The 70,321-nt window shown below is 42.3% G+C and overlaps 3 protein-coding genes across 48 annotated transcripts; 1 reads left to right on the top strand and 2 right to left on the bottom strand.

Moving 5' to 3' along the window:
• Nucleotides 1-16,447: 16,447 nt before the first annotated feature.
• On the bottom strand, nt 16,448-28,546 carry CBX3 (chromobox 3). Of its 11 annotated transcripts, none has more exons than XM_075083076.1 (7): nt 27,068-27,108; nt 24,430-24,480; nt 22,494-22,619; nt 20,487-20,629; nt 18,761-18,926; nt 17,888-17,982; nt 16,448-17,092 (listed from the first exon to the last, which is right to left on the bottom strand). In XM_075083076.1, the coding sequence occupies exons 3-7, from the start codon at nt 22,533-22,535 to the stop codon at nt 16,966-16,968; spliced, it is 573 nt and encodes a 190-aa protein (XP_074939177.1). In that variant the 5' UTR covers nt 22,536-22,619; nt 24,430-24,480; nt 27,068-27,108; the 3' UTR covers nt 16,448-16,965. The 11 variants fall into 11 exon arrangements, with proteins under 11 accessions (XP_074939177.1, XP_074939176.1, XP_074939178.1 ...); XM_075083075.1 differs by lacking the exon at nt 27,068-27,108 and adding an exon at nt 26,122-26,177; XM_075083077.1 differs by lacking the exon at nt 27,068-27,108 and adding an exon at nt 25,058-25,093.
• HNRNPA2B1 (heterogeneous nuclear ribonucleoprotein A2/B1) lies at nt 26,315-41,578 on the top strand. 25 transcript variants are annotated; one of them, XR_012658933.1, is made up of 12 exons: nt 26,315-26,525; nt 31,887-31,997; nt 33,028-33,174; nt 35,151-35,361; nt 35,698-35,799; nt 35,889-35,969; nt 36,715-36,777; nt 37,254-37,373; nt 37,630-37,752; nt 38,864-38,946; nt 40,269-40,399; nt 41,230-41,578. XR_012658933.1 is itself a non-coding variant. In XM_075083101.1 (12 exons), the coding sequence occupies exons 2-11, from the start codon at nt 29,456-29,458 to the stop codon at nt 38,923-38,925; spliced, it is 1,038 nt and encodes a 345-aa protein (XP_074939202.1). In that variant the 5' UTR covers nt 27,999-28,119; nt 29,319-29,455; the 3' UTR covers nt 38,926-38,946; nt 41,230-41,578. The 25 variants fall into 25 exon arrangements, 18 of the variants coding, with proteins under 18 accessions (XP_074939196.1, XP_074939195.1, XP_074939194.1 ...); XR_012658932.1 differs by having other exon boundaries at nt 35,889-35,978; XR_012658934.1 differs by lacking the exon at nt 26,315-26,525 and adding an exon at nt 27,957-28,119 and having other exon boundaries at nt 35,889-35,978.
• A 5,911-nt stretch (nt 41,579-47,489) lies between these two features.
• Nucleotides 47,490-65,405, bottom strand: NFE2L3 (NFE2 like bZIP transcription factor 3). 12 transcript variants are annotated; one of them, XM_075083071.1, is made up of 6 exons: nt 65,325-65,405; nt 65,024-65,085; nt 53,127-53,234; nt 52,074-52,157; nt 50,862-50,936; nt 47,490-49,733 (listed from the first exon to the last, which is right to left on the bottom strand). In XM_075083071.1, the coding sequence occupies exons 4-6, from the start codon at nt 52,089-52,091 to the stop codon at nt 48,522-48,524; spliced, it is 1,305 nt and encodes a 434-aa protein (XP_074939172.1). In that variant the 5' UTR covers nt 52,092-52,157; nt 53,127-53,234; nt 65,024-65,085; nt 65,325-65,405; the 3' UTR covers nt 47,490-48,521. The 12 variants fall into 12 exon arrangements, with proteins under 12 accessions (XP_074939172.1, XP_074939167.1, XP_074939169.1 ...); XM_075083066.1 differs by having other exon boundaries at nt 50,862-50,969; nt 65,325-65,401; XM_075083068.1 differs by lacking the exon at nt 65,325-65,405 and adding an exon at nt 65,217-65,296 and having other exon boundaries at nt 50,862-50,969.
• Nucleotides 65,406-70,321: the final 4,916 nt, after the last annotated feature.

Below are 70,321 nucleotides of genomic sequence, written 5' to 3'. Positions count from 1 at the left end.
AAGCAGCTACACGTGAGATATTTTAATTATGTGTTATACCTAACAACATGTTTCAATGCTTAAACCTAGCAACTGTATCTTGAACTACCCTTGAAGGAGTAAAACCATCTGTAAGTCAACAACTCATTCAAAAAAAGATAAGTTTAACTAGTTCTTTTCCAAATTGAGATGGTAGCATACATTTGCTAAGCAATAATGTGCAGAATACTGACAGGCATGGCACCTGTGGGCCTGTGGCAATTAAAAGAAACAACAAAATTTCAAAGGGAAGCCCATGAATTCTGCTTTTTGTCTAAGGGCTACTGTGTATTATTCTATTAAAGCAAAAACTTCAAGTGCCTCCACCTGGATCATTAATACTATGATTACTAACACTGGAACAATGCAAGTGTATCTCAGGTGACTGGAAGCATGCTGGCTGCACACTGTTTCAGCTGGCTTTTGTTCAACAGAAATGTTGCATCTTGTCCAGGCCACTTGTGGTGCTCAGTGATGGAAGTAGCAAATGGGGTTTCGGTTCTTAACCTTCCCAGTATGTTCAGTACAAACAGCACTTTGCAGTTCTGGATAAACCAAAGTTGCAATTCATTGCCTGCCTCCTGACTGGTATTTTGAAAGGTGGGTAGAAGTAGTTCAAGCAGCCTTTGAATTTCAGACAGTGGAAAAAAAAAAAAAATAGCAGTGTTGTGTTGTCCAAGTTGTCAAAATACATTGGTTCCCATATAGTAGCCTCTGTAACTGTATATATCCTGATTGGTGTAACTCTCTTGGCTTCTTTTGATAACAATTGTCCACAAAAACGAGTTATATTTTTAGCTTGCTGACCATAGTGTGTGCACGCTAAGGAGATATTCTTATTGCCCATGGGACAGAGAAAGACAGCACATACCAATAGTGTAGTAGTAAGTGTTAGGGTTGCCTGTAGTTGAGAACTGCATTTCTGTATTTCTCAGTATTTTCCTCTGGTTTATTTGGGTTTAAATGTAGTTATCTAGTTTAAACTAGCTTTTGGATGTCAAAAATGTTAATGTGAGAAGCACTGACTTTCTTGCATCAGTTACAGAATACTTGGAAATTTGCAACTTAGTCTATTAGGACAGACATCACTGAGAATTGTACTGAAAATCAAAATCAAAATCTCTAATTCCTGAATTCTTAAGGAAGCAAGTCCTCTTATATTCACCTTTACATATATCTCAGGTGTACCTTTGTAGTATATTTTTCCTTAAATTTCCTCATCTGTGAGATTTAATATTGCAGTTAGAGCAATGGTGTGGTTGCCAAATACAAAATCCTGAATTCAGAGAGATGTATTTACTAGAGATCAACCATGCTGTGACTTACCAAAATCAAGAAATGTTCACCAATAGCATCCAAAACTTTAGATTAATTGGATACAACGTATAGAATCATACAGAATAACCAGAAATGCTGCCTTAATGGGATTTATGGCTTAGTACAACAATTGGAATATCAAGTTTAAAGGTACAGCATATAAGATGATTGCTTTCCTTGCCCTGGTGAAAAATTTCTCCTTTCTAGTTTTACAGGTGTATGACTGTTTATTTCAATTATTCAAATAAATAGAAATTAACTGAAAACCCAAACTGCAACTCTCCTCATATAATCCAAAATTAATTACTTAATAAAGGTACTATTTCTTAGTTATGTAAAGAGGCTTCCTTTATGTAACTATGATGTCACCAATATATGCATTTCTGAAGTATTAAGACTTAACGCTTACCTGCAGATTTTTTTTATTTCAGGTCAATCATTTCAAATGATGGTAAACAATCCACTGAACACCAAGCCGTGAGTTATAGTGCAGTGATCCACGGGGTCTGGTAGAATCATTAGACCTCACCTAATTCATTATAACAGCTCCTTTACTGCGGAGGTGTAAACTGGCGTGCAGCTCTATGTGCAAAACTGATTCAGTACCTGGAAAAATTATGGAGAAGATCATGCTGGGTGCTACTGAAAGACATTTAAAGAACACTGCAATCATCAGGCACAGTCAACATGGGTTCACAAAGGGCAAGTCCTGTTTAACTAATGTGTTATCTTTCTACAATAAGTTGACCCATGTAGTGAGTGACGGGATGGTGGTGGATGTAATTTTTCCAGGTTTTAGTGAGGCTTTTGGTACTGTCCCTCACAGCATCCTTCTGGATAAGTTGTCCAACTGTGAAGTGAGCAGGTACACAGTGCAATGGGTGAAGAACTGGCTGAAGGGCAGAGCTCAAAGGGTTGCAGTGAATGGGGCTACGTCTGTCTAGCAACTGGTCACCAGTGGTGCTCCTCAGGGCTCAATTATAGGACCAGTTCTGTTTAATCTTTTTATCAATGACCATTAACAAGTTTGCTGATGATACTAAACTGGGAGGTGCTGTTGACTCTCTTGAGGGACAAGAGGCCTTGCAGAGGGATCTAGGTAGACAGAAGCATTGGGAAATCACCAGTGGCATGAAATTTAACAAGAACAAATGTGGGATTTTGGGATGGAGTAACACCAGGCAGAAATATAAATTGGGAGAGGAGTGGCTGAAAAGCAGCCCTGCAGAAAGGGATCTGGGAGGGGCTGGTCAACAGCAGGCTCCATAGAAGCCAGCAGTGTGCCCTGGCAGCCAAGAGGGCAAAACACATCCTGGGGTGCATCAAACACAGCGTAACCTGCTGGTCAAAAGAGGTGATTATCCCACTGCATTCAGCACTGGCACATCCTTGCCTCGAGTACTGTGTGCAGTTCTGGGCCCCACCATTTTAAAAGGCTGTTAAGGCACTTAAATACATCCAGAGGAGGGCAGCAAAGCTGGTGAAAGGGCTGGAAGGCACGTCCTGTGAGGAGTGGCTGAGGACTCTGGGTTTGTCTAGTTTAGAGAAAAGGAGGCTGAGGGAGGACCTCATTGCTCTCTACAGCTTCCTGAGGAGGGGAAGTGGAGAGGGAGGTGCTGAGCTCTTCTCCCTGGAATCCAGTGCCAGAACGCGTGGGAATGGCTCAAAGCTGAATCAGGGGAGGTTCGGACTTGACATGTGGAAACATTTCTGTACTTAGAGAGTGGTCAAACACTGGAATAGGCTTCCTAGAGAGGTGGTCTATTCTATTCTAATTTTTCTTCCTACCTCCTTCTCTCCCTAACAGTACAGGCTGAGGAAATCTTTGATGTCACTTCTTCCCAGCCCTGCACTAGCAGAATGGATTGAATGGGTAATCATAATCGAGCCATCCTAGGCACTGGCTCTGTCACTTTGTGTGAAGGAGGCATGTACCCTCTGATGGGGGTTAGAGCTGTGGATCTTCTCTAGGTAATTTGACCACCTGAACAAATTTGCAAAAAGCATGTGTGAAGTGTGGTTTTTGAAAGTCTTCTGTGCTCATCCAGTTCAGCTGTGTTTCCACAGTATGGCAAAATACCACATCTCTGACACTAGTGAGGCGCAAAGATCAAGCCTGCCCTCAGCCTGAAGCAGGACATGCACTTGAACTAAATTGTTGCAGATCTTCTTGATGTGAGCAATAGCTGTTCAATTCCACGTGGATTTTTTTTTTCTTGTACTCATTTTTAGAAATGCCTGAGCTGCTTCCCTTGGGAAAAACATTACAAAACACAACAGCCTGAGAAGACAAGTACTCCATCAGAACAAAGGTCCACCTGGCCCAATACTCAGTCTCCAAAATGGCCAACAATATATGTCTAAAGGAGAGCACATGAGCAGTGCAGGTCTACTTCTGTCAGGGTCCTGGGAGTGCTCATAGGCCTCAATGGCTGGGACCGGCCTCCCCTGGCACCCTCACCCCCACCGTCTCCTGCCAAAGGCCCAGGGGACGTGTCTCAGCTCAGCCTGGGTCCTTCAGTCCCTGCCTGAGCGATGCTGTAGGTGTGCCCGTCTCTGACCCTGTCTCCTGGATGGGCCCGGGACCTGCGCTGCAGAGAGCTGCCCTCCTGGATGGACCCCTGTGGCCTAGGCTATAGCTTGCTGTGCATAATGCTAGGCATAACACAGCAAAGCTATTCTATTCTATTCTATTCTATTCTATTCTATTCTATTCTATTCTATTCTATTCTATTCTATTCTATTCTATTCTATATTTTCTGCACTCACGATGAGTCAAATAATGATGACACCATTATTTGCCTGAAATGCCAGGGGTTTTTCAGCTCCAAAAACACTTTCAAGGACACAAATCAGGAAGAATACAGGTGGAAACATGATTTTATTTTACTTTATTTTATTTTACTTTTCTTTTTCTGAATCTGTTTCAGAGCCAATGCTCAAGAGCGTTAACAAAATGCACATATATAGCCAGCAGCAGGCTGATGCATTCTTCAGTTTAGCTTGAAAAAAACATCCCTTGCAGTCTGGCAAAGGAAAGTCACAGAGCTACAGAAAGCAGCAGCAAGAATACAGGCCAAGCAGCCCGTTTCCTGAAGAGTGAGAATTCAAAGAATGAGGATCAGTACCAATCACACACAGAAGAAGAGGAGGTGTGTGGTACTGCGGGGTATTTTCAAAAGTATTACATCTATAGACGACAATCATACTTTTTGCCTTCAAAAAATTCCTCTGCTGTTCTTCTTGGCCAGCAATGCGTGAAAAGTGCTCTCGTGCCTGCCCTGCGCTTGTGTTGCATGCAGGGACAGCTGGAAAGTGGCAGGTCCTGATGGTGCAGCAAGCCTGGAGCCCTTTTGCACAAGCCGGAACACCTGGGGAAACGCAGCCAAGGAAAAGCAGAGCTCGCTCCCGCTACAAACTTGCAAGGGGAAAGAGAGCCAGAGAGATCCCAGGCATGAGAGGTGCCTGGAGGTGCAAGAGCAGAAGGCAAGAACCTCGCCTAAAGGGCCCAGAGGAGCCCTGACAAGGGGCTGTGCTCATTGCTACAGAGGACAAGAAGCAACCCCCGGGGGGCCACCCTTGGGGCCCACCCTGGGAGTCTATAAAGCTTCCTCCCCTGAACGGGGGCACGAGGGCCCCCTTCGTGGAGCACGAGCAGGCACCAAGCCAAAATGGCCCAAAGGAGCCCTGGCAAGGGGCCGTGCCCAGTGCACAGAGGAAGGCAAAAAACCCCCAGGGACACGCTAGCCCACCTTGGGGGAAAAAAAGCCTTCCTCCCCCCAGCTGCAGGGCATGAGAGGCCATCTTCGTGGTGCATGAGCAGCAGGCAGTAACCTAGCCAAAATGGATGAGAGGAGCCCTGACAAGTGGTCATGCTCAGTGCTGCAGAGGAAGGCAAAAAACCCCCGGGGACCAGTGCCAATCTACCCCAGGGGAAAATTCCTTCCTGACCCCAGAGCTGGCGATCGGCTATTCCCTGAGCATGTGAGCAAGACCTGCCTCCTCCTCCCACAGGCTGGTCATGCCTCGCAGGAGACACTAGCACTGCCCATCCCCTTTCCTCCCTCAGCCTGGAGCCATCTCAGGGGCTTCCAAGAGTAGCAAAAGGCCCTCGGGCCTGATGGACCTTGGGGGCAAGAATCCATCCTGTGCCTGGCAGGGCATCAGTGGGAGCTCCAAAGCACTGCGGGGCGGGGCGCTGGGACATCTGTGCATGCCATTTCTTACAGGTGCTGCCACTGGCTCAGCAGGGGAAGAGGATGGTGAGCTCTGCACTGTCCCTCAAGTGCCAAGAATGCATTCCCTTGGTCTTGTCACTGCTATCCAGACGAAAAAGCCTCAGAGCCTCGGGCACGTCCAGGGGTTGGTGGTTCTTCTCATCTCCTGAGGAGCTTGCTTCTGTTCCCCAAAGGCTGAAGCAGGATTTCCATCCATCAGATGAGCTTTGAATGTGGCCCCACCAGTAGCTGGAATTGCAGTAAGAACCTCCAGAAGCCTCGTCCAGTCTCAGCTCTTCCTCCCCCAGCCCCCTCCAAGTAATTCCACAGGCTCCTTAAGGCATTACTCTCAGACGTCTTCAGGCTGCCCCCAGGCCAGCTTTGTCCCTGTGGTGAAGCCAGGCAGGCTGGCAGCAGGACACAGCAGGATGCCCTCTTTATCCTGCCCCGGGGCATTGTGACTGCTGCGTTGGCAGGTGATGGCACTGTGCACTGTGACATGGGGGTGACAGGGGCCCCTGCAGCCCCGCCCACCTCCCCTCTGCCCAGCATCCCTCGGAGGAAGGCCTCTGGGGTGCTGGCCCGAAGACAGTCCCTGTGCCAAGGAGGCCCGGGGTGCTGTTCCTGCCCTTGGCAGCCATGCACTGGGCACAGCTGCTGGGCATCCATGTAAATTAATCTGTACGTTCAGACTATGTGAATAAGGGAATTTATACCATACACATTCATTTGATTATGGCAATGCCAGAGGTGAAAGAAAGTCCTGAATTGTTTTGTGTTCTTGACCATATTTTGCCTTGCACTTTGATACCTCTTTTTCCTCCTTTGGCCTTTGTGCCGATTTTGACTGGGATAGAGTTAATTTTCTTCACAGTAGCTAGCATGGGGCTGTGTTTTAGATTTGTGCTGGGAAGTGTTGATAACACAGAGATGCTTCAGTTACCACTGAGCAGCGCTTACACAGCGTCAAGGTCTTTTCTGCCTCTCACCCCACCCCACCAGCAAGCAGGCTGGGGGTGCACAAGGAGTTGGGAGGGGACACAGCTGGGACAGCTGACCCCAACTGGGTCAGTATTCCATACCATATGACATCATGCTCAGCATATAAAGCTGGGGGTAGAAGGAGGAAGGAGGGGACATTTGGAGTTATGGTGTTTTGTCTTCCCAAGTAACCATTACCTGTGACAGAGCCCTGCTTTCCTGGAGGTGGCTGAACACCTGCCTGCCCATGGGAAGGAGGGAATGAATTCCTTGCTTCCTTTGCTTGCATGCGCAGCTTTTGCTTTATCTGTTAAACTGTCTTTATCTCAACCCACAAGTTTTTTCACTTCTATTCTTCTGATTCTCTCCCCCATCCTAACAGGGAGGCGTGAGCGAGCAGCTGTGTGGTGCTTAGTTGCTGGCTGGGGCTAAACTACAACAGCCTTCAACCTTGGTATCTTTCTTGAAAGTGATGGCAGCTCTGTTAGCCTTTGTCTTGCTCCTTCTAGTTGTCATCTTATTTTGTAGGCCCTCTATGCCCCTAATAAACTGCTTAGTTTTTGTTTGCCTTCATGCTAGATGGAATTTATCTTTCTTGAACCTGAGGAATGTGAAATGTCCATAGCGGTACAGGTGAGTTCCCACTAGGGCTTTGCACAATGCTTGCCTTCCTATGGAAAGGCTTGTAGCATTTAACAAATCTCTTTTGCATTTGTAACAGAGGGTGCTTAGAAATTTGCTTGTGTTTGTTAACATCAATGAGCGCCTAGTTTGGGGGTTTACCTGTTTGAGGGTTTACTACTGTTGATCTTGAATGCAACACTTCACTGATTGCTCCTTAATTTCATGTTGTTGACAGATCCATAAAGCACTTTGATCCCAGTTCGGTTTAAGCTGTGTGAACTGAGCAGGTTTTCCCTGCAACACTCAGGAAAAGCAAGTAATTGGTTCACTTATGTAGAACAGTTTAAAAAAACTCAGCTAAATAACACTCCAGGAAAGGGTACTGTACAGAGGGCAGAGATTTAGAGGTTGCAACAAATCACCCCAGCAAGTTTTTTCACATTCTTGGAATGCAGAATGACTGTTGGTCTCTCTCCTATAAGGTTTATTTCTTGAGTGGTGGTCTATCAGAAGAAAAGGGAAAGTGACCAAGTTTGTTTTTGGAGATGTTGCTGTAGGCTGCAGAAGACAGCCCCAGCTGGGTTCCTATCTGAAATGAGGAGATTTCTGTGTCTGTCTGAACAAACTGTTCTTTTAAGCAAAACACCATTATTCACTTTGAAAACAACAGTAGAAAATGCTATTGCCTCTGCCCACTCCTGGTACAAAATGAGCATAATCACCTCTTAGACACCACCAGGAAAAAACAAGAAATATGCACACAACCAGACACTTATCTATATCTGTTTCTGCATCTATATCTAGAACTATATCTATATTGTCTACATCTACCTCTGCATCTCTGTATTTCTATATCTATACTTATCTGCTGGATTAGTACAAATAAACCCTCACATCACAGCAGTACTGGTATGTCCAATGGAGGGCATGTGCTGAGACACCAATTTGAAACACCAGAGCTGCAGCCAGGGCAAAGCTTTGTATTGGGTATCACCTGTTTTCCTGACCATGCAAACCACCTCTTATCTTACCATGCCTGCCAACATCTGTGATACATTGATGCGATGCACTGATATATGAAGATAATGCATTAAATTACTACAAATCATTCTCTCTGTGATTGTCATAATGCATGGTTTTTACCTGTCAAGCTGGTGAGAAGTTGGGATACAAATGTTTCCTCTGCCTATATTCTTCTGCCAAAAAACTCTACCCCAAGAACTAAAACATAAGCTTTAAGCATAGAAACTTTGAAGTATCATGACATTGAGGGAAAATCACAAGCTGTCAGCATTTAAATATATCATGACCAGCCTTTTGTGATGCTCTTTGTCAGACCTTCCTGCTTTGAGGGATTGTGTACTGTGGCTAAACCCGATACTGATCAGATAGAAACTAATTCCCCTACAAGAGAATGTGTCCTGTGAAGTGTCTAAAACGGATGAAACCAAGGAAAGCGAGCCTTGGAAGGTCTGAAGTTTCAGCATGAGTAAACATGTAGAAAATACAAACTCTTGTTTTAAATCTGCTGAGCGTGAAACGCTGATCTGTGACTTGTGGGAGAAGTGTGCTCCTGTGAGGCTTCTCTTCCTTGTTCTTCTCCCTTCAGGTAGAAATACTGTGAGAAACAGTTTCAGAAGTTAAGCCCAAAAAGCAGTCTTCCAGTATGAAAAATGTTTATGCAGAGCATCAGCTTGCTTCAATATGTGTGTTGTGTCTCTGAACAGCTGTCTCTATACAAAAAAAGGAATACATCTTTTACTAAGCATAACTGCAACTTATAGTTCTGCTTCATTAGGAGCGGATTAGCTGATACTCAAAATAAAAATAAAAATTATGAGAAGCATAACCAAGGTTGTCTTTCAGTCTGTAAAAACTCCTACAAATAAAGAGCTCTAACAAGTTAAACCAATTCTGAGTCTTGGATCTCAGGCCCAAGAAAAACCTTCAGCCTAATGAAGACGACAATGGAAAAGAAAAGGCGGTGGCTCAGTGCCACAGCACTCAGCAGATGCATCAGCTGAAAGAGGACATTTCTGGTTGAAAGCATTTAATCTAGAAATGACTGAGGAGAAAAAAAATTTTACCACCACCTTCTTTTCATTATGATTTCCCAGACCAGACATGTACCTTTAGATATATGAACAAATATTCTCAGTTCTGGAGCTTAAAACACCTTCAAGTTGGGAACAAGTTGGAGATTTGCTTATCTTCCATCCAAAGAGACATAATTCGCCTTTGCTCTGGATGGACAATGGGACTCTACTTAAAATCTTGTGATACTACGTTGCATAAAGTCTCCACATCCTCTTTGAGATTAGAACTATCTTTAGGATTATTTGTAAAAAATCCTTGGATAAAATTAAGCAGTATCAGCACATTTGTGTCTTAGACAAGTTGGTGAGTAAGCCAACTAGGGAAAAGGGCCCCACTGGACCTGTTGTTTGCAACAGAGAAGGACTTGCGGGTGATGTGGTGGTTAAAGGCCATCTTGGGCACAGTGATCATGAAATGACAGAGTTTTTGATTCTTGGAGAAGGGGCTGAGTCAGCAGAACTGCCACCTTGGACTTTCAGAGAGCAGACCATTTAGGAGATAGGTTGACAGAGTCCCTTGGGAGCAGTTCTGAAGGGCAAAGGAGTCCAGGAAGGCTGGCCATATTTCTAGAAGGAAATCTTCAAGGCCCAGGAGCTGGTTGTCCCTATGTGCCAAAAGCCGAGCCAGCAGGGAAGAAGGCTGGCCTAGCTGAACAGTGAGCTTCAGCTGGAGCCCAGGAAAAAAAAGAGTTTATGGCATTTGAAAGAAGGGGCAGGCAACTCACAAGGACTACAAGGATGTTGAGAGGCTATGCAGGGAGAAAATTAGATGGGCCAAAGCTCAACTAGAACTTAATTTGGCTACTGCCGTAAAAGACAATAAAAATGTTTCTGTAAATACATTAACAACAAAAGGACAGCTAAAGAGAATCTGCATCCTTTATTGGATGCAGGGGGAAACATAGTGACAAAGGATGAGGAAAAAGCTGAGGTACTTAATGCCTTCCTTGCCTCAGTCTTTAATAAGAAGACCAGTTGTTCTCTGGGTACCCAGTCCCCTGAGCTGGAAGACAGGGATGGGGAGCAGAATGAAGCTCCCCTAATCCAAGGGGAAATCATTAGTGACCTGCTACACCACTTGGATACACATGTCTATGGAGCCAGATGGGATCCACCCAAGGGTACCAAGGAAGCTGGCAGAAGTGCTCACCAAGTCACTTCCAATCCTTTACCAGCAGTCCTGGCTAACCGGGGAGGGGAGGTCCCAGTTGCCTGGAGTTACAAACGTGATGCCCATCTACAAGAAGGGCCAGAAGGAGGATGTGAGGAGCTACAGGCCTGTCAGTCTGACCTCTGTGCCAGGGAAGGTTATGGAGTAGATCATTGTGAGTGTCATCATGCGCACATACAGGACAGCCAGGTGATCAGGCCCAGTCAGCATGGGTTTATGAAAGACAGGTCCTGCTTGACTAACCTGATCTCCTTCTGTGTCAAGATGACCCGTGTAGTGGACGAGGGAAAGGCTGTGGATGTTGTCTACCCAGACTTCAGTAAAGCCTTTGTTACTGTTTCCCACAGCCTTCTCCTGGAGAAACTGGCGGCTCATGGCTTGGACAGGCATGCCCTTTGCTGCATAAAAAACTGGCTGGATGACTGAGCCTAAAGAGCGATGGTGAATGGATTTAAATCCAGTTGGTGGCTGGTCACAAGTGGTGTTCCCCAGGGCTCAGTGTTGGGGCCGGTTCTGTTTAATATGTTTATCAATGATCTGGAGTAGGGGATTGAGTGCACACTCAGTAAGTTTTCAGATGACACCAAGTTGGGTGGTAGTGTTGACCTGCTTGAGGAAGGCTCTGCACAGGGATCTGGACAGACTGGATCGATGGGTCGAGTTCAATTGTATGAGGTTTAACAAGGCCAAGTGCCGGGTCCTGCACAACATCCCCATGCAATGCTGCAGTCTTGGGGAAGAGTGGCTGAAGAGCTGCCTGGTGGAAAAGTACCTGGGGGTGTCTGTCAACAGCCAGCTGAACATGAGCCAGCAGTGTGCTCAGGTGGCCAAGGTGGCCAACAGCATCCTGGCTTGTATTAGTAGCGTGGCCAGCAGTAGGGCAGTGATCATGCCCCTGTACTTGGCGCTGGTGAGGCAGCACCTTGAATACTGTGTCCAGTTTTGGGTCCCTCAGTACAAGGACATCGAGGTGCTGGAGCGTGTCCAGAGAAGGGCAACGAAGCTGGTGAAGGGTCTGGAAAACAAATCTTATGAGGAGCAGCTGAGGGAACTGGGGTTGTTTAGTCTGGAGAAGAGGAAGCTGAGGAGAGGCCTTATTGTTCTCTACAACTACCTGAATGGAGGCTGTAGCAAGGAGGGGGTTGGTCTCTTTTCCCAAGCAACAAGTGATAGGACAAGAGGAAATGGCCTTAGGTTGTGCCAGGGGTGGTTTGGACTGTATGTTGGCAAAAATGTCTTCACTAAAAGCACAGTCAAGCATTGGAACAGGCTGTCTATGGAAGTGGTTGAGTCACCATCCTGGAGGTATTTAAAAGACATGTAGATGTGGAGCTTAGGGACATGGTTTAGTGGTGGACTGAGAGTGCTAGGTTTACAGTTGGACTCGATGCTTTTAAGAGTCTTTTCCGATCTAAATGATTCTATGATTCTAAGTTTCTTTAATATGCCTCTTCTTTATAAAGTCAGACTTCTGACTGTTGATCCTGCTTACAGAAAGTCAGGCAACAAGCCCCAGTGTTTTTGACAAAGATTTTGAAGCAAAAATACACATAGATTTAAAATGGGAACTCTGTGCAGAGCGGTGCTTCTGAATAAGAAAACCATTTTTGGGAGGCAGGAATCAGATGTAGAAGCCAATGATGCCTCCGCTGATCTAGCAAATCTGAGGGATTAGTACATTTAACCAAGGAAACAAACCAAACCCTGCCATCCCATACCTTACCCAGAAGACGTAGCTTTTCACCAGATTAAAGTAATTTTGGAGACACTGCAACGAATGGGAGTACTTGACCACTTACTGAAAACCATTATCTAGTAAGAAAATCCATCACAAAAGGTTACTGCATTCTCAAACAGCGTGCTGTTAATGCCAGCATCTTTAGACCTAAGAATATGAGCTCCCATCTGGCAGGTGCCATCTGGAGCCCTAGGAATCATATCCAATTCTCTCACCATGTTAAATCCCACAGCACTTTACAAGGAAGAAAAGCACCATTCCTGCTTGCATGGGGGGAGGATCAATTGCAGACTCTTTTTCTTGGGCAAGTGTTTCAGTTTTGCTTGGCAAAACTTTTTTGTTTTTTTTTAGCTTGAACCATCTATCATGTATTCGAAATGAGAGCCCAGAGTACTTTGATAGGAGTCCCTGTAAGGGATTTTCGTGATGGAAGTTTCCCATTTGAACTTCTAAAGGATGTGAAGTCACCCAAGCTAATGGCTGGGATTGTCCCAATAGGAAGGAGCAGGAGCGAAGCTCAAAGCTTCTGCAGCTCTTTCCAGGTCCTGCTGAGAGAAAGGTACCACCCGAACACTTTTACCTCAGCTGCTGCACACCCACCCAAGTGCTGTCATAACTGAAGGCTGAGAGAACAGCAAAACACCATCGGGTGGAAACTGCCCGTGAACAGCATACAACAGTTAGTCTACATACTCACTCTGCAAACGAAGTGCAACTCCTTGAGCTAGTGGAGACACAGCTTCATAAATCAACAGGTAAAAACGTGGCTCTGGTTGACCCTGTAACATTTTGACCCAGGAACCAGCCCTATTTCCATGGTATTGCACTTGAGCTTGTAAGGTGCATCAATTCTGTGCAGTAAGACTTTTCATTGTGGGGGAGGCACCTCAGAAACAAATCTGGGGGTATCCAGTTTGGTTTGGAGGCCTCTGTCAGCAGAGTAGACATGTCATAAGATAAGCACCTAAACTCAGAAGTTGAATAAAAGGTGGCATTTTGAGGAAATCCCAAACAGAAAGGGGACACCAGCAGTGAGGAAAACACTGAGGATGTTGGAGAAAGCTCTTAGAACAGGAAAGGATGGCAATATTTTATAGTGCAAGAGTTTAATTCAGGTGAGTAAATAAGATAAATAATGATTGACAGTTAAAGAAAAAATGTAATTCTATTTATATTTGAAATTACAGCACCATATGTTGAATCCTAGATGTACTATAATCTATTTTTAAGAAACTGTCAAGCAACTTTAAAGAGAACTAGACCATAAATCTAGAAGTTACTGCAAAGCATGTAGAATCCATTTGTGCTGAACTGATAAAATTCACTTGCAATGCTGACAGCTTTTTTTGCAGGTATTATTTGTTTTATTCCATTTAACAGCAGTTGCTCTTTAATTAACTTGCAATTCAATACTAACAAATTATGAGTTTTAATAAAAGCAAAAGGTATAATTCTTTCCTAGCAACAACCAGGCCGTGACAGGATGATGCCGTTAAGTGACCATGATTTGAATTTTGCATAACCTAGAACTACCCGATTATGTTTAACTCAAGAGTATTTTCTTCAGCCAGGGTCATGAATAGTATTGGAGCAAGCACAACTGGGGTTCTTTTCAGGACAGCAGCATCAACACAGAGTGATCACCAAATGTCAGCCTGAAACCTATTTGTTTTGGTATAACAAAGGACAATGACCAGAAACGTCCGCACAACTCACTAACTACAGAAGATATCTCATTTTATTTAATCAGTTAATTTTAAATCAATAACATTTGTTAACTTTTTGCATATGTATGCAGCACATTCAGCATTTTACAGAACTCATAACTTTAAAGTGTTGCATTTCATTACTATCAAAATGCAGTTCAACACAAAATGAGGAGAAAAAAAAAAAAGGAAACAAATACCAGTCAGCATTTCTACCATCATAATGTAAAAAATTAGAAATCTAAGTAATTATCTAACCAGCTGTAAAGTTGCTTAAATATGAATACAGTGCACTTTCACAGATCATCAGAAGGAAGAACCAAACATAATGTAAAAGCTGTATCTAGTTGCAAATCTGTACTTTAAGGGTACAAATTGAGGGGAATCAACCTTTCAACAAAAACCTCTATACCTACCACTTACAATAACTGATAATTTAAATCAGTTGTTTAACCTGTATTGCTTCAAATCAGCAACTTCATATAAACTTCATATCCACACTTGAAACAAAGTATAGAAACTGCGTGGTTTCAGACAGTAAAATGCAAACTGTAGAATAACAGTTTTAAGACTCTTTAAAAAGCACTCCATACTGAAGAAGCAGGCAGAATGCAAGCTGCTTTGGAATTCTTGTTCAGCCTGTGTATTTCTCAAGCTACTGGGTAAAAAAAGCAAGCATTTCAGAATCTTATATACTAGGTGTGTAAATATTCCTATTATAGGCCTCAAAGAATTAACCTGGCAGGCAGCCAAACACCACAGAGCTGTTCACTCACTCTGCCACCGTGGGATGGGGGAAGAGAATTGGAGAAATGGTAAAACTTGTGGGTTGAGATAAAAACAATTTATAATAGGACACAAAAGGAAGGGAAAATAATAATGATAAAAGAATATAGAAAACAAGTGATGCACAACACAATTGCTCACCACCTGCTGACCGATGCCCAGCCAGTTCCCAAGCAGCAGCCACGTCCCCCCAGCCAACTCCCCCTATTTTTTTGCTCAGCATGATGTCATGTGGTATGCAAGAGCCCTTTGGCCAGTTGGGGTCAGCTGTCCTGGCTGTGCCCCCTCCCAGTTTCCTGTGCACTCAGCAGAGCATGGGAGGCTCAAAAAGCCCTCAACTAGTGTAAGCACTGCTTAGCAACAACTGAAACATCAACATGTTATCAACGTTATTCTCATCCTAAACCCAAATCACAACGCTATAGCAGCTCCTAGGAAGAAAACTCTATCTCATCCAAAACCAGGACAGCCATGAACTCTGTAGATGACTTACAGATAAGACAAATTTGGGGTCATTTGTCTAAGGAGCAGGCAAGAGAAGCTAGCTAGGCTCTGAAATTACCATTGCTTGATGCAAGGGAACCCCTGCAGTAACAGCAATATCAGATTTTTCCTAGGGCCATAAATAGATGGCAACTGAATTCTGCCCAACCCCAGTAATACAAAAATCTTGACAAGACAAAGCAGTTACACAAAAAAAGGTAATAGAGCATCAGTTTAGTCACCCCGGTGTTTAACTCGAATTGTTTTACAACGACAAGTTTAGATTCACAATGCAAATGGCTTTTGAAATGATGTGAGGACAAATAGTTGTAGTAATGATTTGTGAAACAGTATCAAGAGAACATCAAGCACAGACTAAATTCCTTAATTCACTCATCACACCATATGACGGTCTCCAGGAATACCCATCTTTTTTTAACCTTCTAAGAAAACATAGCTGGGCAATCTTAACTGTCTCACCTAGGACACTGACAGTAGTGCATTACAGTATTATCTTTTTTTTAGTCAAAACTCTGATTTAAGGGGAATTCTGAAACAAGCTTGGCTGCTGACATATGGAGAGGCACAGCTGAAGGCAACCTGTACCATGGTAGTCAAACACAAAAAGGTATGTAGATGAAAGCAAGTGAAAAGAGGAATGGCAACTGAAGAAAGAATGGAAAAAGGCAACTTTCCTCCTCCTGAGCTCCCACCTCTTATTTCTGCCCTTCTGAAGGCATTCTGCAAGCAGTCGATTATAGGACTCATTTTAAAATTCAATATGAAATAGAAACAGTATTTTCAGTAGATTGCTTTGTATCTTCGTTAAATATTCTATTTTAAAGGCAGAGCTATGAAAGTATTCTTCAGGTGACGGCATGAAGAGTAATTCCCTCCGAAACACTGCTAGTTACAGTACAGCCTTGCATTAAGACCTGAAATTAAAGCAAAGGCTGATATTTCCCGGTACATCTGCAGAGGCCACTTGGCTTTGTGACCAGCAGTCATACCTAGGCAGTATGGTTGCTATCGGTGGCTTAAAGTTTTAAGTACCCAAAGCACATTCATTTTACAGGCCCTTCCTGACAGAAAAAAAAAACTTGTGCCTCAGGCATCATTCACTGAAAAAATACAAAGAGTCAAAGCCTGGTATTTGTCTCATATTGTGATTACAGAGTAGCAATGGCGTAATATTAATTAATCTACCCCGAAAAAACAACTTACAGTTAAATATATTACGAATTGAGAGCTTACCATATCAAAAGTTCAGAAATATCATACCGCTTCAAAAGAGTCACAGCCTATCAGTATAAAGGAAGAATATAAAACTATTTTATTGACCACTGTTCACCAGTATTTACAATAAAGTAAACAATATACAGTCTGATAACATTCAAATTACTACAAAGTTAGTTTTCACCTGGTCTTCTTAGGACCAAGGGATCCCAGATACTAAAAAGAATGATTCTACAGGTTTAAAGGGCTAGGTTTGGGTAAAGAAGATACATGCACATCAATAGTATAGAAGACTACAAAACATCTGTGAGTTTGTTTAGACATTCATTATGACTCTGTAATAACTATGGAAGTTTATGAACGTTTTATAAAAGCTTTTACCTAATATGGAGGAAGTAGTAGTATCAAATGCTCTCTTGTGATAAATGAAACAAGTTGCAGAAAGCTTTTATTTACTTGCTGTTGATGCAAAACATACTACTTCAAAAAAATATCAAATTTGATTCTGGTTAGAACGTATGCTTCCCACATTGCTAATAAATCAAATTTCATGTTTTAATATTAATATATATAAAAAAAGCAATGCAAACAATTATTGTGCTTCATCTTCTGGGCACGAATGCCAAGTTAGTCTCTCTTCATAAAAAGCAATTACGATCTGAGGACACTTCACGTTAGCTTCTTTGGCCAGGACCAGATCTGCCTCATCAGAGTCTTTCCTGATGTAGAAGAGAGTGGGGTTTAAGAAAATGCATAATCATTAATTCAGTAGATTTAGCAGCTCTTGATAGGTCATAAGGTCTGAAAAGGATATCAGCTAGAAATCAGTTTTCAGTATACCTTTCACTATGGCTACCAAGCATTTCCATGCTAATGGCAAGGTTTCACAGCTGTTATCTTCCTTCCCTTCCCACGTTTTTTAATGTTTGAAAGGAAAACACTATTCAAAGGGAATCATTACACACTGCAGTAGGTAACTATAAATGGAAGAAGTAGAACTTCACTAATTTGTCTTTTAAAGCACAAAATTCCTTCACATTGTTTGATCTTCATCTCAACCTCAGCTTCCTCCACCAGTTCCTTCCAATTCTCTATCCGCTTGGTTGCACGCAAGACAGCAGCACTACAGCCAGTGAAAAGTTTGGTTATCTGGCAGCTGGCTTCTGCTTATTGAAACATGTAAAGCTGGAGTTCTGCCTGCCACTCCCTCAGCAAGAACACTACTGAGATCCAGCCTTTCCATACGAACGCCAATTTTTCCATATTTTATCAAGATTTACCTTTCAAATTTCTACTTCCGTAGAACTGAACCAATAGAACCTAAAGTTATTTTTGTTTTGGAAAGAAGAGGCAATAAGTACTAACTGATTATACAACCCTCGTTTTTCTAAGAATACAGGGTTAATAAGAAGATCACCAGCTGTCTTACTCCTGAAATGAAGTTGTCTCTTTAGCCTCAGTGCAACTGCCTGCCCTCCCTTAATATAGCCCAGAACTGTGGATGTAAGACTTACCATTTCATGAGGAACATAAGCTCTCCACTGCTATCCGTAGCCCCAATTATCCGCTCAGGATCAAGACCCCTTGCAAACCCTCTTGGTTTATCAACCTATTGAGTAAGTTATACCACTGTTATCTAGTTTAAGGTAAAATTCTATTTTGGCATTAGAGCTACATATATGTGTGTGTATATATATATACACAAGAACGCGTGTATCAAAACAAAATATATATCCTCACATAATTATAAAAGCCCTAATTACATAAAGTTGTCAGAAGATGACATTTATTTTTTCATGACTGATCTTCAGGCCAAGTCATTTAGATGTAGAGTAACAATGAAGGAGTTTTACGTCAACGCTTCTAGCATTTATTTCTGAAAACTCAATGGATGAAACAAGCGATCTAAAAATCCTTACAGTAGACAAAAAAGCAGGCATGGTCAGTAAAAGCAACAAAGAGGCAAAACAAAAATGCACTCCTGGAAGTGGGATAAACACATCCTTTTCAGCAAAACAACAGACTTGGGTAGGCTTAATCCAACTGTGAAACTACACCCTTGGGGAATACCTCAACTCTTGGCTCACTGAGATTGCACTGGTGGTAAAGAATATCACGACTACTTCCTGTATTAGTTCCTCTAGTTTCACAATATCCTTTCTGAGACTGTGGCCATCACTGTACCAGATGAAGACACAATTGACTAAAATATTCTTTGTATTATTCATCAACTATTCCTCCCAATGCCTTCCAACTTTTTTGAGAAACCCATGTTTGGTCACACTCTCAAAGTCACAACAGGATTTGGGGGGGGGGGAGGTATAGGGATGGAGAGGTGGGGAAGAGACACAGAAAAAACAAAGCTTAGCACATGAACATATACTTACAGAATCACGCTTTTTCTTTGATTTACTATCATCAGATTCACTATCTGACAAAGATTTTCTTTTAGCACCATCTGTTTTTTCTTTACCGGCTTTCTGAGAGTTCAGAAAAGCTTCGATTAGCTCGGGACAATCTAAGTTTTCTTCAGGCTCCCATGTGTTGTCAGCACTGAAACATACACACATTTATGTAAAACTAGGAAAGGAAGAAAAACGTAAAACTAGCCACATGCCTCACCTTAAGCAAGTTAATTTTTTTCTCATTATGTAAGGCAGGTTTCTTAAACCTAAGGATGCTTATCTTGCCATCTTTAGTAACCTTCCTGTACTGCATTTGATGACTGAAGTATGCTTTGCTGTTTTTGAAAAACAATGCTCTTAAACTGGAGATACATAATAAGCACCTCTATCAACTGCAATTAACCAGCAATCCCCATCCTACCAAAACGTACCTGTCCATTTAAACTGACTCCCTTCCCTGGTTCCTCTAAAGACTGTCCATGCAAACAAACCATATGATATGAGCACTAAGACTTACAGAGAACAGAATGTACACAACACTCACTACAAATGGTGCAAGTATATGTCTAAGCTTCTATATACGAGGAATGCTCTCAAAAGTTGTCTCTGAGAACTGAGATGCACTATACCTAGAACTATCTCCCTCCTTCAGTTGACTACAGGAGGGAACAAGGGTTCCGTGTCCAGAGCTGGGCACTGCAAACGTTCCAGTGAGCGTGCACTTTAACTAAAATTTGAAGAAGCCAGGACCGTTCCCTACAATAGCTAAGCACCTCATCAGAAGTCCTCATGCACAAATACTGCCACAGCACTACTGCACAAGCAAGAAGCCTACAAATTATTTTCAGTTACTAAAACATATTTTCACAACTTGAAATCAGACCCTTGAATACTAAACACATTGTGTTTTGCTTTAATGCATTTATCACTACACAAATTTCAGGTGCTACAATGCAGAATGTTGCAATGCAATCACTTTGGGAGGTACGCAACAATAATATGGCTGCATGTTTAACTACTTATGTTCAAATGCTAGGTGCGTCTCCTTTTTGCAGCTGGTAAAGCAGTCTGCCAGAAAGTGTCATGGGAGGGAGGAGGCACAACTATGTGTCTTCTTTAACAATCTACTTTTTAAGTCCACTCTAAGGTTTTCTTGTGCTTCCATAAGCCCTGGGAAAGAGACTCAAGAGACACCTTTCGGGTATGCCTAATGAAGGCAACCATGGCACAGAATTCCTTATGCAAATTCATCTAATTTGAGAGCAGTTCAGAAAAGTGAATAATAATAAGCAAACTATCTGCTTCAATTTCATCGCTTCAGAGCTGCCTGCAGTTTAAATCCCTGCAAAATTTCTTACTCAAAAGTAACATTCATTCTACTGCATGTATAAATACAACAACTGTCAGTCCAGCTTACCTTGATAGCTACTGACACAAGCTAAACCAAACAACAGTGGCAAAAGAACGGTCACTAAGGACTTGGTAAAAGTCTTGGAACATTTTATGGAGCACAAACGCTAAGCTACATATCTTCTATTTTATTTTCATACTTGACTGCCCCACTTGAATATGCATTTATGGATGCCCTTCCCTTGAGGTTCTTTAAAAATGTATCCCCATTATCCAATCCCCCCTCTCTGCAGTTATTTCAATTAAATATTTAGTATTTAGCATTCTATCAGAAAAAAAAAAATAGGTAATGCCTTACTCTGTAAATCCTTTCCACTTCAAGTAGTATTCCACCTTTCCATTTACGACACGTCTGTCCAGGACTTTCTCCACAACAAATTCTTCAGGCTCTGCCTCTTCAACTTTTTTACCTTTGCCATTCTGTTTCTTTCCCATTTTGTGCTACAAAAGAAATTCAGAATTACATTATTCGTTCGTTTGCTTTACACAGTTACTTCACTGGCCAAATCCAACTTTGCTCAGTAAACAGCAAAGAATCGTGTATTTATTCACACTAAAGCCAGAAGCTCAGACTCCTTTTACGTTAGTGCATGTGGTCAGGTAACCTGAGCAAGACACGTTAATGTTTTGGGTTTTTTTCAGTTGCTTAATGAGATACCCAACACTAGTGTTTAAAAAGGTGAAATATTTTTGTTCAGTGCCTCCACTCCCCTTATAAATTTAATTCTCAGTGCTACATGCTCAAAAATTTATGAAGCTTCTAAAAGTTAACTCTACGCCTGTGAAAAGGCAGAGGGCAAGAAACAGCATAAGGCAGAAGTAAAGAACAGTAATAAGGTAACTGTGAAAATGCATAAAATAAGAAAGGGATGCTACTCAAAAAAAGGTGGTTACTACCTTTTCCGAAAAAAAAAGGAGAAGCTGATGGGAGCAAAATTTATGATGTATTGCTACAATAAGCAAAATACTCAACAATAACCCATAACTATTGAACAGGATACATGCTAGGAGCATTCCATTATTGCAGTCCCTTCTCATTCTTAGCCACGCACCGATGTAATTTACATTCAAACAGATGCCACAAAGGTGCAAAAATTTAAGACAGCTACACTTAAGTACAGCACTTAACATATAAATGAAATTTATAAGTGTTTTAAGTTTACATTTGATATTTCAAATAATATTAAGTTCTTAAAATAAATATTACATCCACATCATCCTCAAGGCATTCCCAGTTTAATAAGGCACAATTAAATAGTAATAGAAGGACACATTTCAGAATTTCCTTGTTTGTGATCTTAAAAAGGTTGGAACAAGCCTATCATGTTGTCATATCACATTTCTGGAGCACTAGCAGACCAAAAGCAGTTTGCTTGCCATTTTGGACCGCACCTTATAAGGAAATTGTTAAAGTGGCAGCCATAAACTAATGGGAGCAGTATTAAGCTCCTAAAACATATGGTCAAGCAGTACCCTAAATCAGAGTGGACATAACTAATTCCTCACTAATGCACTTCCTATATAACAGAAAACAGACAAGCAAAAATCACAGAGCACTTCTATTTGCTTGATTTCCTTTTTCTAGCTCTCTCTAGAACTAATGCAGTTTAGTTTGAGAACAGTAAAAAACAATTTTGAAACTGTCACATTTTTCAGCTCCTGTAGAATTTAGTCTTGATGTGGTGAAAGGTAAAAAAAAAAAATGTATCTGTTAGACGTAAGAAAAACCGTCATCTTTTTGTAAACTGAAGATCTGATACCGATTCTTTCTTTCCAAAGCCCTGTTTTGTGCCCCTCATTTTTCATAATTAATTTTTCCCTCCCTCCCCAAAACAGCTTTACTCTAGTTAGTAACCCATAAATTGAAGGTGCAAACAACAAAGACCAGGAAAAGTTTCAAGTTTCTCTTTCAAACAGCAAGTTTCTGTGTATGATTATATCTTGTGATATTTGTTTTGATTTGGAAGCATAGAAGAGAGATTATCTAAGACAGAGCATATATTTCCAATTGGACTTTAACTGCCTGCATATCCCAGGTATATTTTGACCACAGCATTCATGTCTGAAAAGTGGCAGCTTAAGCACACTGGCTTTTTTTGCCTCCACAGGGAAAAGAATATAAGACTGAAATTGAAGGAAAATAAAAACATGATGTCCAACGCTTCTATGAAGGCAGCTTCTTTCAAGAAATGGAAGTGTGAAAAAGAGAAACGGGTAGAGATGAGGGAAACAAAGAAGCGGAGGGGGAAAAAAAAAGCCAAAAAGACACAGACTCACTATACTATAGTAATAACATTATAATTACTGGTGATGAGGCAAGCAGGCTACAAGTGGGGAACATCTCCATCAGTATTCTCCGTTGGACTACAACTCTTTGATTCAATGGAAGACTGTTTTCTGGTACTCTTTTCGGCTTCACTAATTCTTGTCACTTAAAGATAAACATTTTGGATTTCTGTATCAAAGCAACAACTTTTTTTTTTTTTACTTTCTAAGACTTAAGTACCTATATAAACCTCCACAGAAGCAAATTAATGTCACAGGCATCTGTATTTTTTTTCTTGAGGTGCAGTAAGAAATAATAAAATTGAAAATATGTTGATTTTTGTTCTAAATATTAGAGAAGTAATTAGGTCTCCCGTGCATCAGCACTGCTTTCCAGTCTTGAGCCTTTCCAACCTACTAAAATAATTCTTGATTGCAGAGCATGCAGAAATACTGGACATTTGTTAAAAACCTGTACATTCTGAGATTACAGAAGCCAATGTAAATCTCAGCCCACAGCGAATGTGGTGCTTGACTGAAATTAAAGGGTACTAAACATCCACTAGACCCCTGAAGCTCCCTTCTCTAGGGTTGCATGTAGTAAGCGGTAACTTGGGCATCTGACCACTGAATGCTCATCTATGGCTCGTTTCCCTTTCTGCATTTAGAAGTCACGTATGACAGATGCAGATGCTCTTCAGTGGATTATTGTTCTTCCTTTGAGGGGCAAGAGTAAAATACTGATGTGACACTGTGGTGAAGGGTTTAACATACAAGAGGTAACAAAATCTGAATTACAGTTCCAGAGCTACGCTATCCCTTAATACATTTTGGTTTTGCATGCAAATACATAATGAAGCGGAATTAGTTATGGTTCCCATGGGAACCATAACTGATTTCCCTGACCTGTGCATCAAAATTCTCAACAGCAAAAGATTAAAAATACTGCATTCACGGATTCTTTCTTCTCCCTGAGGCACCCCCACCCCCAGGCTGGCTAACTCCTCTTACTCAAATTAGGGAGAGCAGGCAGTCAGTTACTAACAGAAAGTTCAGACATTCACCTTGGTGAAATCTTTTAAGTTAGTTTGTTATTGTACGATATGAAGGAAGCACTCCATTGCAATTCTAAGCCAGGAGTTAATACAAGTTTTTAACATACCTCTATCTGGGTCAACCAGCAATCATTTCAGGAAATATAAGAACAGGCCTTTTGAATGCATTATAAAACAGTTTTTCTGCTATCTAAATTTTGAATTGTACAAGTGGTTTTTTTGCTTATTTCCCCACCTCAACCTCAGATGCATCTCACTCTGTCTTTCACAAAACTATATATCATTATTAGTTGAGTGGTAACCAGTAACCAACTGCCCTTAGAAGTCCATTTTTAACCTCAAGCAAAGCTTTACAGGACTTGAAATCCATGAATGCATCATTAAAATGGTCCAGGAGGGGTTGACATCTGATAATCTCTGCTCCTATGAAATTCAAAGAAACTGTTATTTGTTAAAAATAATTTCAAAAGGCATCTTAACTACGCCACATCATTTCCCAGTAATGTTATTTTCATCTGTAGAGACTGCCTTTTCTCAGCAAATAGTTTCCCCAAACACACTGGGAGAAATTAAATTAACACATGATTTGGGTTTTATTTTTTACATATATGACTAATTACATGGTGTTCTGAAAGGAGGCAAAAAAAAAATCCTTAGTGTTTCCTACTGTAGGACAGATGAAATAGTGCTGAGTCGTTTAGTATTTTTTTCCCAACAAGTCTCTTCAGAAATGACAGATTTATTAAAGCCAAAGCCAATGTCCTTTCAAGTAGCCTTACTTTCTGGATCTGAGATTTTGGTCAGAATAATGCTGGGGAGGGGAGATGTGGATGTATCTTTTAAATGGAGATGCCAAGTTATAAGTTTGAAGAAAAATATGTTGATTAAATCCTTATATACTTTAGGTGTGCATGAACTTACCAATGTAGTTTTATTGGAGGCCATTTTTATTGCAGACTTGCAGAGCTTTTACTAGAAAAATGCATGACAATTAAAAGGAAGTTTACATTACTCAAAGAAAGGCATCCCAATACAAGCATGGTCCTTGTTCCAACCCCCATGAATTCACTGCATATAACATTTCTAATACGGATTAAATCCAGAACAAAAAGTAGGTTACTACTTTGTCCGGCATAACCCAGTAACGCACCATTATGCTAGCCAGGATAAATGATACTGACAAAGTGATACATAGGGTTGAAAAAAGGTTTCTCCCAAGGCCTTCTAAGGCACAGAGATGTTTCTAGGGAAAAGGGGGAGGACCATCAGGGATGCTTATTTCCTTAAACCCAATAGGACATGAGTTAAGATTCTAGCAGTTAATCAAGATATACATAGGTACATTAACTGCGAATCTGGTGGGGAGCAGCTACATATCTGGGGTGTAATAACGAATCGCCCATTACTCTTACACGGTAGTAAATGCTTACAAACAGCAAATATTTATCTTAACGCAACGATAACGTTGCCTTCTGATTCTCAAGTTTGCAGGAGTTAAGGTCCTAGAACAATATTAACTCGGCTAAGCTGTACATACTACATATTTAACCTGCGCAAACGATGCTGAACACAATCCATCCCCTTTTCCATGTCATTTCTCATACCGGCCATCTCCTTAGGCATGTATCGTCCCCGCCCCACTGCAAACTATAGAACTGTTAGAATTCCCCATATGCCTGGGCAAGGCAAAAGAGAAAGTCCTTCAAGGCCAGAAAACCTCCCGGGCTCGGCAATCCCGCCCAATTCTCCCCCGACAGGGGAGGTGGGTTTTGGCAGTCCCGTAGGCGGTGGGGTAGGTGAGGTGGGAGGCGGGCAGGGATTAGGGCCCCTGCACAGAGGGGCTTGGCTCGTCCCCGCTTGAAAGGCAGGAGAAAGGGGAAAAGAACAACAATAACGGTAATAATCACAATAATAAAAACCCCAGCAGAAAATAAAGGCAGCCCTGCTGAGGCCTGCGGGGGGAGGCTGCGCCTCGGGCCTATGGTGGGCGCACGGGAGGCCGGCGGGGACGCCCGGGGCCGTCCCGCCGCTGCACGGCGAGGGCCGGGGGAGGGGACCCGCCGCTCCCACCGCCACCGCCCGGCGGGCCCCGTGCGCCGCACCCCCGCCGCCGGGGCCCCTTCCAACGCCACCTCCCCCACCCCGCCACGTTTCCCCCGGGCCCGGCACACGCCACCGCCTCCTCCCAGAGCAGGGACGCCCGGTGGCGGAGACCGTCCCTCGGCGCTGGCGGGCTGGCTTTGTCTCCCGAGCGCGTCCGCCGCCGCCGCTGCCCCCGCCCCCCGGCGCAGCCCTCCTTCCCCGCGGCAAAGCCCGCTCGCTCCGGGGTCCTCCTCCAACCCTCTCTCCCGCTCGGGGCCGGGAGCCGCCGTGCTCGGGGCCCGGGCGCACCCCCCCTCCCCCGCCCCAGCAGCCCTGCTCCGCCCGTTACCCCCCGCCGCCAAGGAAGCGGCGGCGTACTGATGGGGGGGGGGGGGAAGGGAAGGCGGGCTGCGCCCCGCATCTCCCCGCAGGCGAGGCCCGCGCCGTGGAGGGGAGTTGGGGAGGGGTTGCGGGGGGGGGGAAGGAGGCAGCTGGAGCAAGAGAAAGAGGGAGAGAGAGAAGGATACAGACTTCAATGGTGCCCAGCCGCTCGGGTCTCCCGTCTCGTCTTCGCTCTCGCCCTGCGCGCACTGAGCAGCGGCGGCAACAGCGACATCTGAGGGGGGTTGAGGCGGGGGGTGGGGGAAGGGAGGGCGGGGGGAGGGAGGGGGTGGGGAGCGGCTGGGCGGCAGCGCGGCGCAGGGCGGGCGCGGCGGCGGCTGGTGGGGCTGGGCTGGGCTGGCCGAGCACTGCGCGCCGGCGGCTGACGGGGCAGAGCGCACGACGCCGCCTACGCGCGAGCTGCAACCTCCTACCGTCGTCGCCGCCAGCACAGGAGGGGGGCCAAGACGTCTCTCCAACGGGGGGCTAGCGCAGGACCGCGTCAGGCGTCCAAAAGAAGGAAGATGCCTCGCGGCGACAGAGAAAGCGACTGGGTGAGCCGGCGGGGGTGGCGGGCGGGGGAAGGGACCCGCGGCGCCCGGTAACCGCCGCCGCCATGATGGCCGCCGCCATGAGGGCGCGTTGGGCCGGAGCGGACGCCGCCCGCCGCAGAGCGAGGCCCGCAGTCGGTGTGGGAGCGAGGCCTCGGCGAGCCCCCGGGAGCGGGGAGGGCGGGCGGGGAGCGCCGGCGAAGGGTTTTGAAGCTGTTCGCGGCGTGGCCGAGGGGGCCGTTTGGAGCGCGGCCATTTCCCGCGTTGCGGCGGGGAGGCCTAGTTGTTAGCGAGGGCGGGGGGGGGGGGGGGGGGAGGAAGGGGGGGGGAGGAAAGCACGGCGGGGGGCGCTCGAAAACTCTTTTATTAACGCGGAGAGGGGTCCGAGTTGGCCGGGGAGGTTTCGCTGCGAGTATGGAGCCGCGGGTGGGTCCCCGCGCCGGCTTTCACCGGGAGCTGGGGGGAGGGGGGTTGAAGAAGAGGGGGCGGGAAAAAAGGAGCAGCCTCAGCGCCATTTCCCTGGTGCGCGGGGCGGCAGCACTCACCCTTTGTCGCGGTGCGTGCGGGGCCGCTGGAGAGAGAAAAAGGGAGGGAGGGGAGGGAAGAAGGAAGGAAGAAGAAGAGTGCCGTAGCGGGCGGCGCGCCCGATGCCGGCGGTGCGGGTAGAGCGGCGCAGGCTGCGGCGAAGTCCGCCTCCCTTCGCTGGCTCCCGGGCCCCCGCGGTGTGTCGGCGCTGGCGCCAAAATCTGGGTAGTTATCACTTCCTCCTGCCCGGGCGGAGGGGGAAGGGGCCAGGCCGCCAGCCACGGGGGGGGGGGGGAAGGAAATTTCGGGGGTGCTCTTCGCTCCCCTCCTGTCCGCTCCCTGCCAGTACCACAGGTGGCCGCGGGGAGGGCAACGCGGCGGGGGGAGAGAGTTAGGGCGGGTACGAGCCGAGACCGTCTTCGGTTAATTATAACCCCTCGCTTTGAGGTTTTGAGCCTTCTGGGCCGTTCGGCAATTTCCGGGGGGGAGGAAACGGGACGGTGCCAATCGTGCTCGGGGCCCGTTCGGCTCCACTCGGGCACGTATTGCGAGTTTCTTCCCTTGTCGGAAATTGCCGAACGGGCTCGGATGGTCGATGGCTGCTGCGTCTTTTTTTCTCCGGAAATTGCCGAGCAGGTTCCGAGCGCCATTCCGGTCTGCTTCGGCAAATTCCGGAAATTGCCGAAGCCGGTCGGATGGGCTGCCATTCCCCGTTCGGCTTTTTCCGGCGGCTGTCGAAGCGGATAAGCTCGACGACGACGGCTCCTTCGGCTCATTTCGGAGACGGCCATTACGAACGGGGTTGATGACTTTTTGTTACGTGATAAAAACACTTAGGGGCGTTACACAGAACTGCTGCCCCTTTGGAGATATTTAAGCTCCAGATTCAAGCCTTTTTTTTTTTTTTTTTTTTTTTAAAAAACCTAAAACCTCGGAAGCGAGTCTGGGCAGGAGGAGGAGGGCGCTAGCACTACGTGGAGCTGAATTTCAAATTACGTAACAGTTAAGGCAGCCATTACTGACCGCTTGAACGGTAGTCTCAAGCAGGAATACGTAAACCATGAAGAATATGGTATGTGAAGGGGGAAAATTCAGAGTTCGCTTTTAAAGAGGGCGGCACGTTTGGTTATGTGTAGGGAGTGAAATTTTCCGGGGCTGTGCGTTCCGGGGCTGTGAGCCCCTGCCAGCGCAGGTGTGAGCGCCGCGGGTCGGCGGGCTGGATGTCTTTCGGCAGGGGAAGCGTTAGCGGGGAGGAAGGTTCTGGAAGCGGCGGTTGGGGCTGGTGCGCGGCCGAGAGAGGAGGCGGAAGCTGCGGTAGCTGTGCATGGCGGGTGGCGAGTTCTTAAATCGTTTGACATACCCGTTAACCGAGCAGCTGTAGGGGTGGCGCTGGAGGGGAACACACGGCTATGGAGGTCTGTCAGGGCGCGATGCGGGGAGTCGCCTTTGCCGTGGGAGGTGCCGGCCGGCCGGCCGGGATGGCGCTGCTAGTAATGGCGGTGGCGAGGGGGAGGGGTAAAATGGCGGCGCCGAGCTTCACTTGTGCGTGAAGCTGTGAGGATGGCTCCGGGGATGAGGAAGCGGGTGAGGCGGGAGGGCAGGCGGGGCTGCGAGGCGGGCAGGCAGCTGTAGCCCTCTAGTACCCGCGGAGGCGGAAAACAGCGCTCGGAAGATCATCCTGGTACCGTGTGTTTAGGTGCACGCTAGAAGCGGTTTGTAGCACTTGGTTTCTGTTTAGCCCGAGGACCCGGGTGTTATTTTTCTTTTCTTTTTTTTTCTTTTTTTAAATCTGGGGTCGGTGCTTCTATAAGTTCTTCCCTTCCCGCCGCATCGCTGTCCCTGGAGGTGACGGCTGCTTCTGGGCGCCATTTTCCCCTTCTAGCTGCGGGGGCCCCTGTTTTCCTGATATCCGCCACATGGCGGAGCCGGCACGGTAACCGCTTCGCTTCTGATAACATCAGGCAGCGGGGGAAGGGGGAGGACCAGGCTGTTGCATTGCGAAGCCCTGTAGAACGTATAGGGTTTAACGGGGCGCTTGGAGACGGGAGGGGGAGAGAAAGCAGGGTCTTCGTAGTTCGGGACCAGTAAACCCAGCTCTACTTTTGGCAGGCCTAGGCATAGGAATTCAGAGATGCCACTCGCTTGTCTCAGTTAACCATTTTGTTACACGGGTTCTTAATTCCGCAGAAGTCTGCGGTCAGCTTGGAGTACTTGTGCACATATTCTTGCTATATGAAACACATTTCCTTGCTCTGATGATGAATTTTCCAGCAAAGGCTACGCGTTTTCCAGTCCTTTGAAGTGTTGCTTTAAGCCTCTGAAGGAGGATTTAAAATAAGCACTAATGAAGATTCTACAGAGTTCATAAAGATATCCTCTCGTGCTCCATTCCTGCCACAGAGTGTACTATGGAAATCTTGAAAGAGGTTTTTCTTCCAGCTTTTATATTGTGCGCCTTGGTGTGGGTGGGTTGTTGGGGGTGGGGTGGGGTGTTGTTTTTACCAAATGAGGATTTTCATCAAGATTCTGAGAGGGACTGGAGTGATAATTTTTATCATACGTTTTGGAGCTTCAGTATAACTTCACATGGTCAGAGCTTCTAAGAATTCATACACCTGTAAAGTGTGTTGTTACTCTGTTTAATGTTTATTAGTAATGTCGGGTATGTTTTTGTCCTTTAAAAGTCAAATGCAGTTGTTACAACTGATAGATGCCATTCTTTCTCTGAGCATCATTTACATGTTTTTAACTGTTTTCAAAGATAAACCTAACACTGGAAAAATCCTACTTGCCTACTAAACTTGATTGATTCTCATATTTTTATAAGACCATAAATGTGCATTATTAGACACATGACAACAGGTTATATAGGAAAAAGTGTCTTTTGTGGACCTATGAAACTGTAATAAGTAGTCCCTAATTTTCAAGCAGCAGAACTGAAGTAATTTGAAGGGAGGATTTTTTTGGCAGTATTGTTGCTTACAATGATTTTTTAGCTTGCCTACCCAAATTATAAATTATACTATGACTTGGCAACATATGGCTTCTTAGCCAAAGTCTGGTATGCAGCTTTATTCCTTTTAAAGAGATGAGGTGAAAGGGAACTTGTCATAACGTGGGTTTACTGCTTTTAGACTCTTGTGTGTAATTTTGCCTGTCTGTACAAGGTGGAGACAGTGCTAGCTTTGTCTTCCTCAGAAGAAAATACTAGGTCAACCAGCAGATTGCAAGTGGTTTTTAAGAGACATTTACACTGAGCGTTCTTAAATATAGTATTGGGGGGAGTTTATTTTTCTAGTGGTTGACTTCCTTGTCAGACTGCAGTATCTCAAGCTGGTAATAGGGTGATGCATTTTGGACAAAAACGGATTCAGTCCTACTTACAGTAATTATTTTCCTGTTACATGCACCTAGGTCCACGCCTGCCTTGGACAACCTTAGAAAACACATTGGCCTACATGCAGATTGGCTTAATACTTCTAAAGGCATTTGTGCACTGAACTATTTCGTTTATTTTCCATAACTCATTGTTTGTCATTGGTTGTCTAATTTTATGTTTATCTTAAATGTCCAGTGCATAGTTGGTTGTGTTGTGTTCGTCAGTTATAGCTAACTGTACAGTGTTTGGGTTGTTTAAAAAACAACCACCACCCTGAACAAAACACAAAACCAAATACCCAAGCAGATTTTTCTTGATTTTTTTTTTTAAACTAGTTAACAGCATAAAGCAGAAATATTCACTCCATTTGAGTTGTCTTGTCCTTTGCAGTACAGTTCTCTTTCAAACAACATGATGAAGTCTTAAATTTTATGAAAGGGAACTACTTTTTAGTGCATTTTTCAATTTTTGCTGTTTGACATAAAAAGTTTCAAAATATATAATCTAGTGAGTGATGCTATCGTGTGTGGAAAATGACAACTATGATGCCTGCTTAGTATAAAAAGTTAGTATAAAAGCATTTTTAACTGGTAGAAGTTGGAAGGCTGTCTTTCCTGCTCTGATAAAATACCACATACAAAGCAGTAAATGTTCTTTTTTTAATGATGCACTTGTCACAGCAGAAATTTCTGCTGAACAAGTGCAATGATAAATTCTCTGAAAGGTGATAGAACTTAACTGAAGTCTTACTGAAAACATAATTTCTGTTAGTGGATACAAATGCAAGTATGTATTATTCACATTTCCATTTTAAAGGGGATCGGCTTAGTTTTGATACCGCTGCTGCTGAGGTTACTATTAGTTCCAATGGTGCAGGATCCCAGATTAATTTTACAGATGTCCCAGCTTTCATTTGTTTTAATAATTAATTAGAAAATATGTATCGGTGACCAATCTTGGAACATCTTTAGCTGTATCTTCATTTATTTTCATTTGTAGTGCCTTGGATAAATAGCATGTTAGTATTCACGTACAGCAATTTGAGCCAGAATCATTTTTAAAAATAAATGACATTTGGAATAGAATGAGACAGTATGAATGAATTAATGTTATCTGTAATGAGAACTTTTGATTTTGTTTTTATTTTCCTTTTCTGTAAAAAGCGTCTCCTAAAGATCTTTGAGAGGACTATTCTGGACGTCTTTGAGTGTGGTCCATTGTTCTTCATATTTGGAGGGAGAGATGGGAAGAAGCACATTATCAAAGTATATCGTAAAAGTGGATCCACGGAATTGCATAAATTGCTTGATTTCTTGAATAGAACATTTAGAAGAGCCAATCCTAATTTTGAAAAATAAGTCTTGGTGAAAGTTTTTGACGGTTAAGATTAGTGTCATAATTATGCTGATGCAGAAGGGGTCTTGTTAATTATATTAATGTAATCTTCTTTTCTGTGATAGAGGGAAAAGGAGCAGTTCCGCAAACTGTTTATTGGCGGCTTAAGCTTTGAAACAACAGAGGAAAGCTTGAGGAGTTACTATGAACAATGGGGAAAGCTTACAGACTGTGTGGTAAGTTTGGGATACTAATGCACAATGTCAGCATAGAATGTTCAGAAATTATGAAAGTGGGGAGGTTTTTTATCTGGATAGCTTAATGAAGAGAAGGAATACTAAATTTTCTTAAGCATACAGTTGATTGGTTTAGCCATAATTCAGTCCACTGAAGCTACACACAGAGCTTCCCTTGCAAACTCTGTTCATAGAGTTAGGGAGCATTCACAATCTGTTCCCTGTAAAATCTCCCAGATAATCTCTTAACCAGTGATTTCAACAGTTTAAAATGAACTGGGGTGTCATTGGCTGAAGTGCATTAGGGAGCGCTTACACAGAGTTCTGTTACACCTGAGTGATTGGTAACCTTGAGCAGAAAGCTGATATGGTAAGTAGCCTCAATAAAATTGGAAAAGGATGTCTGTGTGATGTTTTCATAGAATCATTTAGGTTGGAAAAGACCCTTAAGATCATTGAGTCCAGCTGTAAAACTGACCTGCCAAGTCCTCCACTAAACCATGTCCCTAAGTGCCATGTCTATATGTCTTGTAAATATCTCCAGGGACAGTGGCTCTTGCAGAAGTACCTCTACTGAATTTTTTTTGGGAGCAGTACATACATGTTCCATAACACAAATTTAAAGTCTTCAGAACGCTTAAAAGAAACTAGGTGTTTGGTTTTGTTGGTTGGTTTTTTTGGGTTTTTTTGGTGTTTGGTTTTGTTTTGGGGGTATGTGTGGTTTTTATGGGTTTTTTTGTTTTTTGGGGGGGGGGGGTGAGAAAAACATAAATATTAATGTATGTCACTGATAATAGCAGCATTTCTGAGTTACAGGTGGAGTCCTAGAGGGCAACAATGGTTTGAATTTCCATGATGCCAAGCAATGCAGTTTGTGTACTTAACCAGTATAGCTTGCTACTTTATTATAATTGTGTTTTGAAATCAAATCAAGGAAAATGTAAATTAAGTTTACATGTTTCCTCCAAATGTTGTTAGCAATAAGCTTAACGTGAGACAGGTAGAAATGTTTAAATGTGTTTATTTTTAGGTAATGAGGGATCCTGCAAGCAAAAGATCAAGGGGGTTTGGTTTTGTAACGTTCTCCTCCATGGCTGAAGTTGATGCAGCCATGGCTGCAAGACCTCACACGATTGATGGAAGGGTGGTTGAGCCTAAGAGAGCTGTGGCTAGAGAGGTAAGTATGGCTTTGAAAGCAATACTTTTCATGCTTTGAAAAAGGAATCTCTGTTTTGGCCAGGCAGTTGTGTTCTCTTCTTGTTAGAAAATGCTTGGGTAGGAATTCTCTAGTTAAAAGGGTGTAGTTGAGGCGCTATTTGCCACCCTTCCGGTCTGTTAAATGATGCTATAAATGTCTGTTATTACAGTGAATTATTAAGTTATTCTGGTTGTACAGTCACGTCTGCAAGGGATGCAACTGGGGTCTGAAAGTATTGTTAACAAAAACATGTTGAATGCCTGTAATTATGCAAATTCCAAACTAACCTTTCTCTGGAATGGTTACTGTGACTAAACCTCAAACTAATAAACTCCTGTCAGTCTCTCCTGACTCTACTCCGTGATCTTTTTTGGTATTTCTAAAAGTGCATAACTGAAGTGACTGAAAACAGAGAATGTAGTAGGGGTAGAGAAACTCTGATTTTTTTCATACAAAATGGTGTTGGGACTACTCTGCTTTTAGCCCCAGGCATATTTGGTTTTAAACTTCAGGGTACAAATAGGTGTGTGCACAGGAATGCAGTGCACCTGTGAACTTTTCTGCCAGGTCACTGTGGCACAGATGTACTTGAGGATTAAGGTTGTGGTTTAACCCAGCAGATAGCTAAACACCACGCAGCTGTTCACCTCCCTCTCCCCGCCCCCTGCCAGTGTGATAGGGGTGAGGTGGAAAAAATTGGGTTGATGTCAAGGTAGTTTAATAGGACAGAAAAGGAAGGGAAAATAGTAATGATGATAAGAGAACATACAAAATAAGTGATGCACAATGCAGTTGCTGACAACCTGCTAGCTGATGCCCAGCCAGTTACCAAGCAGCAGTTGCTGCCCACAAGCCAACACTCCCAAGTTTATATACTGAGTATGATGTCATGGTATGGAATATCCCTTTGGCTGGTTTGGGTCACCTGTCCTGGCTGTGCCCCCTCCCAGCTTCTTGCTGGCAGGGCATGGGAAGCTGAAAAGTCCTTGACTTAGTGTAAGCACTACTTAGCAACAACTAAACCATCAGTGTGTTATCAACATTATTCTTGTCCTAAATCCAAAATACAGCACTAGCCAAAACCAGGACAAGGAGCCAGTACAGATTGTAGGTGATTTCTGTTTACCATGTTGTGGGAGCTCTGGGAGGGTTTACCCATTTCAAGTTTTACCCATGTGTTCAGTGCATTTGGACTGATGAACTGGAATTGAATGAGCTGTCTCAGAGGTCAAGGGAAATGGAAACAGTAACCACTGGTACCTCTGTTAGCTATCCCACTTGTCTTTCCATATCCCGCAGAATGCAGGGTTGATTAGCATTTGGAAAAAGGTAATTAAAGCAGCATACATGCATACTGTTTATGCACACAAAGTGATTGCTAAGCTTCAGGAATAAGTCATTCCTACCTAGTGCAGCGGCTTGGATATCATGCTCAAAGTGTAAAAGTAACCCATGAATGTGAGGGGTTGTCTTCGTATTTTGAATAGGCATTAAAATACATAGCTGTGGATTCACTGAAGTCAAAGGATCTTTGCAGTTGATACGAGTGGAATGTGGATTTCACTGCTGTTGGGGAAGTAGGCAGAGGAGGCTGACACATCCTTAAGATATTAAATACTTGCAGTTTTTCCAAACAGTTGATCTTATATTTTCTCTAAACATGTTCAAAGTCTTTTTATTTAATTTTACGCATTTTGTAGTACTTTTAACTGTATCTTCTTCAGTGCCTTTTTAAGGCTTTGACATAAAATGGGGAGGAAAAGCCTCCAAATTGCCCCATTTGCTTCCCTCCCAGAAGGCCCCCCAAGCAAGGTTACAGGGACATGCATCATAAGAGGGCTACTTCTGTGCTTGAAAAATCTTACTTTTTCAGTACTCCATTCCTGAAATCCTGGCAAAATAGTGATTTGTGAAAATGTTTTTCTTTGTGGTAATTTAAAGGACTCTTTTAACAGGAATCTGGAAAACCTGGTGCTCATGTCACTGTGAAAAAACTATTTGTTGGTGGTATTAAAGAGGACACTGAAGAGCACCACCTTCGTGACTACTTTGAGGAATATGGAAAAATCGACACTATTGAAATCATTACTGACAGACAGTCTGGTAAAAAAAGAGGGTTTGGATTTGTTACATTTGATGACCATGATCCCGTGGATAAAATTGTATGTAAGTAAGCTTCATTTCAGTCTTCCACTTGATAGTATTAAAAGTCACAGTCATGGTAACTGCGTAAAGCTAAACTTAAACTAAAGAGATAAAGGGATTAGTTATGTGCATGAATATTTGCTGTGTCGTAGTTCTTATGAATTGTGTGAAGGCTTGTATCTTAAATAAGTACTGGCTTCTTTGCTTAAAAATCGTATGGTATTTTGGGTCCTTTTTTAAAGGACATGGAATAAGTATGGATTAATCTGAAAATTATCAGGCTTCCAAAAATGAAGTACACTTTGTTGCCAGATCAGTACTTAAATGGTGACGGTATCTTCCTTGATGTGGTTACAGTGCAGAAGTATCACACCATCAATGGCCATAATGCAGAAGTAAGGAAAGCTCTCTCTAGACAGGAAATGCAGGAAGTTCAAAATTCTAGAAGTGGGAGAGGAGGTACGTACAAGTAATGGTTAATGGTTTGTGATTGGTTTTTGTGTTCTCATTCCATGATCTCACCACTTAAAAATATTAAACTGTTACAGGGAACTTTGGGTTTGGTGATGCACGTGGAGGTGGTGGCAACTTTGGTCCAGGACCTGGCAGCAATTTCAGAGGGGGAGCCGGTAAGACAGGCATGTTTGTAGCGCTTGTTTTTGTTTTTTTTTTTACCCCCCTCTCTTCCCCCCCTTATGTATACTTGGGTAACAGAGCAGTGGAACAGGCTGCCCAGGGAGGCTGTGGAGTCTCCTTCCCTGGAGACATTCAAAATCTGCCTGGACACATTCCTGTACCCCCTGTTCTAGGTGTACCTGCTCAGGCAGAGGGGTTGGACAAGATGATCACCAGAGGTCCCTTCCAACCCCTACCATTCTGTGATACTGTTTCTGGTTCTTGGTAACTGTAAGCTACCCTTGTTTAATTTAAATGCGGCTGTAGCAGTTAGAGAATTTTTGGGAAAAATAACATGCAAACATCTTCTGTAGTACGCAGATTGATTATGTGGATATTCAGTAAAATTAAGGGTTTTTTTTGTTTTTAAAGGGTTTTACTAAAAGCCAAAATGAACCTAAACTTAATTTTGTTAAGGAATTCAGAGATTTCTCCTCTGTAATTCTATGCAGCACTCGCCTGACCTTTACAGTGGAAGGGCTATGTCCAAAATTAGAACTGGGTACCCTCTAATGGCAAGAAAATAGAAGATAGAGAGCAATGATTGGGTGCATTATTTCACATATATTTTTCTAAATTGAAGTGTATATCTGCTTAATCAGTAATCTCTAAGATTTGCCCCTTAAGGTCATATGGGTTTGAGGATTCAGTTAGTTTGCTACAGCTAAATTGAAATACTTTGGGTTTTTTCTCCAACAGATGGATATGGAAGTGGCCGTGGATTTGGTGATGGGTATAACGGATATGGTGGAGGACCTGGAGGTTAGTTTACTTTTTTGGTGGTGGTTGTTTTTCTCTAGCTCAAAAATATCTTTACATTCACTTACCATGTGTATAAAACTTTCATATTAATTGCCAAAGCCATTTGTTGGCTTTAAGAAGCACACATGGCTGTTGGCTCTTGTTAAACCTTTACATAGTAAATTGTATGGTTATTTCTTGGACAACCATGCCCTTTTCTTTTCTTTTCTCTAGAATAGCAGTGTTTCTTGAATTTCCTGAAAAGTTAAGCCTTTTAATTGAAGCTTTTAGGCAGTTTGACTGGTGGGTTTTGGTCACAGTTCAGTTAGGGTGGAAGTTAGTATGTGCCTTTAAAAATAGCGTTCATAGAAATCTTTATGAAACTCCGACACTTTTTTTTTCCCTGTAGACTTCTAAACAGAAAAATATCCTCTGATTCTGAGGATATTTTGCCTTCTACACTGAAAAGTTTATTTTAAACTATTATATTGTCATAGGTGGCAACTTCGGTGGCAGTCCTGGTTACGGAGGAGGAAGAGGAGGATATGGTGGAGGAGGACCTGGATATGGCAACCAGGGTGGGGGATATGGAGGTGGTTATGACAACTATGGAGGAGGTAACCTATGGACTGAGCATTTCAGTTGTCAAATACTGTAAATCATTTGAGACTGGGGGAGGAAGGGGTATAAATATTATCTAAGGAAGCTCTTGTTTTCCAAATAGTATGAAAAAGCAGTTCGCTGCATACACTGCTGGAATAGCCGTGTAATTTTGTACTTCAGTTAGAATTTTGCTAATGAGAGAACTTTTTTGAGTGCCATACGCATTTTAGCTCATCTAGGTATTTCTCCACTTATGTATTGATAATGCAGGCAATTATGGAAGTGGAAACTATAATGATTTTGGAAACTACAACCAACAACCTTCAAATTATGGTCCAATGAAGAGTGGAAATTTCGGTGGCAGCAGGAACATGGGAGGACCATATGGTGGAGGTATTGTCTATGTTCTCACCTGCCTTGGAGGCAAACTGAGTGGATGGGCTTTAGCCTTTTGGGGAAGTGGAAGGGAAGATAGGACAAGGGGTAACTGTTTTGAACTGAAAGAAGGTAGATTAGGATTAGATAGAAGGAAGAAATTCTTTACGATGAGGGTGGTGAGGCACTGGCATAGGTTGCCCAGAGAAGCTGTGGATGCCCCATCTGTGGAAGAAGTGTTCAAGGCAGGTTGGATGGGGTTCTGAGCAACCTGATCCAGTGGAAGGTGTCCCTGCCCATGGCAGGGGGGTTGGAACTAGATGACCTTTAAAGGTCCCTTCCAACCCAAACCATTCTATGATTCTAAGATTGATATGTAGAAATGGAGTAGCTTCTGCAATAAATGGAGTGCCCATATTCTTTCTGCAAGTTGGCTACAGTTTCTCATTTTGAGACTGTGAAGTTTGTCTTGGGGAAAATTATTTACTGTATTTTTAGAGGATAAATTCTCCAGAATATTAGGAAATGTTTTGCAGTTCCCAGTCTGTAAAGATTTTAGTGAAGTGTCAAGTTCTTTGCTATCAGCTCACTCTATTTGTAGAGAGCCTAGTTAATGTCCACTAAACTTGCTGGGATTTTTTTCTCCCCTCTTGTTAATTTTTTTTCCTAACACTTCCTGCATTTTGTTGTCAAAATGTTATTTAATATATAATGTTAATTATTAGTTATTAATAATTAATTTAAATTAATTTATTAATTATTGAATAGTTATTTAATATGTGATATTAAAATGTTATTTAATATTGTGTGTGAAGCTTGTGAAACAGAAGCACGAAGCCCATTCTTCTAAGGTTTAGCATGCAAGTAAAGTCAACCCTCACAGGCCCAAGACAGCACAGTACATCAAATTGCATGTGACGCTTGAATCTTCTGAGATTTCAGCTCGTAGTTCTTGTGGCAGTTCTTGGAGGTTATTTAGAGGAAGGCAGTGCAATATTAAAATATTTGTTGTCTGTGCTGTCTCTGGAAGTAAAATGGATGTTAATCTTTACACAGAATCAAAAGCATTCCTAGATTTAAAAAGTGTACTGATGTAACTGTTCTGTTTCCTCGTTTTCCTCAATTGCAGGAAACTATGGTCCAGGGGGCAGTGGAGGAAGTGGTGGATATGGGGGGAGGAGCCGTTATTGAGTTTCTGCAAGCATGCCATGGGTAAGTATGTTTATAAGTGTTAAAATTGCAGTGATTCTTGAGAGTAGCTGCAGGAGTTAAAAGCTTTTTAGGATCATATTATCTTTCCTTTAAAAAATGGTTAGATGAATAATTTCATAACCTATTTTTTTACTCTTTACTTCTGTTGAAACAGGCTTCACTGTATAAATAGGAGAGGATGAGAGCCCAGAGGTAACAGAACAGCTTCAGGTTATCGAAATAACAATGTTAAGGAAACACTTATCTCAGTCATGCATAAATATGCAGTGATATGGCAGAAGACACCAGAGCAGATGCAGAGAGCCATTTTGTGAATGGATTTGGATTATTTAATAACATTACCTTACTGTGGAGGAAGGATTGTAAAAATGCCTTTGAGACAGTTTCTTAGCTTTTTAATTGTTGTTTCTTTCTAGTGGTCTTTGTAAGTGTAGAAGCATTCCTTTGATAATGTTAAATTTGTAAGTTTCAGGTGACATGTGAAACCTTTTTTAAGATTTTCCTCAAAGTTTTGAAAAGCTATTAGCCAGGATCATGGTGTAATAAGACATAACGTTTTCCTTTTAAAACTTTAAGTGCGTGTGTAGAGTTAAGAAGCTGTTGTACATTTATGATTTAATAAAATAATTCTAAAGGAAATATTGTGTAATTTTAGATTTTTTTTTTTAATATTGTAAAATAAGGCAAGGAGTGGGTAGTATAAGGTCCCACAAATAATATAAAGCTACTGTTGTACATGTAAAATTAAATGCTGGTCAGAAAAAAGTATGTTGTTTGTAAATTATCAGGTTTAAAATATCTAGATAACTTAAGGGATATCTCTGCAAGGAGAAACACCTTTTTAGATCTTTTAGATGCTGCTTCTTCAATGGCAAGGAAAGGAAATATCCCCAGCGAGGTACTCTTCCAGGGACACAGGTCTAGTACAAGAGAACTCTTGAAAACGTCACTAAGTTCAGCCAGTCTTAAAAAGCTGCGCTGTATTTCTGCAAAGCTTTAACTACAGTAGTTGATAAGGATGCCAACGAAGGCTGAGGGTGTAGAGCAAAATAGTTCTAAGCTTCAGTTAAACTTCTTTAGGTAAGATCTTATTTACTTTTCCTTTCTTAATGTTACAAAAACAAGAAACTAATAATGTTTGACAGTATTCTTTCAGTATAGTGATTATCATTATGTAGTTTAACATAGCAATGAATTGAGTTAACAATTACCAATTGAAAAGAAATTTGTGAATCCTGTTTTCTTGTATTATTAAATTTTTTACAAACAAATTTTTTGTTAATTTCAGCTACTTAACATATTTTTTTCCTACTGGAATCTAGCCATGATATGAACCCTGGACAAGCATAGACTGCTGCCACTGTACACTGCTACAGTTGAACAAATGAGACCTGCAAGTGTCCATTAGTAAAGCTTTGCAAGGGTTCCATCCCTGGTGTTGGTAGTTAAAATGGTAGGTCACAAGTTAATTAAATCCTACAACTTTATTTTTGCATCCTGCAACATTTTATTTTTTCTTGGGAGTCTATGCATTATGGTGGTTGCAAGGTAATGCAATGAAGGTAGTTCTGTGCTGTTGAAAATGAAGTCTGTTGCTGTGTGTCTTGTCTACTGTAATCTATTTTATATAACACGTTTCATCCTGAAGGTTCCAAGTAACTGTAGACTGTTTACGTGTAAGGAAAAAAATTGCACCACAGAATACATCTGCCTCTGTGAAGGAATGTGTCGTCCATTCTTTTACCAACTGCATAAGCAGTTCTTTAGGAGGGGAAGTCAAAACTTCAAATGAAACTGCAGGTGGTATTTCATAACTGTATAATGTAATAATGTAAATTGGAATTTGGCTAGAATGTTGAGGTTTCCACCATTTTTTATAGTTCTTGCAGCTAATAAACCTTAGTGCCAAATTTAGTCAGCCTTACTCTCACTGCATTGAATGTTTGCACCTCAAATTACTGGAAACTCATCAAGTAATGAGTTGTTCAGAGTAAGGGTGGCATACTCTGCTAGATTTGGTTTTAAAGAAAAATCAACAAAACCCACCAAAAAAGGCAACCAAAAAATGCCCTTATTTCAAAGTTCCATTGCCTTTAAAAGGCTACCCACTGAAGAATGTGGACTCAGCTAACAACTCCTGTTCCTTTTTGTGTTAGACACACCAGTGAACTGCTTATACTTTTTTTTAAAAAAAAAAAAAAATGGCTGAAGTTCCCCTCTTGGTAATTTGGTTTAGACATATGTTGTAAACATCTTCAGATACACTTTTTTTTTCTTTGGCAGGAAGGTGCCATGCTGCAGGTAACTAATGAAGAAGTGGTCAACCACAGAAACGCTTCAAGAAATAAGAAATTCTGTATCATCAGAAAATAGTTGTTTTTGCTGCCTTCATTAAAAATATAGAGGTTAAATGAATACTGATAAAACATCACAATTAGTACAGCTCCCTGTAATGCTGGGTTTTTTAAATTATAGTAATAATGTCTTGTAAACATTTCAAATAAAATTCAGATTCGTTAGGAGAAACAAATCACTAATGTTAAAATAACAAACATTCTGTGAGTAGAAAGTTTAACAACATATTTTTATAACTTTCATAGCTTTAAAATAAAGTATTTTTTATACCAAAGTAGTTCTAGTGTAATGCTTAATAAAACTTAGTGTGTGTCTAACATTAAATAATGTTTATGTGCAGCTTTTAGACCCCTTCATGATTTGAAACATTCCATTTTGAGGTGGATTTAAAACAAAGTCAACTTGGCAAGTGTATTCACAGAACCTGTGTCTCTGACCATAGGCATCTGTTCTCTGTTGGGAGAAACAGTGCTACAAATTTAAAATGCTGATCTTTTTGCTGTTGGACACAATTGCTTTAAAATAGCTTTTTGGCTGTGTTTTATATCACTTTATAAAAATACCTCCTCCTTTCCTGTTAACGAAACTAACCACTTCAGACAGTTTGTCAAAATGGGATAGGACAATAACTTCATCCTTTTCACCTTTAAAGAGCTTTTAGTGTCACGAGAGAGAGACTGAATGGAACGTAGAGTTCCTCCTGTACCAGAACTGTATTACTGGTAGCTGCATCTTCACTGGGGCGGGGGGGGGGGAATCCCAAAACCCAAACCAGAGTCTTGAGTGTGAGCATGGGAAAGCGTCAGCTGGCAATGTATTTGAGGGAAGGTATCTAGTCTGTACTGTTTTAACCTGTTACTTAAACACGTGGTTTATCCTAAACTTCGAGTATATGATCAGTGTTGGCTGAATCATGATGTCTTTAACCTTCTTTATATAATTCAAAAATATTTAAGGATTCATGTACGATTTTTTTCCTGTGTTCCTGAAATAGAAATTTGAAATATTCGTATAGGTAACCGGTGGGCTGCAATAGAAGCAGAAAATGAAGATGCACAAATTCTGCTTTACTTTCTTCTCTCCAACAGCATGAGTTGACCAGTTGACAGGGAACTTGCCTTCTTTGCCGGAGCTTAGATTTAGTTAGTTAACGGAAGCTTTTTTCTTTACAGTTGCCACATGCATATGACATTAAAAAAGCAACACCATTTCAAAGGGGAGTAATTCTCTCTGAGACATTTACACTCTTTCAGTAGTCTTGCAACAAGATCTAAAATTAACTTAAGTATGTTGTATTTTCCATAAGGAGGATTTTTTAATTTCAATCTATTGGTGATGGGGGAAGTGAGCGTATAGGGGACAGCAGTATGCAAAAACAAAGATATTGGATATTTGAAGGCTTGGAGTATTTGAGTAAGTTTCCTGTTGTCTTACTGTTGAACTTTCATGACTTTTCTTTCTTGGTATGATGTTCTTAAGAATTAATGTGACAATCACAGTGTTTACTGATGAATTCAGTGGGAGAAGTCGCCATTTTGAGTCAACCTGATACTGAAAGCTAGCAACTTTGAATAAAAACAACAGTGTGTGGTCAATTATTGGTCCTTGATTTGTAGACCATGTGTACTTTTCATTTTTTAATTTCTAAGAAGTTGGCTTTATGTCACTACACGCTTTCTGTTTTCAAAGTAAGGGTAACATTGCCGGTCAGTATCTTTCTGTGTATTAAGAACTGAGAATTAGGTTGTCAGTACAAGGCCCAGCTTGCCCATAGCAAACACTCTGCAGTAAACTGAGGGAAGAATGGGAAAGACAATATAACTTGTTACAAACTGGTATGGGAGGAAAAAAAAAATTATTGTATTATTTGCATTTACAAAGTGGTGAAGAGAGGTCAATACTAGGGTTCTGGCCACTTAGACTGCGTTCTCTGTATTACTTACAATGAAAGTTGAATTTTATTCACTCCTGTTACTTGTGTTCCAGGTGCTGAAAAGTGTTTAGGAAAAATGTGAGAAATTGCTCTTAATATTGTAAAATTATCAGGAATTGAACTTTGTCACATGTGGGGAAGATGATCACATTCTTTCAGTTTTATGATGAATGTACATATTATCTTGGGCATGAAATAGTAGTACTACTGGGGAAGGAAAAACAAACCCTCAAAACCACAGATTTGAACTTTGAAGGAGCTGTCAGCTTGAGTTTGTTGTGGCAACTTTGACCATGTTTGTGAAAGATGATTTGCTGAGACCAAACTGAAACAGTATGTTCCCTTTAGTTCTAGGGTTTCAGTTTGTTTTCAAAGCAGAGTACATGGTGCAAGTGGAATCCTGAAGCAGTGCTGTTACTGGTTTGTTTGGTTTTTTTCTCCCAAGGGAGATGCCAGGTTCTCGTTTATGCAGTGACACTGGTAGGAATGCTCGGGAGTGACATGGAGGGCTGTTCCTGAGTACCGTCGATCTGTTTTGCCAGAAGTGATACTGTCCCTTTTAAGAGTCGTGTTCTTGCCTTGCAGCTAGTGTCGATTTGCTTTGCAGCAGAAGTTAACTCCAGTTAATGTACGCAAAAACTGGTTTATTTATCAACAGTAAAAGTAAACAAGTGTTTAATGTTTAATGGCTGTGTGACTTACCCGACCAATTGCTACAAATGTATGAGGGCTGCACCATTTGGGGACTGTGCAGTCTACAAACTAGCTTCCGTGACCTCCCACGGTGCTTCATTGTATGAACAAGGTGGCTTCTGCAGGCAGGTCCTAGAAAATTGCTGTTCCCCCAAGCTGGTGCCAACACGTGATTCCCCCACCCCTTCACTTCCTCTTCCTTAGTAGCTTTTTCTCTGTTTTTAGGCATTCTTGTATGAAAATCAATGGCTGGTGCATTTAATGGAGTTCTAGTCGCTCTGTAGCAGGTATCAAGTTGCACTGCTTTTATGAGGTACGCTAGAGTAATACAGCTTCACATGGTTACATGTGTCATCTCTATCTGGTTTATTTAATAAACAGTTTTTCACTAGAACCTGGTGCTGAGCGTCTTGTTGCCTCATTTATAGGCCTCTACCCTGCTCTATTGTCAAGATTCTCGTTAGAGCCATACTTCTGACTCGCATAACATACGAATGTAGCGTGTGTATTTTGGGACAAATACCGAGCTGTTAAAACTGACAAACTTGTCTTGATGAAGTTGCGTTGTCCTTTGTTTCCTCTTCAAAGTTTGTTACTCTGGTTTACCGCGTCTAAAAGTAGACTGTAAGCTCTTGAGCAGGAACGGTCTTAGTTTGTAAAATTTAGCTTCTGTAAAAAGCAGAGTATTGAATAAAACCAAAATGTGAAGCTAAAGCTGTACTTGAGCACAGTACTGCTAGTGGTCATTGTGTGTGTGTGTGTAGTGTTACAGCAGCGTACTGTGTCTCCTCTTAGAGGGCTTTTTTGCAGTCTGCCTGGGTGTGGGTGTGCAGCCTTGCCTTTCATGAATGATGCTGAGGATATTGTGTTCTAATAAAGCATTAAACCTGTGTTCATTTCCAGTGGATGCTTCTCTGTAAAAGGGATGGGTCTGAGAGCAGCTAGCGGTTAATGCGGTTCCCTAGCACCTGGGTGTGTTGCTACAAGCAGTAACGGCGAAGGTAATCTGTACGCTTTGTCCTTTCCATACCACCCAGTGGTTATATCTATACTTAATCTGACCTTTTCTCACCTCTTGCAGATAACCTCATTATTAATGGGAAAAAAAAAAACAGTTTACCAGTCAAACATGGTTTACGGACTACAGCTTTACCATGGGACCAGTATTTTAATGGAACTCACACATTGGTGTTTGTGTTTGTTGTTGCTGTATCAACAGCTAAATCTGTAGTTCTTGGCTTTGCAATTTTCTAGCAGTACAAGTCTCTAAAAAAATGTTATTCAATGCTCCTACTTCAGAGAGATGCTTTCTTCTGTGTTAGTACGGTAGAAGGCAGCCCTAATGGTGTTTTCACTAGTAACCTGGTTCCAGAGTAGGTCTGGTACCACATTGTGTCTCTACGCATTGTAGTTCCTCCTGGTTTGTACACTTAAGGCTTTGGTTTCCTGAGAGTTGTCATTAATTGTTAAGAAAGCCAAGGCTGACTTCAGCTGGGGGTTTCCCACCTTTTACAACTACTTCAGTTAAAAATTTTAAGAATGCTGTTTCCCTGAATAGCTCCTTGACTGCTCTACAGTGTCTCCTTTTTGTGTATAGGTTGAAAATACAGCCTAAGGCCATTGAATGAAGCATATTAAAAGTAGCTTCAGGAACCCTTTGTGGAGGAAAGCTTGCTATAAAACCTGCTCTTTACTTACCTGTCTAGCCTGACTCACAAATTAAGGACGTCAAAATGTAAGGTGTAGTCAAGATCAAGCAATATTGGGTTTTTGGGTTTTGGTTGGTTGTGTGGTTTGGGTTTCTTGGTTTGGGGTTTTTCTTTAAGCATAGGCTAGTCACAGAAAGGGAACACTTCAAAAGTTTTTAGGTGAGACTTAATGGCAGTCTACTAAAATTGGGGGGGAAAAAACCCAGAACATTGTTCTGAATTCTGCCTACAGTTCTTTTTTGTGGGTGGGCAGCTGAAGGTTTGAGAAAATGACATAGTACATCCAGACCTAACGCTCAGCGTCTGTGTCATCAGCGCTTACAACTCACGGTTCCCCCAAAATTAATGACTCACCCGATAGGTTTTGTAGGGGTATAGCTGCTAGCTGAGTTGTCAGCCATTGACATTCATACATAAACTTCAAGAAACACAGTTGTTGAACAATAATGAAAGTGGAATTAGCTGAGGGCAGTTCATGATACTTTCCAATATGCAAATTCACAGGTAACAAAATGGGGTTGGGGAAATGGGGTTGGGTGGGGCTGATGTGTTTACTTTGTATGGATTTCCTGAAGCATGCTGCTTTCTGTTAGGATTGCTCTCTGAAAGAGTTCCAACATGCTTCCTCATTTTCACCATGTGCCAAAATGAAACCATGGAAGTGTTGCCTAGTTGGGTGTATGCGTTACTTCATACACGAGGCTGCAGAGCTCACTCTGCTACTGAAGGAGCAGGCAGCAGAAGATTTAGCTGGTTTTGGTTTTTTCCCTTCCTTTGTAGGACTGCAGAAACTTGTGTTGTGAGGCCCTAAAACAAGTACGTGGGTTGCTGGGTTTATTAGTTACGGGCCTAATCTATCTATCAGAATTTGTGAACGTGGGCCATGAAGTAGACCTAGTCCTGCTAAGGCTACATGCATAGACTTTAAATTGCTTATTATGTCATTTAATTAAAAGATTACGATCATGCTGACTCAAATGTATACTGTGGGTTTTTTTCCCCCGGACCTAGAAATAAAATTCACAATTGCTTGTATGTGTCTGTTACCTGTTGCATGTTTTTGCTGAAGTTCATGAACTAGTTATTAAATAAATCCCTTGCAAATACCAGTCAGGATAGGTATGATTCACACTGATGCTTAACCAACAGCAAGACATTTCAGAGCCTCACTAATGAAAGTTTCCGCTATGACTTTACCCTATCCATCTGAGGCTGTGGCGAAACTGATAAATGAAAGAACAGATGCACACATTTGTTTAAAGAAATCTCTTAATGTAAAATCCAGAGCAAATTGTTCAAACTGGCTGATTTCATTATTGGTAATTCAGTGCATTTTGCACTCTGAGGCAGCACTCCCTTTTTAGAAAATTCCGTTTGAGGCTACTATTTACTGTAAGCGCAAGTGCAAACAAACAACATGATTTACATGATAATGGCATAGGCTATTTCTTCAAGGTATAATTTCACATTTAAATTTGTATTGCGTGTATGTGTAGTTTTCATGTGTTTGGTGCAAGTGGTTTTTTTAACATACCTGACCATAAAGTTGCTATGTCGTCATCATGCCCTGACCAATAAGATATTTTTTTTTGTACCAGTTTTAATGGGGTTTGTTTATAGAAGACATAAAAAGTATTTGTTGCTATCTAGTTGTTTAATATTAGTAATTATTTTAATAACTTACAAACTAGTATGCCTCAACATCCTTCCTTCTGTATCATTCACTACATGCCTTTTAGGCCATTTTTTTTGCAAATCCTTTTCAGGTCGTAAAATAGAAAAGGATAAGCTGTTGTGAATAAGCATGTGAGTGAATAAAATGTCGTCTTTTTCATAGCACAAATAAATAAATATCAAAACCAAAAGCTCTTCTCTTTATTCAAAGCCACCGTCAGAGTGTAACTTCATTATGACAAGTACAGATAATTACTGTAAAGATTTGGGGAAAATCTAAAAAAAAAAAATACTTAAATCCATAACGTTACGTTGAAGATACTTTAAAAATACCAGTTTTAAAAAGCTAAAAAAACCTCTAGCAGTTCTTCTTGAGGAAGATATCCAAACAGGGGAGAAAGGGAACATACACAAGTAAATAGATCACAGACTAGGAAACAACAGGAACTCATTCACCATCACTCATTTTCATGGAAGAAGTTGAGAATAATTCAGTTGCAGAGGATGAAGGTAAGATAATATTGAATCACATCCTAATTATTTTTCAGAATCTATTTGCAGATTGACCTTATGAGTGGTAAAATTAATTGGTACATTATGTTTGTTTGGATGGTGAAAGGAGTGAGGGAAAATGCAATAGCCTCCTGGGTGCCTCTCCTCAAAGGAAAACTAGGAAAAGCAGAAGAGTTCTGAACAAATGCAAAACACAGAGTAGCTCTTAGGAATACATAAATCCACAGTGAATTTAAGGTGAAGATGAACTTGAGCTACAATTTTTCTTTCAGTGCTAAAAAAGAATAATAAGGTCACTTTGTGTCTGAAGAATCAAGCAGCACTCAAGACTAAAACATTCTTCTTCCATGTGTAACTTTGATCTAAAACTTGCTTTTTTGCCCCGCTGATGTTCTTCCCCCTCCCCCATCACCAGAAACTAAACTCATAGTTTTACATAGGCCTGTATAACTACGCTTACGCTGATGGCCTAGCTCCTTTAATTCTAATTAAAACTAAACAGATTTCCTCATTCAGAAGCCTCAGCTGGTAGACTCTCTAACAGATCGCAGTAGGCTGGGTTTGCCAGACCCTTGAACTGATGCAGTCTTCCTCCTCAAATGTAGTCTTTTCTGTTTGTACTACTGTAATTGCTGGCCTCCAGTCTTCATGCAAATATTCTTTCAGAAAAAATAAAATGTACGTGATCTTCAGCCATCTCATTTTTGTTTCTGCTCTTTTTTGTCGTCTTGTTTCTGTTCTGATTTGACCAAGTGTTTGGGTATTATGAAAACACCTCCATCGCTACCGCAATGAATGATATACTGGTATGGGTTAACAGGTCTACCGTGGTCATCCCTCAATCTACTGAAAATGTCACGGTACAAGTTGTTTAACTTTTGCTTCATCCGGCTGATTGATCTGCTACACTGAGAGAGCTCCTTTTTAAGGCTCTCCTTTTGTGTTTGAAGATTACTTACATCTTCTTCCAAGTCAAGAATTGCATTCAGTTTACGTTTACGACAATTCTGGGCAGCAACTTTGTTTTTTCCTCTTCGTCTGATGTCACGTAGAAGCGATACCTGAGTATCTGTTAGATGGTTCTTTGCTAGCATGGTGTTGAAAGAGTCGACGGGCATGCTCACAATTTCGTCTACCGAGAATGGTATTCTCAGAGCTTTTGCACCGCATTCATTGCTGCTAAGGTCTGTATCGATAGTATTATGGCACCTATCCTTTACTTCATTTGGTTTCTCTATCCACGGCTGCTGCTGATGCTCCAGAGTGGCTGCTGTTTGACTTGGCAGCTGATTATAAGTGTGATTATGAAGAAACTGCTGAAATGTGGCTTCTCTAGAACACTCTGAATCACCTGGATATTCCACATGGCCATATTTACTGTGTTCTTGGCTACGGCCACCAACAGCTCCTAAGCCATGCAAAGAAACAGATTTAACATCACTGCTGTACCCAACAGCACCTTCACTGCAGACTAAGTCGGAGGCGGTGCTGTGACTTGAATTCAAAGACAGTCCCAAATCTGAGCCAGGTTCTTCAAAGAGCTGAGAAACATCTATAGGATCAAAGCCTTCCTCCAAAGCCAAAGACATTAGTTTACTTTCATCAAAATTATCATCATGGGCCGTTAGGTTTCTAATGTCGGCAGCTGAAAACAGCCCTGTCAAATTTAACCCATGAGGTGGTGATTCTGGATTTGAGATATCAGAGCTTGTCTGAGGAAAAGACGCTTGCCTTTGTAAATGTCTTGTTTCTGAATTTGATCGAGTGGGGTAGTCTGTTCTTAGTAGCATGGCATCAGGAGGACCAAAACAGTGGTAAAGTGTCTGGGTAAAACTTATATTGTGGTGTGAGGATGATGGGTCTTGGCCTCTACTAGAAGTAGCAACTTGTCTATCTTCCAGTAAACTCGCCTAAAAGATGATGGGGGGAAAAATGGGATCTTTTATGAAATGAATGCCTCTACATTCCTCACCTACACAGTCTCGATCAATTTATTTTTTTAATAATCCACTATTTGGATCTATTAAAGTAAACATTTTGTATGTTAAACTTCTTTTAGCTAGCATGAATACTGTTTCCCATTTGTACACAGCAGAACCTGCACTGGCGTATGGCAAGAGGAAGTGGGAAGGGTGCAGAAGAAAAGTGAGTGAAGGGATGGGAGGAGGAGGACTTGTGAAGGACACTGTGGGACTGATGAGTGTTAAGAGGTGGAAATGGGAGTGTTGCTAAGTGTACATCAAACTACAGCCTAGTGTTCATCTATCTGGTCTAACAAAAGGTCTTTTAGGAGGGGTGGTCCCGCCCCTTCCCTGGTAGTGGTTTTGATAATCATCTGACTCTAGGTTGAGCTGGTTCAAGGTGTTAAACTATCAGAAAATTAACCTTGTAAAGAAGATAAATAGCTCACTGGCAGGACTTAACCAATGACAACAGTGCTGTAAGAAAAGAGGGAAGGACAACAGGAATGTTAAGGTGGACAGGAATGTTAAGGTCCTGCTGGCACAGTCTCACTGCTTTTCTTTCATAGTTTATAAGGTTTCTGGGGCTGTAAGCTGCCACATTTGGCTTAGCTCCTTAACTGAGGTCTACTGTGTTCAGATTTCAACTCAAGTTCTTTACTAATCAGTTTGGACGAAACATCCTGCCCCGATTACACCTTCTGTGGATGTCTTTTGACTTTAGATTACTACTTAGTTTTTCCTTTTTGCAAAAGTAAAGCTGATGAATGATCCGTCAGTTATGAAGTCCAGACAATAAACAAGTGCTGCAGTAGCAGTCAGGCCCACCTTTTATGGGCCTGGGTTATAGTCACTGGGTCCTAGAAGTATAAAGCCACTGTGCAAGATTATGTCAGGGCACTTGCTGACAAGTGGAGTCGTCATAAGCATATGATATGATTCCTCCATAGCTGAGTGTCCCTACTGTGGTGCAGGAAAGGACTTCTCTGCTGTTCATTGAAGAAACAATGTAAGAAGCACTTTCCACAGGGAAAGAATGATGTACCATAAAGACCAGAAGTTCTCTACTATGCTTACCGGGAGCTCAGGTAACAGAAGAAAGTCTTGCCTTATTTCTCCTAGGGAGTTACCTTGTACTAGACCATCTGTAATCTGAGAGAGAGCACTGATATTTTCAATTAAGCCCTTGAAAAGAAATATTATTAGCAAGTTAACTATTAAAAAAACCCCACACTGTAAAGACTTGGTACCTGGAAGCAATCCATTTCAACAAATAGATTGTCACAAGATGGCAGTGCATTAATAGTCTTAAATAAAACATGCAACCGTGTATTGTTATAGCTATGTAAAGGCTACAGCCAAATCACTTTCAAATTATGAAAAGAACAGAGAACGCTAAACTGATGAATTTCTGAACCTTGTTAGTGTGGAATCCATTACCAAAGATGAACAGAGGAGGTGGCTAATTTATGGCCTGGGAGACACTACTGAACTTAGAGACGCCCAAAACTAGGGGTTCCAGAGATAAACATGAAGTTATATGGAACAGACTAACCACCCTGTAAGGCTCCTGCAATGGGAAGCATATGTAAGATGCCCTTGGAGTACTGCAAAAAGGAATGTAGGGAGTAGCTTCCCATATAATAATTGCAGCTATGAGCTGTGGGAGAGGAGGGAGATTCCACATAAGGTAACAACTGTTTTTTGTGAAGATGTACACCCAGAAAGTAAAGAATAGTAACAGAAGCCCTAGAAAAGAAAACAAAATGGGTTTGCTGCTAATGGTGACTGACCTGATTTGCAGCAAAGATGGGTCTATTCCTGAGGGTAGTACCTTTGTAAGCTCTTGACCCAATATTTATGACAACTCTAATCTTTGGCTGCAAATGCTTAATAGCTGCTAGTGCTTAATAACTCAGTGTTCCTCTAGAGAAGCACACCAAGAGCTGCTGCATAAATGCAAATTGGCATTAGGTTTCAGAAATGGAATTATTGGTTGAACTCATTAAGTTCCATCCAACTTTGAGCACCAGCTGACAGAGGAGACAGGACTTCACAGTTTTCAAATCCCGGACAAGTTACTGGGGAAAATTTTTCGAGTGCAGCCAATGACAGCTTCTGTAAAAGGTGGATACTAGCATCTTTCACGTCTTCAGGTAAGTTTTACTGCATTGATTTGCTGATATATTCACTGGGTTTTTTTTAATTAGACTGAACAGAGTAAGTCATTATCCAACAATCACTGACTGTATCCCAATCTATTAGCAATGCATGTGTTTTCTCATTTACCTCTAGCACATCTTCCATCTGCGATGACAGAAGCTGTAAACAGCCCTCTAAGGAGAGAAGGGAATCTACATTATTGTGGTTGCTCTGTAACAGAAGAAACAGAAATGCTTTGTAAAGCACAGTTATTTTACACAAACGGAGATAAAAATCAGGAGGTAAAAAAGAGGAAACAGAGCACAGCTCTGTGAAACGCTGCTGCTGACCCTGCCATCAAGTCTTCATCCTGATGGGGAGATGTCACATTGCTAGAACAAGCAAGATAACTCCATGGCAAGAGCATCCTACTCTGCCCCACAACAGCAGAACTAGGCTTTCCTTCTCTCCGAGGCTGCACCTAACCACCACTATGGAAAAATCAAGTATTTTTTGAAAGCCTAGCTGCGAAGTCGGTGGCGAACAGAGAGGCTGGCAAGAAAACCGGATCCAATGTTCTCAGCTCTAATAAGGTCTCAAGAAGAGGTTTCTTTTTACTGTAGCTCTCAGAGAGAACAAAACCCAATGTGCACCTGTTTCGGTTTAACACCATTACGGTTATTCCTCCGCCTTCTAGTTACAATACACAGGTTTTAAGATCTGAACAATCCAGCTTCCCACATGTAATTCTTCACCTGCGCATCAAGCTTTACATAAATGGCAAAAGCAGTAAAATTTAGCATCCATGTCTCAAATGTCTGTACGCCAAAAGAAAAATCCTTGCCCACAAACGCACCACCTTCATGATGGAGAAAATAAAACCAAATTGAAAAATAGTTAGATGCAAGTGGTTTCTATAAGCTTTAGAACATTTCAACTATATAAATATACTGGGGTAGGGGGGACACACCATTTTCAAGAAGGTGTACAATGGCATCATTCACAAAGTATCATCTGAAGTCACTGTTCCTTTCCTGCCCTTGCAAAGGACGCTCCAGATGAAAAGAGGAAATCAAATATTCCTTTCAATACCATTCACTCTGTTTTTCGCTACTCTCTATCTCAGTGATAAGACCTATATCCTCCCTCACTTCCTTTTCACAGCTTTCCATTCTTCCTTTTCTTTTTTTCATCATTTACTTCATTTATGTCTTCCTCCTCCTTCTCCTCTTGCAGTTGCAGCTGATCATCTCCTTGGTGAGGACAGCAGTCATCCAAAGCTTCCTGACATGCTTTCAGGTCAACATCCTGAAGACACAAGTAAAACAGTTCTACTAAGCAAAAAGCTGTCAAAATTAGTCTTTAAAATGCACTTTTTTTTTTAATGGCTGTAGGATTTCAAATAAAATATACCCTGAACAGTTCATTCATGTGGATGAACTGACTCTGTGTAGACTTCGGGGGCAGAAAGAGTGGACATCAGTTCAGGAGTGCAGACACCGCCCCCTCTTTTGGTGTCCAGGTGCTGAACCCATCTGCGGTAGAAATGGATGTTCAAAAACACTGGAAACAAATTCTTCTAAAACAGACACATGATGGGGTGATTTCATGGAAAGTTTGGGCTATCAGTGTCTTTTAGACATCATTTCACAACAGTGTATCCAAGCCAGATATATACTTAGTGATGTAATCTTAAAACAGGCAATTATACATAGCCGGTTAGTAAAATACCTTGATTTTTCTTTCAGGAAAATTATCACATTAACATGTGTCATAATAACAGATCTGTTTCCCCATCGCTTCCATGTAGTCATTACCCTGTTCACATTTATCCATATTATGGGTGGTTTTTTTAATCTCCAGCAATGAAATTGTTTTGATACAGTGGTCTTAGAAGCATTTTTCAAGTTATGTTTTATATATAGTCATATGAGCAGACTTTTAAAATTTTTATTATAGCACTGGGGTATTGCTAGGGTAAGAAGGAATCACTGCTAAGGACTTTGCACATTTATGTTTTTTAAAATATTAATATTTCAGCTTTTACAGGGCAAGTCTGCGTTATTAAAATGTGAAACTCGGTGGAATGGCAGCCAGAAAACCAAGTGGCGCCACTGCATTAGTTCCATATATCCCCAGCTCAATGCTACGGCAGGAGCAGAAGAGACAAGCTCTCAACAGCAGCAAATGTAACAAGCTAGTATTCTGTTCTAAAAGTCACAACAAATTTACTTTACAGATTTTATATGAAAGCATAAACTGTATAAAAACTGCAGTTATAATAGTCATCAAAATGTGTAAGAGATTTTTTTTAAATTATTGTTTGGTACAAAACATTCAAATTAAATGTTAGAAGGTTTAAAAACAGGACTCGAGTAAAATTAAAGGTAGTTTGAAAATAAATACTAATTTCATTTTTATTAATTCTGTTAAAAATCATTTATAAAATTATGACAATTCATTTTAACTGGTTTTATTTGTTGGCTTTCCATTTCTGTACTTTTTCAAGGATTGGAAGACAACTTTAATTTTATAAATATTCACTTCTAACAACAAATATACAGGGCATTCATCTGTCACTCAGATGTAAGAGGTACTTTCCTTCAAGGATGCCCAACACAATTTCTAGCTATTAAAAATTATATTCCAATATAGTATGTCTTCTTTGTCAGCTGCAGTTGGAAATGACCAGATGACTTATTATTGCCAAATATGAGAGAACAAATTCACTATTCTAAACACACACACAAAAATACAGTTTTCCTCTATGTAGTAAAACAGCAGGAGAGGGAATTTAGTGTATGGGACACTGAGCGCATGGTAACTAGCTACTTGCAAACACTCAAATGAGTTCCCTGACGCTACTCACAAGCATGAAGATAGTCCCATAATTACATGTTTGCAAGATCAGGATTAGTCTTTTATTTTACAAACAACCAACTTGTCCAATGAGTATGATCTATTATCATCCTAATTAATAAAATTTATCATCATCAAAAGCAGATAAGAAGTCAAGGACAATTGCTACCAAAGACCTTAAGGAGCCCCAATTGAGCTGAGTGGCCTGGGAAGCTGTCACCGCTAAGGCAGAGTATTCAGCTCCTGAATAACACAGCAAATTCATTACTCTACTGGCTGATGAAGAGGCAAATGCAGGAAACAGAAATGCAATATCTATAATGTGATGCCTCAAAAACCACCTGTAAGCACGGGTTTTGAATACAGAAAGTATATGGATGACAACTTGATGGTTCCTATTAGAATTACCAGGGGTACAAACCTGTTCTACTGCCAGGGAAAAGAAAAGCTCATGGAAACTTTGTGAAGAGCCCACAGTGTGCCCTGCAGATCATTCGAAACCCTCACAGTTCAGCTTGCGAGTGGTGGAAATCTGCCTGCAGACAATGCCAGTCTGCTGAAGTCTATGATAGAGATGGACCTTCCCAGCACCATTGTGAGGACAACTGAATTTCTGATGTGCCTGGTGGGTCGGCTCCTTCCTGAAGAGAAAACTAAATGCTCCTGAAGCTCCTAGAAATTTGTGAAGACTGTCATGGCTTCCATTTCCCCAGGATGTCAGAGACAACTGAATTTTTAGGTCTTTTCCTGACAGTATCTAAAGCTGTTGACCAATAAGGAGACGGGGGACAATTCTGACCATTAATTTTAGAATTTACCTGAAGTCTGCATTGATTTTTACGTATCTTTTAAGAAATAATAATGTCTTTGACTATTAACTCTGCTAAGACATAGACAGTGTGTTGGTGGCCTTAGCTTCCAAGCTGAGAGCCACCAACTGCGCTACAGGATCACACGCCATTTTGTCCTAACCACCCTTTGGCTTAAGAACAGCACAGAAGTCCGAGCCCCCTCTTATCTTTGCACAAAGCTCCTGCTGATGCGGAGGGAGGTGTCAGCAGGGATGGGATGGAGGCAGGGTCTCACATATGCAATCATGACCATTCACTGTAGTTTACCAAAGGGAATGTATCATCACCTCTACTGAATGAGCTCAATAATGCTAAACTGTATGGCTTTGAAGATTAGCTTTACCACCACTGTTTCTTCCTCCAGCATATACTGAAATATACTCATGCCTGCTTACACTAATGATGACTGCAGTAAGTTATCCGTCCTTTCAAAAAAACTGTTATCAGCACTACCAGGGCAGTTTCTGAAGGAGCATGGCCCTGTGACCAGATTTTCACAACAGTGGTGGTACAGATACAGTGCATGTAAGACTGTTCACAGCACCATTTTCTAGGTACAGGATCATTTCAGTGAAACACTCTATACAGAAATCATGTAACGCAGCCAGAACCTTCTCCCCTTAATTTCTCACTTTTGGCTTTTAACAAAAATCACCTGGATTCTGCTGTTAAAGATTTACTCTCTGACATTACACTTCCCTCCTGCTTGTTAGCCTCTCCCAATGAAGAAGGACAGCTGGAAAATACTGCTCCACAACTGAATGCTTCTTTCCATGCCTTTGCATCCCTAGGGATTGATTGCTGGGCTATTGCTATGGGGAGAATAGGAAACAGCCATATAATGTTTTTTAATAAGGCATTTCTCTAAAGATAGCTTAATTTTACAGTCTGAATACACATCTAATGACAAAATGGATTAGGTGTAAATACCACTCAGTACTGCACTGCCACACTTAATGTTTCAGGCCTGTTCCTTATTTTGCATTAACGGTAGCTGAATAAATGGTGATTGAGCTATAGCAATAGCACTATGAGCACAAGAGCTAGATCAGGACCACATATGGGTGGTGTCTACAGAGAAAAAGATTGATTCTTGCAGATTGTAGAAGACTTGTTATTACCACTAAACCCATTTATTACGGCAGCCTTTCTACTTCTACCACTGGAGGGTGTGGAAGTTCACACCTCCCACAGCAGGCTGTTTATAAACCATAACCTGCAACCCTACCTGATGACAACCTTCGACTTTCATTTGTAAGGATTTCTGTGCAAGCACAAAGCAGGAGATTTACACCCCACCCCCAAAAAACAAAAATCCCAGTATCTCAATTCTATTCTTGCTTCTGCCATTTATTTGTTTCAACTGGGCTAGAGAACACAGTCTGAGACTAAGTCTGATTTACCAAATCATCTCTCAGCGTTGTACACCAAAGGGCCAGGCTCTAACCATGCATCTGCCCTTTCCCTAAGGTACAACTTACTGCAGGTCAACTATCAGCTTCAGTTTGTCAGTGTTTGGAATATGAAAAATAGTGATTTATGTCAAATCTGCTACTTAAGGTGGGCCAAGAATCAATGCGGAGGTGAGAGAAAGTATGATTTTGCAGGAGGCCTGGCTTACGTATAACTGGAAGGATGCTGCCTGCTCTGGCATGTTTTCTTACTACGTTAAAAATAAAGCCTTTGGTTTCCAATTAAGTATATCAGAGTATTGATCTCAGCATAAATCAGGTGCACCGTACATCCAACTACCCCTCCATGTATCTCCTCCCCTTGCTTCCCACACCCTTTACGCTGTCCATAAAACAACATGTAAAGAGCAGAACCTGTAAAGCTATCAAAATACAAATAGGTCTGCCACATTGGATGCATTGGATGGGTGAACAAGACCCCTCTTTAGGAGCAGCAGAAAGCATAAGCAAGCTGTTTTCAGCTATTGATCAGCATACGGTTTGCAAACAGGGCTAAAACTACACAGCTCAGGACTACAAGTGCACAGAAATACCCAAACTATCTCTAGAGCTGCAGCAGAACAGAGCAGACAGGGTGGTTTGCCTGGGTGTACAGGCAGCACCGAGAGGCAGAGGGTACCTACTCCTGCAAAACTCTGTTTCACTGCAGCAGACTCTGAGTTACCTCTAGAAATATCCCAGCGCTGGAGCAAAGGTATATGACCACCATTATCCACAAAAGGACATAATCTTTTGTGCTGATTACTTATGTATCCTGTTCACATGCTGCCTTCTAATTCCTCTGCATTACATTTTCTTTATTTCAGTTGCCGTGCTTTAAATTGCTCCATTACTGCCATTAACCTTTGAGATGCTTTTCCTGAGAACTTACGTCACTTCTCCTTTATTAAATGCATTTCTCTGTAGAACTGGCCCTCTCCTTCCTACTAGCTGAAAAGATGTGGCACAGGCCTGGTGATCTTTGCCATATTTTGAATAGCTAAGTTATATAATAATATAATATATTGTATATATTATGTATATATTATATATTGTATGTATCTTTATATATACTATATAATAACTAAGTTTTGAATAACTATAGCACTTCCAGAAAACTGGCCCACACCAGTGTAAGTTAGGCAAAAGAAATACAGCTTCTAGTAACATAACCAGTAGTTTCACTTTACTACTTTGTAGGATTAAATACAATAATTAAATGTAATGATGCATAACTGTTTACATATAGCTCTAAGGTTACTGATGTTGCTCTTTGTGTGCTTTAAATATGCAATAATTAATCTTATCAATTGATATCTCCTTAATCTCTGCTAAAAAGCAGAAAGTTTCTTGCTGTTTCTCTATATTCATAATGAGCCCTAAAATATCCCAGTAACACAGGAACAGAAGAGTACTTTATTATTTGAAATGCAGCCAGCATTTAGAAAGCATGGAGGCTGGAATGGTGGTTGGAAACACTAAATATCAAAGCAACTTTTATGTTACATATGGCTAGGCTTAAAAATTGCACTAAACCATGCTAACTAAGCAATACGATTGACTAAATCAAATGGTGCATAACTGTGACTCCAAATGTGGCACCTGTGAAATGTCTATGACACATTTACTCTAAATCCTAATGATACTGTCTGGGCCACAACCAAATGCACACTATTAAAGCCACTCCTGCTTGTGGCAGTGAGTTGTTGGCACCGCTCTAACCGCATGCATTTTGGAAAGAAAAGCACTAGGGCTTTACACAGCACAGCTCAGCTGTGTCAGCTATTACAAAACACACATACTCTCACTACACGGTCAGCACATACACAGAATTAACACCAACCTACTCCCAAAGGGAAGCAGAGACAGGTACAAGTTGAAGACAGACACAAATAGTAATTCTCACTAATTTCAGTTAAGACATCGGTTTTCATGCCAAAGATGGCTCGATATCACTTTCAAAGTGAACCTTTTAAACTGCTTCTAAAACATAAACCAGTTTCGCACTCCAGCCATTTGGTCCTATGCTGGTGTTTTGCACTGGAAACTAATTTCATCCTACAGGATGCAATATCTCTGACAGTAAATGTGACGAAGGTTATTACATTTATTCCGTTATTCTTTCAGACCAAACACGGTAACAAAAAAAGAGCTCTTTCTATGTCTCTGCTGTCCCAAGATGCTTTCTATTGTGGTCAGTGAACTACACAGCAGGGTTCCCTACCTTTAACCAGACTAGATTGCTAGTATATCCTCATTAGTGTAATGTAGTCACTACTGAATAAACAGAAAAGTATCCAGGGACTACCCTTTCTGATAAAACTTTGTCCACAACTCAGCGCCAGATGTCTTCCTTTTGAGCCCTCTCAGGTGAACATCCTTTCTCAGGTATTCAGCTCTCAACTTTCTCAAGCCACCTGCCTCATTGCAACACCAAATGCCTGCCAACTCACAGCTATAAGTAGGGAGCACTGTTAAAATCCAGTCTGATACTTTAGCTTCCCTCTGCCACCATATGTAATTCCTCTCTAGTTTCCACATTTACCACAGACTAACTCTTTCTTCTTTACACCTGATATTCCCCTCACCTCCTCTCACATACACTTCTCATACACATCCTACACCCGGAATACCTTCCCTGCTCTCCAGGGAGCAGGAAAATGCTGGCATTGGTCAGCCCTACACCACTGACTCCCTCTACACCCTTCTTGGCCACTAGTTTGACTTGGCTTTTCAAACCCTTGTGCCTCCCACAGCATATCATAACAAAAATCTAAATCGTGGTCTTTCAAGACAATACATACCTCAAATGTCTGAGGCTCTTCTGTTACCCCACCTCTCTCTGAAACACCATGTGTTCCTTCACACACTCTATTATTAAACCTAGGGAAGTTCTGGCTAACAGATAACAGCCATCCAGAAGCAGGCACCCAGCCCATTTATCGATTTGCAGATGTCCCTCCACAGCAATATTGCCACGTCCTTGTGCTCAATGAGTTCAAAAGGAAAAAAAAAAAAAAAGGAATAATTTGAAATATGTTCTGTAAGTGAAGCACACAGCTTCAGTGAGACTCACAAACAGACTGGAGAAAAGCCTTCAGAGAAAAAAAGCCCACCTGGTTTCTACTTACCTTCATTTTACCTAACTTCTGACACTTGCCAAGAAAAAAAAAAATCCATAACTCTAACCTCACTCAGTGTAAATACTTCAAATGTACGCCCAAAGTCCAGGATGGATTCACCCCATCCCGTGCTTAAGTACTGGAAACTCTGCCTCTAACAGTGTTCAAAGAACTGTGCTTGTATGAGGTTTCACATAACGTGGGCCAAACTGGCCTTTCTAAACATGAACATAGAGACTACAGTACAAACAATACAAATTATCCACTGTGCATCTTCTTCCTTAACTTTTGTAATTCTTTAATTGAGCACAGGAATTCAGCTTTTGGGAAGGACTTCAAAGTCAGTCGCAGAGAATGTAATACATCCAGATATAACAAACTCATTTGGTTTAGCATAGCCTTACTCCTCTGTCCCACTCCAAGCTGGAGCATGTCCCTCATACGGCGCAATGACCCAGCACCGCAACTGCTGCCCTTGTTCAGGTACTGCCTCTTCTGCTGACACGGGCAGCATCTGTGCTTGGGGATTCACACAACTTTGAAAGTAAGAACATTTTACTTAAAGATTTAGGCTACAGATAAAAAACCTGTCCATTCCTGCTGATCTAAATAATTCCATGTATATTCCATGAAAGATAAAGACACCATCCAATTTTTATACTCTCTTTCTTCAAATGTGTACATATATATATACACACACACATACATACACACATAGAAATACCAATACACAGAAAAGGAAAACCACTGAATCAAGTAGGGCAGCTCTTAACTCTTGCAAGATCTTCAGCTAAGACAACTGTTGTATTACAAGCTTCTTGAGACTTTCCATGTATTTGTGAATACTGTTACTATATACATAGGAATGATGCCACATCTTGCAGCACCAAGGCCTCGTATTTCCCCACACATAGTTTTTAAGGTGCTTTGGAAAACAGGTCTCATTCATTTTTCATATGGACTTGCAGTTCAACATAACAGCTTTTAGAAGTGTTGCGAGAGCAGGTTTCCAGTGAAAAGCCTCAGGAAAATGCAGCCTTCGCTTGCCACAGTGAGCACGGGCTGCGTCCCAGGTTAGCACCTGTGAGGTGGCTTCTCTCCTCCCCACCAATACCAGACCTATATCCAGTGCCAGCTGCATGTCTTTTTTCTGTATTTTTTGTTGCTTTTGCTATGCTTAAAACGTCAAAATTTACACAGCCACACAGTGTTTCAGTTTAGTGTTTTCCCTAAAACACATTGCTTGAGCAATCCAACAACAATTTACAAGCACATTGGGAAAAAATAAGCAAATGTGCCTAACTTTACCTGTGTGAGTAAGTCAACGTGACCTACTCACATATGGCCTACTCAGTGTGACCAACCTGTGGGAGTAGGTTTGAGTAGGATGAAAAAAGTTAGGCACCCATATTTTCAACAGTAGATGTCGGCATTCAAATAGGTGTTGAATATATTGTCAGCACTTAAGGAGTACGTGGTGCTCCCAGTAGAAATTCTTTCTTAAAAACACAGAATTGCAATCTGGGTTTTTTCAGCAGACTGTGAAGAGGAAGACAAGATGGTGCACAAACACTGTGGTGTCTAGAAAAGAAGGACCATGAGAAATAATCACCCCAAAGAAAAGACAAGGTTCACTCTTATGCTTTTTATCTATTTCCTCAGCAAACGTGCCCATTGGAGCCCAAAATCTTGGTCCCGGGTATTCTGCAAATGGTAGGGCCTTTCATTACTATAGAAATTACTCCATTTTCTTGCACGAACTGATGCATGTTTTCCTGACTATTAAAAGCAAAACGTTATTGCTTTTTTTTCTTTTTCCTCTAAAACTGTAACTCATGGTTCCCATGCAGGAACCCTGGTACCTTAGTCTCAGTCTTGAACATCCATGAGAACCAAACCTACGAGCTTTGATTCTGTAGTTGACCCAGATTAGAACAGCACAGAGGCATTAAACTAATATCCTAAGACATGCAAGCACACCTTCTACCAACCACCCGCTCTGACCTGCTGCAGGTAATGCAGGACAGTGTATAGGATTCAGAACAAAAAACTTTTTGAAAAGTAGCCTCTGCTCTGATACAAACACTTCATCACTGGTCCTGTTACACACATCCATTTAAGAAAATGGGTAGCAAGACTCTAAGATCATATGATTATTTTCTCCATTAAAAGGTGTATTTTAGAGGAAATATATTTTGTTATTTTTATTATTAAGGCAACAAAATATTGTAGGGTTGACATTTCATCAGCAAACTTACATTTGATTACAGAAAGGGACTGAATGGAATAGTTTGCTGGGAACATAGTGAAGACAAAGGTTAGGGCTGATCCCACTGTGTCTGTCCGCAAGCTAAATGTAGGAACCCACCTGTTTGCTTTACTCATTGTCAAAGATGAAGTGCTCAGGCTGTTCCAACACTGCACTACATCTCACCTTATCACAGAACAGAAAAATAGGCCAGGCGACCCCACAGAGTTTAGCATGCTCCAACAGCATGCTTCGGCCACTGAATTCATTTTCATCCGCAGTTGTCTTCCAGAGTGGTTTTAAATACCAGGTCCCCAAGGATGAGGATCAAACAGCTCGCACTGTGTTGCCAGCAACAATGTTTGCAGCAGGGACTGGAGCCCAATGAATAAGATTAATCCAGGGGTGGGTGAACCCAGCTACTAACTTTTCAGAAGTCACACAATCCCACAATCCCGAGCAGAACAAAGAAATCACTTTCATCTGTTTACACAGACTCCTCATCCTGATCTAGCGTGGATAAGAGAAACGCTAAAAATAGCTCCAGCCTATTTTTACAAAAGGCAAAATGAAGGTTATAAATCCATTATACAGTTACAATAACATTTTGACAGCACAAGAGCACTTATTCAAATGTACAGAGGTCGTCAACATTTTCCTCTGTGTTTCATGCTTTGGACCTGTCATGCACTTCAAGAAGTCTGGAGGAAGAGACGTGGGGATGGGGGTGGGGCGGGGTTCACTTAGAAGTGCATTTACATTTTAGGTCAAGAATTTAATACTGCCTTATCTTGCTCCAATCATTCTTTCACTTAAATAAAATTTACTTAAGAGAAAGGCCCAGACCAACGTTTAACGAAGAAGTGCATCGTCTTCTTTCCGCAGAAACAAGTGATCTCTTACATTTTGGGTGGTGAAACCAGTTTTGCAACTACTTTACAAAAATAACCAAGCTAACATGTGGGGAAATCGAAAAGAAAAAAAGAGGAAAAAGAAAAGGAAGGCGGGGAAAAAAAAAACTACCAAGCAAGACAGATTTAGTAATTGTTATTTGATGCCAGGCCGTTAATTCGTAATAAGAACCAGCTATTCATAATGGTTCAAAACCAACTTGAAAAATACTGGTGGCTCAACTTGATATTTCAAAATGTACCGAACATCTGAGTCACAAAAATCATCATCTTGGCACTACTGTATCTTTTGTATCCATACAGTGTATCACAGAAGTCTCAGATCATAAACTACTCAGAAAAAATGAAACTCTGTGCCCACTAGCGACTTAACTCAGAAAAGCAGTCCCTGCAGCTGAATGGCTCGGCTAATCTTCGAATTACAGACGGGCACAGCTCTTCCGCAGGATGAGGGTCTGAGCGGGTGCAGACAGACAGAAGCGCAGTGGGGACTGTGCGCTGTGCGACCGAAATAGGGACACGGCCATCGCCGCCGGGTACTTACGGCCTGAGCCTACTGGTCAAGATGCCACACTGATAACAGAGGCGGATACAGCCAGGCTGGAGTTTAGCCTTGGCACCGTTAAGAGTCTCAAGATGTAAGGAAAGTTCCTGATAAGCGTTGTTACCAGGCTATGACATCCACGTGCCCTTCCCCAAGGTCAGGGGTGCAGTTCTGCTCCTCGTCATGATGCACAGCGGAGAAGCTGCATTTCTGCCGCTGCATGATGTTCTCGAGCGGCCTGTGTGCCCGCGCGAAGGCAGCTGAGGCCATTCCGGAGGAAATGCCAAGCACAAGTTAACAGTCCCGGCCTCGCAACCCTCCCTTGCAGGTGACGAGCGGCGCCGGGGCCACGCGTGGGCCCTGCCAGGGCAGCTCCGAAGGGTTCACTCGGCTCCGGTGCTCGGGGAACCCCCGCCAGCGGCTCCGTTAGCAAAAGGCTGCACGGCGGCGTCACTTCACCGCAGGAACGTGCCGCTGGCTTTGCTTTTGCTCTCCGCGACCCCCCTGGGGGGACGGAGGCCACCGGGGGAGGGGCGGGAGGAGCGCGCAGCCCAACCCCGCGACCACCCGCAGGCGCCTGGGCCCCCCCCTCAATTTTGTTTTAAGGGGGGTGCTGGCTCAGAGAAGCGTCCCCCTTCGCGTCCTCACAGCTCGTCCACCACCTACACCCCCTGGCCCCCACCCCCCAGCCAAAGCCTCCCCCGCCCCCGCCACCCTTACCTCCGCCATGGGGCAGCCGCCGCCACATCCTCCTCCCGCGGCGGGGCGGGGGGCGGCTCCCCCGGGGTGGCCGGAGCGCGGCGGGCAGCCCCGGGCGCCGCCGCTCTCCCCGGGGCCGAGGCGGGCACCTCCCGGGGCAGGCCCAGCTGCCAGCGGAGCCCCAGGAGGCTCGGCGGGGTGTCGGTGACCCATGGATGCCCGGCGGCAGCCCCACTGTCCCTGCAGCCGGAGCGCCTCGTGTGGGGTGCCTGTGCGTGGGGCGAGACGGGCCGCAGCCCACGGCTCCCGCAGCCGGGCGCAAACCCGTCCCGCCGCCCCGGCCCCGCTCCGCGAACAGCCCCACCACCACCACCACCGCCCCGGCACCCCGCCGCCCCGCCGGGCGCCCCACCTGTGTCCTGGGGACTTCCTGCGTGCCCGGGGGGAGCAACAGCCTCGGGCTGCTGGAGTGAGCTAGAAATAAAGGAGGCGAGTTAGAAAGTACGGTAGCTAGGGAAAGGAAAAAAAAAAAAAGCGATTCTCCATTTGTCGCCCCCGTTTTAGAATCCCAAATTTAAAAAAAACTTACAGGTTTTAATTATTACCTGTGTCTAAATATTTAACCCAATGCCTTTGCTTTCCCACCCATTGAACCGCATTTTCCACATCTACTTAGCACTACGCGAACTGACTCTCCCACATGCTAGAAATACCTTTTTCAGCTGTTCTGTTCTCTCTGTCCTCCGAAAAGGCCTTTTATCACTTCTCATCACTTCTACTTATCTGAGTGTTTCAGACTTGTTTTGGCATTTACAAGGCGTACGGCTGTTTGGGCAGACCCTGAAAGTGTCACTTCTTCAGTGATAACTGTAATGGGTGCAGTTTCTCATTTTTCTGTTATCATGGCTGACATTTCCCTTTTTTCATTGTGTCCAGTGTGATACTATGCAAAGGGTGTGTTACAATACTCCTAGCGTTTTCTTGCATCTTGTTTTCTGAATTCCAGTAAAGTAACAGTTTTCTTTCAAAAATCCGATGAACTGGAATCTGCTAGGGCTTTCCATTGCCAGGTTTTTTTCCATGTCAGAGGTCTCTGGCTTTTTAACTGGAAGCATAACTGAAGGTAATGATGTTTATTTTGCTGTTGCAAAAGAAATTTATGTGTCCTAGGCTAAACACAGGAGACTTTCACATTATGATTCATGACACAAATGCCAGGACAGACATCTACCACAAGAAGTCCTTACATTCCACATTATTCATTGGTGTTAACCCCCCCCCCCCTTTTATTTTTTTAGCACAGTCAAAAACTTGGCAAATAATTTTTAAGCTTGTAAATTAACTCTTCTAATGATTAGGAGCTATATGACAATTTAATACAGCCGATAGAATTTCTTGCAAGAGGTGGAGAAGAAAAGGAACATGTATTCTGAAGACAGTGGATGTACTGTGGGAGAAGACCCTGGGGGATGTTTGGACACATCTCAGAGCTAGAAACCAGTGTTGTGTGTCCTTCAGCTTTTCAGTGAGGATGCCCAGTGCATCTCCAGTACCACCTGAAGCACAGCTGTTGTATTACAGCACAGGACACTCTCCTGCCTGACGCAGCACTTGGCCTGCAGCTTGGCAGGTGTCAGTCCTCAAGGGAGACAAGAGCCTCTTTGTGGCCACTGTAAGGCCACTACAACAATGTACTTTTAAACAGGCCCATTTAATAGTTTAATCTTTTCTTTAGCAAGATGGTGGATTTTTAAATGGGTGTGAGGGTACAGAAGCTGTGCACTGTTGCAGTTGCTCTTGGCTGTTAGTTTTTCATCTGAGCTGAGTTTTGAGTCATAGTTCACAAGACCCTCAGCAGCGCGCACAGGCCACTGGAGAGGGAGCGAAAACTGTGTCAGGCTGGTCCCGTCACCTTAAACTGGAGATGACCCTCACTCTCAAGAGATGTTACGGTGTTAGATTTAGGGACGCTGTTCAGGTCTCTGGCTCCCAGTATTCAGGACTTTAAAAACCTGCGCTCAAACAGTGATGAATAAGTGTGAGCTCAGTTCACAGTGTCCCACAGAGAGCTCATGTGCCCTCTGCCTACAAAGGCAGCCAGTCCCTCATCCTGATTTGCAAAGTGAGTATTATTTCTGTGCGTGTGTCGCAAATACAGACTTGTGGATACTGCCAGCTGCACCAATTTGTTGTGAATATGATTTATTACACGGCTTGGGTTAGCAATTTAAGATTTATTAATATTTTTGAGATAGATCACAGTATTAGGTTGTATAATTCTTAACAGCACTTAGGCATCAGCCAATTTAAAACAGCAGTTTGATGGAATTTGTTGTAATCAACATAACGACTTAGTTAAAGAGTCAAGAATGACAAGGTTCACTCTATTACTTACACAGAAGAGGTGCACAAAGAAAAATTGAGGTATACTTGAGTTAGAATTATTCAAAGGGATTGTGAATGCAGGGGATAAAGAGGACCCTCCCATTGAGTCACGAGGTTCAGAATAGACGCCCTTGCTTTCTAAACTTTCAGAGAGGAGTCCAGGTGCAGCTAGGTCCAGTCTTAGTCTCAGACTTGGTCAACGGTTTATGTGAATACAGATAATATGTATGTATCTATAGTCAAATTGCACACACACACAGAGCTGTGATTAAGATTTCCCTTTTCACAAGTTTCAGTAATTACTCAGTTTTATGTGCTGGCATTCATCAACAGACAGTCGGTGAACATCACGAAGTCAGGTCTTTGAGTCCTCGCGAAATCGATGGGCAATCCTTCAATCCTCACAAAATCTACTCTGAGAGGTGTCCCAGCTCAGGGGGAGACACTGGGTGACAGAGCCCACTGTGGTCCAGGAGAGCTCAGAAAGCTCTCCCTCTTGGACCACTATTTATAGGATCTCGAGATGATTTGCTTTGGTCAGTATTTTACATTCTGGCCACAATTTGTGCTGTGTACCACAATTCTGGTATACAATTCTGGGAGCAGATGGCCCAGGTGTGGACAGAGACTGCCTGATGCCCAAGTCATTATGACCAAGTTAACAGCACAATAGGGCTTATCCTGGGATCTCAGAGTGGTCTGGGAGGGCTGCACCACCACAGCATGTTTACTAATAAATCAGTGCAAAGACCACTACAGAGATTATTTCAGCATGAATCCCTTAAACAAGAGATCTCCCCAGACTTCTTAAGTTCAGCACAACAGCAAAAGTAACAGTTCGTATCAGTTCACTCTGCTCTGGCACGTCATTGATCAGGGAAAAACAACAACCGAGCTCCCTAGGTCTGACTAGACCCTTGATCTGAGCCTGTGAAAAATGTTCGCAGCAGAGTAACTTCGCAGAGTTTCTCCTGAGTTACTCAAATGGAAGGGAGAGTTGGTCCCTATGGCAATATGGTCCCTCAGACTCAGTCTTTGCAGAAGGGAAAGCTGGGCATGCAGCCTGGGTAAGTAGCACAGTGTTTTCACTAGGCTCCTGGTCTGAATTACTACAGAAGGAAGACTGCATATGTCTCTGTATATGGAGCTGCAGGTGAGCTTAGATTACATCTCAGCTGTTTACAGCTCCTAAATGCATCTGTAGTCATTTATTCGAGAGAATTCCCTTGATAGTTTCAAGTACTCTACCAGTCTTATATCCAGTGAATCTAGGAAATAGCTGTTCATTTTTTCCTTATTGCTAAATTCTAATAATAATTTATTTTGTTTAATAACACATCAGTGAAGTTTCTTCCATGTGACATTTCATGCATCATTTCTGATTATTTCAATTTATTAAACTACTTCCTGTGAAACATACTTTTAATCAAGGTAAACAATTCATAGATAATCTTCTCGCAGAGAAGCATTAGCATCAGCTTTAATAAGTTACTCAATGCGTGCATTGCTCCCCCAGCACGCCTTTGTGCTTCGTGCCAGCATTGAAAAGGAAGGAGAGGCTCTTTAGCATCAGAGCATTTATGGCGGCGGCTAAGCAATGGAGTAGAAATGCTCGCAGCAGCTGTCTACAATGATGCAAGTGTAGGCAAGCTTGGACCTTTAATTGGAGCAGGCAGGTACTGTCAGTCACAAACATACAAATGTCAAGAATTTGTCGCCTAGTTTTAGACTGTAATAATTTTCTTACTTTATTATCTGACTGGTTTCTCACGATCCCATTAGTTTGTCACCCTGACTGTGACCAAGTAGCTACATTTTTATTACTTTCCCACCGAGTGCCCTGTTCTAATTTTACTTTCGTCCTTCTTGTGGTGTAGTAGATGCTACAACTGGGACTGGTTTTAACCACTATCTTGCAAATCCTTCTATGCATAAGGAGATTCAGTTATCAGTCCTAGCAGTGTTAACTATAAAACAAATAGAAAAAAAATTCCTTTGTTAATTTTCATCAAATCTTTGCTCTGTGCTTTGAAAAAAAATAATTCATTAGAGGTGTTTCTGTGGGCAGAAAGGAGAAAAAGAGAATGAATCTGCAGTGGCCAGATCTGGCATACTCTGAATCAAACGGCACAAGCTGAGCATACATCTGGGACATGCTTTTCTACATGTCACACTTTTATCACGTGGCTTGAACCAGCTCTCCTATATGTCAGATACACAGTTACTATACTAGTGAAATCACTGTATAAATACCTGGATGGATCATGTATCTTATTAAGCTTTTACCACAAATCCTTTGGCAGGGCTCTGAAATAGCTGCATTAGTGCTGCTGAAGCCGCAGTTTACAGACCTGTGCACAGATCATGAGAGACTGGCTCATGAAATCCTCCTGGACAGGTCTGTAACACATACAGGCTTTCACACCTCGTCTCCAAGTACCTCCCCTTGCAAGGGATATATATACACTTGGTGATGGGAAGTCAGTTATGTCTCACCACAGAAAGACCTTATGTTCAAGATATTGAAAAAGTAAAAAGCTTTGTCCCCTGCATACTGAGCCACCCATTCACAGATTCAGTTAGCTAAGCATGCAATGGGAAGTGACATGAAGCTGCAACTCGCTTTCTGGAACTCTCCCCCCTGGATTTATCCTGACAACTTAAACAAGCTGCCGACTCTCCTTCTCCAAACCCTTACCCGAACTGCCCACCTCTTGCTGGTGCTCTGCATATGCACAGCAGGCTCCCACAGAAAAGTGACGGACCCAGGTTTTCTCTTTTGACCAATACCCTTGCCTACCTACCTAGTGTATTTGTCTCTACCATCTGGAGAAAAGAAAATAAATGTCAATTCCTTTTCAAACCAGGAACATATTATTTTCCCTCCTTGACATACACTTAAAAAACCAGCAGACCTCCCAAGTCCAGCATTGCCTTCTTTGAGGTGTGCCTGGACAGGATCCAGCTGCCTCTCCATCCTCCACAAGGGTGGCCATTTGCCCTGGCTTAGTAGCCTTACTTCAGGAAAATCCACCCTTTGTTCTTCTGTGGGCCTCTTTTTGCTACATTGATGGATCTCAGTGCAAGGACAGTTGGTAGTGGCCCTGTACAGATGGGTGTTAGGCACCTAAGTGCTTATTTTGAATCTGTGCCTTAATTTTCCTTCTTCAGATGGTAGCTGGGGACCAGCTGAGGCCACGGCTCAGCAGGAATTCCTCCCACCAACACAGTCAGGATGGCATGTGCCAAAGCAGAAGACTGCACACACATACAGAAACATACTCGGAGCGCAGGGCTAGTGGAAATAACCGTTGTGACCTGAGAA

This window comes from Phalacrocorax aristotelis, chromosome 2 (genome assembly GCF_949628215.1).
Source record: "Phalacrocorax aristotelis chromosome 2, bGulAri2.1, whole genome shotgun sequence".
Classification (NCBI taxonomy): domain Eukaryota; kingdom Metazoa; phylum Chordata; class Aves; order Suliformes; family Phalacrocoracidae; genus Phalacrocorax; species Phalacrocorax aristotelis.
This window is presented reverse-complemented; position numbering and strand designations above follow the sequence as displayed.

Bases quoted from the DNA above. Each gene is read 5' to 3' on its own strand.
- CBX3 (XM_075083074.1), bottom strand. From the start codon at position 27,838: ATGGCCGTCTCCGAAATGAGCCGAAGGAGCCGTCGTCGTCGAGCTTAT. The intron at 18,927-20,486 runs GTAAGGCATTAC...TGTATGTTTCAG, and splicing joins AAGTGGAAAGGATTTACAGA to TGCTGACAACACATGGGAGC. The intron at 17,983-18,760 runs GTAAGTATATGT...CTTACTCAATAG, and splicing joins CAAAGAAAAAGCGTGATTCT to GTTGATAAACCAAGAGGGTT.
- HNRNPA2B1 (XM_075083087.1), top strand. From the start codon at position 31,521: ATGAATGAATTAATGTTATCTGTAATGAGAACTTTTGATTTTGTTTTT. The intron at 35,979-36,714 runs GCATGTTTGTAG...TTTCTCCAACAG, and splicing joins AGGGGGAGCCGGTAAGACAG to ATGGATATGGAAGTGGCCGT. The intron at 36,778-37,253 runs GTTAGTTTACTT...ATATTGTCATAG, and splicing joins ATATGGTGGAGGACCTGGAG to GTGGCAACTTCGGTGGCAGT.
- NFE2L3 (XM_075083073.1), bottom strand. From the start codon at position 64,824: ATGGGTCACCGACACCCCGCCGAGCCTCCTGGGGCTCCGCTGGCAGCT. The intron at 52,158-53,126 runs GTAAATGATGAA...CTTCTGTTACAG, and splicing joins AGGAGGAAGACATAAATGAA to AGCAACCACAATAATGTAGA. The intron at 49,734-50,861 runs GTAAGCATAGTA...ATCATCTTTTAG, and splicing joins TTCTGTTACCTGAGCTCCCG to GCGAGTTTACTGGAAGATAG.